This window comes from Papaver somniferum, chromosome 7 (genome assembly GCF_003573695.1).
Source record: "Papaver somniferum cultivar HN1 chromosome 7, ASM357369v1, whole genome shotgun sequence".
Taxonomy (NCBI): Eukaryota; Viridiplantae; Streptophyta; class Magnoliopsida; order Ranunculales; family Papaveraceae; genus Papaver; species Papaver somniferum.
This window is the reverse complement of record NC_039364.1, coordinates 77,219,834-77,291,922: the sequence shown is the minus strand read 5'-3', so window position 1 is coordinate 77,291,922 and position 72,089 is coordinate 77,219,834. Positions and strand designations below refer to the sequence as shown.

The window sequence follows — 72,089 nt, the reverse complement described above, 5'->3', positions numbered from 1 at the left end:
ACACAATGATCTGAAAACCATATGTATTTGTAGTGTGAACTACAATATTTCTCCCCCTTTTTGTCAATAAAATTGGCAAAGGTACAAGAATGGGATCATAATGAAATTTCCACAAGAGATATTTCATGACCAAAAACCATAGGAATGATTTTCTATATCCAAAGCTCAACCAATATAATCACAAGTAAACCCATGATTAATTCAATTGGAATACGCAACTAAATCAAACCAAAAAAGTGATCAATTTAATTGAGTGTGCTCAACATAAGTAAACTCACGGAGCTATGACTAAGTCAATCACACGGAGATGACTAACTTAACCGTTCAAATTCTCAACATAAGGAAAACCTTACGGAATATATGACTACATTAACCAAAGAGCATGATAGTGTATCCTTTCATATACTCAACACAAGAATTTGTGGAATATATGAAAACTCAACTAGATTAATTACAAGAGAACCTATAATTAATCTAATTGGAATACAAATAACCAAACTAATCACCCAAGTAATTAATTTAACTATTTTGGGCTCAACATAAAAGAACTTATGGAACCCCGACTAAGTTCATCATATAATATGACAACCTTAACCGTACATGTACTCAACATAAGAAAGAAAACTTATGGAGTACTAACTAAATAACCAAACTAGTTGATTAATTTAGTTCCTAATGCTCGACATATAACATCTTATGGAACAACCAACAAAGCCAAGGTAAATAGACTTAGTTGTAAGGTGCTCAACATAAGACACACAATGGAGCCTTCACGGTAAAACATAATAAATTGGATCAATAAAGATCAATATCGTGGATAACATACAAGGATCTATTCTATTTTCCATCATAACGACATAATAGACTTTATCCTTGTTGAAAAAAAGATTTTATCCTATTTTCCATCAAATTGATGATTACATAGGCTTAACTTTTGTATATGTCAAAAGTCCATTCGTCCTTTCATCAATACGAATACCAATTCATGAACGACTTTACTTTTGACTGCAATATGGGACCTTCAAGTTCACGGACGTAAACAATACATATCCCATAAAAATATTGCAATATCACAAACCATTAAAATAATGCAATAAACATCATCCTTAAAATATTTTTAGAATTTAAAACCAATAAACCTAAAAAAAAAACATAAGAAGATGAAAACAAAAATAGCTATGTGTAGTCACAATCATCGCTATTCAAAGCACTAGTTATTCTTCCAACTAATCCAAAAAGAAGACATCCTAGGCGACAATGCCTTTGAGAAATTCAGCATCATTCCCAAACTCCTTGTTGTCAACAGCCATTGGAACATAAGGTTAACGAAGATATGAGTTTATATCAACGAACTGTCTTGGCTGATTATGTCGTACCAAGGCTCTCTGAATTTCTAAGGACTTTGACACAAAAGCCTCTATTTCACGAATCTCCTTTCTTACTTCCTTCAACTCATCAAGAACATCGGAAAACTTCTGAGAGTTAGAAGGTACAACCCTGGGATTTCTTGTATTCCTTCTTTTCCTTTTCAGGGACTTAGAAACATGAGATTTTTCTTTTTCCTTGATTGAAGATTTAACAATCATGTTGACATCCTTTCCATCTGACATGGTACTTTGAGAACAGTTATAAACAACTGGATTTGTGTGATTGAATCACCTAACTCAACAAGCAATCTTATATAGGATGTCAAAAAGGAAAAAGGAATGTAGGGTTCGAAACCTATTGACAGGTTCGTATACGCCCAACTCTAAAACCCTATAAAGAGTAGAATTGTCGATAATAACCCTTTATTTTATTTGATAGACAGAAAATAAAAAATTTAAGAAAAGAAGGAAAAACTTTACAGAAGCCTGAATCAGCACTCAATCTTGTCTCTTTTCGTCAGGCACATGAGACAAGATTTTCCCAACAACACAATCAAGTTGTGTTGCGATGAACAACGATTTTTCCATCTTTTTCCTCAAGGGAGGAATCTTCATACTTATGTCTATCAAAATGATTCGACCATAATTTCTTTTCAAATGGTCTTACTCTATCCCCGGAAACCAACTTCTTAGACGAAGATAAGATATTACATACCTCGGCGGTCTTCTGAGCAAGTTTCAGCTTCCTTGCTAATCGATATGCTCTTCGTTGAAGTTTGCTGGCGTTCCTTATTTGGTGCTTGTACTTGTAACACCTTGATAGTTTGTGTCCCTTCATCTAACAAAACGAGCACGTCAAACTTGGATAGTATTCAGGCATCTGAGATGTGCAAGCAGCTAGACATACAGTAGATCCTGAAACATTACTGACAGGGTTTCCAGTTAGAGAATCTTCCAGGTTGATTGGGTTTCCTTTTTCTCCGAACCCATTGAGGTTGATATATGTATTGCTACAAGTATCAAAATCGATGTTTTCACCAAGGAGCCCTACACTTGATTTCCTATCTTCATCGGAATCATAGGCTTCAGAAATTTCATCAAGTGTTACAGCTAGACCTTTGTTTCCAGTGTATTTTCTACGATTTGGGCATTCGTTAGCAAAATGGCCAAAACCCTTACACTTAAAGCACTAAGGCATGTCCTCGTCATCAGCCTCGTCAGCATCCCTGTTTTTAGGAAGTACGCGACCGTGAGGTTTGTCTGATGACCTAGGTTTGTCTCTTGAAAACCGTTTACTTCTCTTCAACAGAAGATACCTAAATTGTCTTGTGATCAAGGAGACCGACTTGTCAAGGTCTTCATCTGAAAAATAATTCTCAGACTGATCATTCTCAGAGACATGAACACTTTTACTTTTGGCAAGTAATTTAGTGTTATTCTGTTCTTTAAAGGCAACATCCTTACCGACTTTGGATGTATGCTCATGGTCAAAGATCTTTAGCTTCCCAACCAAGGTGTTTCTGGAAATATTATTGAGGTTATTCCCCTCAACGATGGCATGCTTCTTAGACTCGTATCTAGATGGCAGTGATCTGAGAATATTCATTATAATGTTCTTTTCAGGAATAGTCTTACCCAATGCAAAAGATGCATTAACAATTTCAGACACTTTGTGATTAAACTCATCAAATGTTTCTTCATCTGCCATACGAAGGTTCTCCCAATCGGAATTAAGGTTTTGAAGCCTAGCTTCCTTTTCACTGGAGTTTCCTTCAAATACGGTTTCTAATATATCCCAAGCATCTTTATACCTAGTGCAATTAGACACATGGTGTTGAATACTTGGGGCAATGGCATGTATGATAACATTCAACCCTTCAGAATTCTGCTTTGCAGCAAGAATCTCGGCAGCATTATATTCACCAATATTCTTGGGAACAGTTCCGTCTCCAGCTGCAACAACGGGTGCATCATAACCATTCACCACATATACCCATGATTGAAAATCACGCGATTGAAGAAAAGCTCGCATAACAATTTCCACCATAAGTAATTGATGCCATCGAAGACTGGTGGTACGTTAATAGAGATAACACCTCTGTCCATAGAGTCAGATCGCTACAAACACGGAATTGTTAGGTCTTAAATGTGTTTGCCTGCTCTGATACCAATTGAAAAAGCGGGGGTCTAAAAACACCACCCGATATTTCGCTTAGCAATCTGTATAGACTAACTCCGAAATACTTTGCTAGAGAATCAACTAGACAGTCAGACTCAATCTAGATTAAAGTATCTCAAGGAGTTAATATCTCTCTCTTGATTTGATTTTTACTCAAGCTAAAAACAATAGCGAGTCTTTATCAAATACAAGGAATACTTGGACGGTACCAAAGACCAATGTCCAAGGATCAATCAATATCAATCAACAACCAAAGGTTGGGTTTCCAATTGATGTCACGAACGCACAACCTTTATTATTTCCATTATATAAAATATAATGCGTAAAGGAAAAAACACAGACACCAGAAATTTTGTTAACGAGGAAACCTCAAATGCAGAAAACCCCGGGACCTAGTCCAGATTGAATACACACTGTATTAAGCCGCTACAGACACTAGTCTACTGCAAACTAACTTCGGACTGGACTATAGTTGAACCCCAATCAGTCTCCCACCGATCCAAGGTACAGTTGTACTCCTACACCTCTGATCTCAGCAGGATACTGCGCACTTGATTCCCTTAGCTGATCTCACCCACAACCAAGAGTTGCTGTAACCCAAAATCACAGACTTGATAATAAACAGATCTGTCTCACAGAGACAAGTCTATAAGAGGATAAATCTGTCTCCCACTGATAAACCCTAGGTTTTGTTATGTCTTTAGATATAAAATCAAGGTAACAAGAACCAATTGATAATGCAGTCTTATATTCCCGAAGAACATCCTAGATTAATCAATAAACTCTCTACAATCCTTCCTGACTACACAAGCGGATTGTCGAGGAACCACAAACAGTGAGACGAAGATGTTTGTGACTTATTTATCTTGCCTATAGGAGAACTCTCACGATCTCAAGCCAATCAATCGATTGTACTCGTACGGTAGAAGATGCAAGATCAGATCACACAACTACGATAAAGTAGTATCGGTCTGGCTTCACAATCCCAATGAAGTCTTTAAGTAGTATCGGTCTGGATTCGTACTAGTAGCACACATACGTGTGGGGATTAGTTTTGCACAATGATAGATGTCTCCTTTATATAGCCTTCAAATCATGGTTTTGCCTTAGTTACAAAGCAATCCTTATTCACCGTTAGATGAAATCCTGATTTAGATTCAAGCTAATATTTCTCAACCGTTATATCGGAAACTTAGCTTGTCACACACACTTGGATATATGTTTACTGGGTTCATGAAAACCATGCCTAAACGTGTACGTGTATGTTGGTTCAACATAGTAACCCAAAAGGTTAACCATATGAGCATTTCATATTAACCTTGTTCTTATTCACCATAACTAGTTCAATTGACTCAAATGAACTAGTTAAAGAGTTGTTCATTTTCTATGAGATCTTATGTAACTACACAAGACACAATTAAAACAAAGATGATTCGATTCAATTGAATCGGCTCATGAGCATTATAGCCACGGTTTGCATAAAACATTCCTTAGTAATTTAATGTTTCATGTTCAGAGCATATCTTTAGATCATAACCTCTTAAGTTCACAAACAAGTTCGCGGACTTAAGTTAATCGGCTGAGTTTTCCAAACTCAGCAGAAATTCTCGGGATAAGAACTTCCGCCAGTTCGCGGACTTAGCACACAAACGAGTTTTGGAAAATCCCAGCTGAAATTCTCGGTCGAGAACTTCCGAAAGTTCGCGGACTGAGTCTTCGGACTGGGTTCGCGGACTTGGCAAGACAATTCCACAATCCTCCCGATTTCTCTTGATCAGCAAAGTTCGAAAACTTCGGTTCAAGGAATACATGGTTATGTAATATAAACTTTCATTTCAATCATTGAGACATTCTCAGAGGACGCTATGTACCCGTTATTCACAGACCGATTCACGTCAGAGCAATTCTCAAAGTGATTGAAACTTTTCATGACTTTCGTCACTAGGTGAAGATAAACCTGATCAAAGCGAAACGCTTTACCAACACACGATTTCGAGATAAAAGATAAGCAATGAATGCTCAGCTCGAAATGTCAAATGTGTATGATCTAGTCTATATAGCATACGACTTTTGTCTCATAAGAAGTAGAAGATAGAATATATAGACTTTTGAGTGATAGATAAGTTCAAGTCTCCACATACCTTTTTGTTGATGAAGTTCCACGGTTCCTAGTATAGATCTTCGTCGTTGTATGATGAATCTCCATGAAGTCCTTGAACTCAACTACACTTTTCTATCCTAGTCCGAGACTTAGCTATGTAGGCTAGAAATCAAGACTTATAGTTTTGATCACTAACATTGACAAACATGCTTGAGATAGTAACGCATGCGAGGTTGACCTAGCTATGCTCTAACAGAAATGTTTGTGTGGATTTAATTTTGATTTCATAGGAAATTAGGGTTTCTCATGTTCTTCCCCAATTTAAGAGTTAGGGTTTCAAGTTGAGTTACAAAGAATGAAGTTGAAATTGATATTCTATAAGGATGATTAGAAGCGGGTTTGATGTGAATTATTGATTGAGACCGAGTTCTGTTAATAATGAAGATTGATTTTATAGTTAGGGTTTTGAAGTTACTAATTATGAAGTTTCATCTGAGGTGATGAGTCGAAGATAGGGTAAAGGTATGAGTAATCTTGACTTGATGGTGAGATGGTATTGCAGGAAAGGGTTGCAGTATGTATTTGATTTTTAATTATTGGTGTTGAACTAAACTGAGTTAGAGTTTTTCAGTTGGAAATGATATTGTTGTGGATTGAAATTGAACTAGATTGGTGGAGAATATGAATTAGTTTTAAAAAGGTTGGACAAGTATCTGAGTTGGTTAAGATGGATGTAATGTTTGTTTGAATGTGCAGAAGTGGTAATGTTGTTAGTGTTTATATTGTTGAGGTTGCAGGGGATGTAAGTATGAACTGAGTTTGTGTTGAGCAGAGTTGGTGTTGTAGATTGGTGGTAGTGGTTTGGTGTTGGGTATGTATTTGAGATAAGAATGGATTGCACATGATGGTATTGTTGAACTGGTGGAGGTACTGTATTGCAACTGGTGATGGTGCTGTTGTGTTTTGAATGACAGCATTGAAGTTATTGGAGTTTGTATTTTAAATGATGATGAGGTGTGTTGGTTGGTTGTTAGAGCTGAACTGTTGGTGACTGGTGCTGATAGTATCAAGCTAAGGCGTAAATGGATGTTGGTATGAGCAGTGTAGGATTATAGTTGTTAGTTCAGTAAAAGCTAAAAGCTGCAATTGCAGGTAAGCTGTATTATCTTTGTAATTCATTTTGAAGTTTATTTGAATGATTCAAGTATTGCATTATTAGATTGAAGTGAACTTGAGTTAGGTTGTAGAATTAGAGTTGCAGTTGTGTAAGAAGAACCCTTGGCTTGTCTGACTGAGCTTATTGAGTCTAACTCAGTTTTGTTTAGCTAACTCAGTTAATCTGACTGAGTCGAGTTGACCTTTGACTGGACGTTGACTGTTAGTTGAACCATTTGACCATCATTGACCGTTAGATGACCCAGTTGGGTCAGCACTTGTATAATGGGATGATTCTAGTGGACTTGGGCTTAGTGTCTTATATTCTTAGTTTCATGAATTGGACCCTTATGGTCTGATTACCCTTTGGTTTCTTCTACAAAGTTGTAGATATTCGTTAGACCTATCGAATGAACTATATAATCAACCTAATTGGATTAGCAAACCCTTAGATAGAGAAAAGATAGAGAATCAAAAGGTGTAAAGTCATAAATGGATTTAGAACCATTAGATAGACTTGTATGATTCGAGTAATTTGGCTAGATTCTTAGAGTGCTTGTATGATTAACAGTTAGTCTATTAACAACAATCGATTCAAAGGATGAACCGGTGTATCGTGGATCTCGAGCTAGGCGTGGCTTGTCATCAAAAGAAGTGGGAATACTTTTAACTCTTTTGAAACCATTGTTGTTTCTTTTACAAAAGTTTATGTTTAACAAACTCATGCATTATCAGTTGTGCATTCCATCCATTGTTTAATTTGTGTTATGATTGTTCTATTGATTCTTTGAATCTTTCCATGAATTGGAAAGGACCTGTAATGTTTTGTTGCCAATATGAATTGTTATGGGAAATGAGAATTTCCACGTGTGGTATATAAGATACGCTCCTTCGTTTATATCTACATGAATTCAGCTTTTATGCTTATTAGGTGTGGAACAACCCGGCATCAATATATCTATGTACGTGTGGAAAAACCCGACATCACTATTATATATTGTTTGAAGAAGGAGTTTGTCCATATACATTGTTTGTGCATTTCCAGTGACTTAGTCACTTTGATGTTTGGGAAAATATGAATTGCTTTCCAAATCTTGCTCATGATTTCTTTAAAGTTAATTGTTATTCCTGCTAGGCACCCCTTTTAGGGATGATGTGCTCACCCATTCCCATTTTCAATTTCAGAGACAGATCGGAGTTGCGCAGCGAAAGCTTCGAGGCATTGATTTTGTTTGTTAGATTAATTCTGCTATGATTATTATGTGGTATATTTTATTTGCAATCCAAATAACTATTATATATGTATCAATTGAGAGGAGATCTTGTATATATATTTCTGAGCGGGGTTAAGTTTGGGTTAAGTTTTGTAGAAGATTTCTTAATTGAATGTTTAAGTAAATGATTTTAGATTCTTAGTGACTCTTTATTAGTTAACCTCTTGGATTGGTCAACTTCTATATTTGGGGGCGCTACAATATTGGTATCAGATCTCACTATTATATATTACGTGGGTAATAATAGTATTAGCCAGTGCCAGATTGATTGTTAGACTAGTTTAGAACTGAGTTGGGTTTGTGAGATAAAATCTTAATCACTAAAAACTATCAATAACTAAAAGATCTGTTTAGTGTATTAAATTTTTTTGCTTATTTGTGTATATATTTTTGAAGTAAAATTTTTAGGTGACACCAATTATGATAGAAATTTAGTGATTCGTTAATCTTAGTAAGTTAAGGTTTTGTTAATCCAGCACTGGGGAATAGTGAAGGTTGTGTTCTCTCTGTTCGTAGGAAGGCATTGTTGGGACTGGCCAACCTTGACAGGGAAACTGCATTCAGAGGTGACCGATCATAGACGTTTAGTATGACTTAAATCTTTTAGAAAACCGATAATTATAAATTCAATTGGAAAGATTCATAGGATTCTTCCTTGAAGTTAGAGACGGGTATTTTATAAAATAGAAATTATTTTAGAGAACTTAAAAGACTATAATTTATAGTTTTCCATTATAAAGATTAGTATAAGAAACTTAGACTTCCCTATTTGATAGAATTTAAATCAGTGTAGTTGAACCTAGAGCCACAAATCGTAGTTGTGAAAAGCCATATAAGTTTGTGTTCTATTTTGTTGTTTGCGCTTAGACAAGAGATGGATTTTCCTTTAAGGTGGGGAGTTTTTTAAGACCAGGAGGATGATTTAATTTTCGAGGACGAAAATTTATAAGGTGGGGAGAATGTAAAGACCCTCAAGCTCGTCAACGCTATTATACTAGTCAAGAGACGTATTAGTCATTGATATTCCGACTAATTTTAACACTAAAGTTAATTAATAGAAAATAATCTAACAACGATCTAAATACGAAACTAGTATCATTGTATAGGTCTCGAAAAGTTGTGCGGAATGGACTGCGCAAACTTGTCATTCAGACACCGGAAGAAGAAGTTATCATCGGTTGAGTATGAAGGGCAGATTAGTCATTTTTTAGACAAACCGTCTTGCCTCCCCTTATCAATTTTGTAGCTTCTTTAGTGTTTTCCTTGGTCTTATCTCCAGAAACCGATCGAGAGAATGATCATTTTATTCCTTTTATTCTCTTTCTTCTTCTTCTTTCTTCTTCTCTGTTCTTCCTCTCCGTTTCTCTGTCGATCTCATTTCCAATGGATTGAGCTGGACTATTTTGATAATAATTCATGTGAATCTTTTTCTTGTTGAATATAAGAAGTAGGTGTTGATGTCACGGTTTTTTGATCACGGGAAGAAGAGGTTTGAGTTGCTGCTGTAAATCGAGAATTATATTTTGTTTTGGAGATAAGGAAATCAAGAGAAGATGATGATTCAGTTGAGAACCTTGGGATGGTGGTGGTTTCGATTTAAATGGTTGATTAAGATTCAACATGAAAAGGTACTTCAGATTTAATTAATTAGGGTTCTTTTGAAATGAAGATCAAATTGTACGAATTTGAGTATTTAATGGAGTAACTAGTGATGGGTTTTAATCAGGTATGAAGTAGAAATGTTTGTGTGGATTTAATTTTGATTTCAAAGGAAATTAGGGTTTCTCATGTTCTTCCCCAATTTAAGAGTTCGGGTTTCAAGTTGAGTTACAAAGAATGAAGTTGAAATTGATATTCTATAAGGATGATTAGAAGCGGGTTTGATGTGAATTATTGATTGAGACCGAGTTGTGTTAATAATGAAGATTGATTTTATAGTTAGGGTATTGAAGTTACTAATTATGAAGTTTCATCCGAGGTGATGAGTCGAATATAGGGAAAAGGTATGAGTAATATTGACTTGATGGTAAGATGGTATTGCAGGAGAGTGTTACAGTATGCATTTGATTTGTAATTAGTGGTGTTGAACTAAACTGAGTTAGAGTTTTGCAGTTGGAAATGATGTTTCTGTGGATTGAAATTGAAATGGATTGGTGGAGAAGATGAATTAGTTTTTAAAAGGTTGGACAAGTACCTGAGTTGGTTAAGATGGATGTAGTGATTGTTTGAATGTGCAGAAGTGGTAATGTTGTTAGTGTTTATATTGTTGAGGTTGCAGGGGATGTAAGTATGAACTGAGTTTGTGTTGAGCAGAGTTGGTGTTGTGGATTGGTGGTAGTGGTTTGGTGTTGGGTATGTATTTGAGATAAGAGAATGGATTGCACATGATGGTATTGTTGAACTGTTGGAGGTACTGAATTGCAACTGGTGATGGTGTTGTTGTGTTTTGAATGACAGCATTGAAGTTATTGGAGTTTGTATCTTAAATGATGATGAGGTGTGTTGGTTGGTTTTAGAGATGAACTGTTGGTGACTGGTGCTGATAGTATCAAGCTAAGGATGAAATGGATGTTGGTATGAGCAGTGTAGGATTATAGTTGTTAGTTCAGTAAAAGCTAAAAGCTGCAATTGCAGGTAGGCTGTATTATCTTTGTAATTCATTTTGAAGTTTATTTGAATGATTCAAGTATTGCATTATTAGATTGAAGTGAACCTGAGTTAGGTTGTAGAATTAGAGTTGCAGTTGTGTAAGAAGAACCCTTAGCCTATATGACTGAGCTTATTGAGTCTAACTCAGTTTTGTTTAGATGACTCAGTTAATCTGACTGAGTCGAGTTGACCCTATTACCTGAGTTGGATCGAGTTGACTCAATTGACCGATTTAGACTTGACCATTTGCCCTGGACTTTGACCTTTGACTGGATGTTGACTGTTAGTTGAACCATTTGACCATCATTGACCGTTAGTTGACCCAGTTGGGTCAGCACTTGTGTAATGGGTGAGTCTAGTGGACTTGGGCTTAGTGTCTTATATTCTTAGTTTGATGAATCGGACCCTTATGGTCTGATTACCCTTTGGTTTCTTCTACAAAGTTGTAGATATTCGTTAGAAATATCGAATGAACTATATAATCAACCTAATTGGATTAGCAAACCCTTAGGTAGAGAAAAGATAGAGAATCAAAAGGTGTAAAGTCATAAATGGACTTAGAACCATTAGATAGACTTGTATTATTCTTGTGTGAGCCATTTTGGCTAGATTCTTAGAGTGCTTGTATGATTAACAGTTAGTCTATTGACAATGATCGATTCAAAGGATGAACCGGTGGATCGTGGATCTCGAGCTAGTCTTGGCTTGTCATCAAAAGAGGTGGGAATACTTTTAACTCTTTTGAAACCTTTGTTGTTTCTTTTACAAAATTTTATGTTTAACAAACTCATGCATTATCAGTTGTGCATTCCATCCATTGTTTAGTTTGTGTTATGATTGTTCTATTGATTTTTTGAATCTTTCCATGAATTGGAAAGGACCTGTAATTTTTTGTTGTCAATATGAGTTGTTATGGTAAATGAGAATTTCCACGTGTGGTATATAGGATACGCTCCTTCATTTATATCTACATGAATTCAGCTTTTATGCTTATTAGGTGTGGAACAACCCGACATCAATATAGCTATGTAGGTGTGGAAAAACCCGACATCACTACTATATATTGTTTGAAGAAGGAGTTTGTCCATATAAATCATTTGTGCATTTCTAATAACTTAGTCACTTTGATGTTTGGGAAAACATGAATTGCTTTCCAAATCTTTCTCATGATTTCTTTAAAGTTAATTGTTATTCTTGCTGGGCACCCCTTTTAGGGATGATGTGCTCACCCATTCCCATTTTCAGTTTCAGAGACAAATCAGAGTTGCGCAGCGAAAGCTTCGAGGCGTTGATTTCGTTTGTTAGATTACTTCTGCTATGATTATTATGTGGTATATTTTATTTGCAATCCAAATGACTATTATATATGTATCAATTGAGAGGAGATCTTGTATATATATTTCTGAGCGGGGTTAATTTTGGGTTAAGTTTTGTAGAAGATTTCTTAATTGAATGTTTAAGTAAATGATTTAGATTCTTAGTGCCTCTTTATTAGTTAATCTCTTGGATTGGTCAACTGCTAGCTTTGGGGGCGCTACATGGCTCCTCCAGTCTCTCGTTCTGACGAAGAAGTGGTGACAACTCTGGTGATGATTGGAGGCGGTCATGCTCGAAAAAATATTAGGAGTAGCGCCGGCTCTGGTAATAAGAGGCGTCACGTCAGAAGGGATGCTTCTGGTGCCGCTGGTGTTGGTGGTAGAGGATGTAACACCATGGGACGTGCTGACTGCGCTTGTGGGTGGTACATTGGTGTTGGCCATTCCCTTTTTGCTCTCGTCCGATACGGCTACATACTCTATTCGCTTAGGGTCTCTCCACACTGAATTTTCAGGTTGCAAATCCGAGTTTATTGTGTGACGCAATCCTGGCCGCGAGAAGGCCACAGTCGTCCTTTATTATCTGTGTAACATCTTTATGTCGATCCACGAAAAGACGGAGGATCTTCAGTCCCCGGGCGCAATTCCCCTGAATCTATCTTTTCTTGGACGATGCGTTTCAGAGCATTGCATTCACTGGTAGGATGACTGACGAACCTGTGGTAATGTCAATACTTGGGATTTTCCATTTGTTCTTCAGTTGGTAGGCGCCTAACATGAGGTAGTTTGATGGCATCGTCTTGAGTCCATACTTCCAAGAGTTCGATTACTTTCTCGATTGGAAACGGGGAGTTTGGAGCAGTATATCCAGTTTCTTGTTGTTGCATAGGAACCTTAGCCGCGACCTTCTGGGGTGAAGCCATCTGATGCGCTGGTGCCACACGTTTGGGTTGTAGTTCAGCTGCTGGAGTTTTTCTCTTTCTCCGTTCATTAGATATTGACTGGAGGTTGGATATTTTATTAGAAAGACGCCTTCTTTCCTGAACGTCTTTACGAGCTTCTTTATTCTTGAACGGTTCGGATCGACTGAGTAAATCAGCAGCGGATCTCTTAGCAGCTTCTGATGCAATATGAGAATTGATATTTTCCAGGAAGGATGCACATAATAAAATCACCTTTTCATTGCGAGGACTCTGATGAGAATGTGATAAATCCCACGAGTCTTCTTTCTGATCTTGAGGAAACATCTTTTGATCTTCATGAGCAGACAAGTTAGCTTGGTGGATACCTTTCCATTCAGCGTGACCATAGGCTTCATCCTCCTCACTAGGAGTAGGAATATGAATCTTGGAAAAATGACTACCACCATCAGCATTGATCCAAAATGAATGGTTGATAGCGCTTCCCACAGAATGAATACGCGTTGGTTCCTTTGACAGTTGATCAGTGAGCGCTTTCAAAAGCGTAAATACTCCGTGCTGTGTCTTGACAATAGCAGCTTGATTCTCGACAATATCATTCAGGATTTTCGTCAAATCATGAATAGTCGTTAAATATCGAGACTCCATAGCCCCGAAAATGGTTTTGAATGAAAGAACGGATTAAGGAATAACATGTGAAGTATTTTCGGTGCTAAGAGAAGTAAAATTGGGATTGAGGGTATCTGATGCATTCCTAAGATCAACTATCTTGAGAAATTTAGGAAATTGAATATGGGTTTGAATTTGGCCTAAGACCAATTGGGATGAAAATGAAATTGGGAATTGAATTTGCAACCGAGAGATTTGATCTCCCACTGTGGTCGCCAATTGTTTGTGGGTGAAAACTGTTTCTGCTGTTTTTTGTAAATTTGAGTGTGTGGATGAGAAACAAGTCTAGACCCTAAACAATGCACTGCACGAGAGTACTTTTGATTCGACAGATCAATATAAAGAATCCTGGCCTAAACCAAGAAATGGACGTTCTAGGCTTGCTTCGGTCACAAAGTGAAGAAGAAGGGTTAGTCTTAGGGAGGGAAGCGAAGAAAGTGTTGAGACCAGAATGGTTAATTCTGAAGGTGTGGCTATTTTATGACTTGTATCAGAAAGTGGAACTGGCTTGCAGAAAGCTATCAGTTCTTTGGTGATTTCTGGATACTATGTTGTTGCTGACTAAAAACTTGTCCTTTGGTGGAAATAGGTGAAACCTATTTATACAAGCCATAATAAAACGTACCCTGGTCTCGTAGGAAGTGGAACGATTGAGTGATGGAAGAGTGTGTAACCGCCAGAAACCGTACTTCCATGATGAAGGAAGTGGATCCACCCGTTACTTCTTGCCACCCTTAATCGTCCCGCTTCATGACACTTTCTTGTAACAGGCGTATTTCACGTCGCACGTTGTAAACCGCCAGACCAATACCCTGATGAGTATCCCCCAGTTTGTGACATGTTTGATATCTCGAGCGTTTTTTTGGAAAACATGTAGCAGTTTGCTACGTGCGGCAAGTCAAAGTCAAGAGACTTGCCGCAGAAAAATAGCATGTGATGCTATTAGGCTCATCTTGGTTGGTCGCCTAAAACTTGCCACAGGCCTGTCAGTTCGGTAGCGAACTTGGACGTCCGAGATTATATCTTGTGAGGAAGGGTATCCATCGATTATGGCCACGCCATGTTGATGCCTGACAATGGCATAGTGGCATTTTTAGCGTATACCAGTGGCACTGCGGCATGGCTGACATAGTTTGTGCATGTCAGTGGCACAGAGGTGCAAGTGGCGCCTGGCGTATCCATGGCTACTAGATTTAGGCTCATCTCGGCTGGTCGCCTAAAACTTGCTACATGTCTGTCAGTTCGGTGGCGAACTTGGATGGCCAAGATTGCATCTCATGAGGAAGGGTAGCCATTGATTATGGCCACATATTGTTGGCGCCTGATAATGGTACAGTGGCGCCTTTAGCGCATGCCAGTGGCACTGCGGCATGGCTGGCATAGTTCGTGCATGCCAGTGGCACGGTGGAATGGCTGGCATAGCCTGTGCATTCCAGCAGCACGATGGTGCAAGTAGTGCCTGGCGTAGCCATGGTCACTAGATTTTGGCACATTGGTGTTAGACTCCAATGTGGTATGGAAACATTAGTTTCAGTGGTCACATCAATCCCAATGCTTTGTGGAACATTATCTGGCTTGGTTGGCGTAGAAACTTCGCCTAAATTAGAGCTTGGTATGCCGAAACCCTAATTAGCGCATGCGTCATGCGGTAGGTGGCCGTGGCATGGCATTTTATACAAACGGTGCTAGAGGAGCCATAGGCAGGCCACCATGTAGAAACGGTCACATGAGCAAATATTTCCACGGGTGGCTGTGGCGTGGCGCCTTTTTTAGGTTTTCCTAAGTCCGCACGGCTTGTGGCATGTTGTGGGACCGAGGCGACATAGTTTTGTGCCACGATTAGAATTTAGGGTTCCATTCACCGCCACTAGAGCATGGCCGCGCTTACGGTTAGGCTAGCCAAAATTGAAGTTTGTTGTGATGCTGGTCACGAACAGAGAGTGGGTACGTTTTGGCATGTTGCCACGGTAAGTGGCACGTTTGGCATGTGTACTTGGCATGCCCGTTTGGCATGTGCGCCTGGCATGCTCGTTTTGGCATGTTTAGCATGCCGTTAGTATGTTGGCGCGGTTTTTGGGAAGCCAACTTAGTAAAGCGACCTCTTGACACAGTTTCCATCTCTTTTAAAGCTGTGGCAGGTTTGGAGCAACCTGATTGGTCAATAAAAGTAAGGGGACGGCCAAGCACGGGCGTGGCCACCCTTTTGGTGCACGTGGAAGGTTTAATGCTACCTGATTGGTCGATGGGGAATAGGGCCGACAAGTATGGGCCCAACCACAACTCATGGAAGAGTGGTAGGTTTAAAGCGATCTTATTGGTCGACAAAGGAATTAGGGTCAGTTGGGTAGCATAGGGCGTGGCCAAGTGGCGTCGGATGGCCTAGGGCATGGCCACGCTTCCCTTGTTGTTGCTCCTACTCCGCGGTTCTGTTTATTCTTTGCTTTCTGACTGAGTATTTTGTGCAAGGGACTTAACCTTGGTACTTGGAGGTCCGTGCTACTCTGTTGCGAGTGAACACAAATCCTTCATGCTATACCAATATTAAGGGTTCTGCCGGGGAACATAAGCACAAGAAAAGTACTCAGCAGGCTCCGGGATTTGTGTGTAATGCAGCTAGGAGCTTATACACTCATTAGGCTCTATACTAGTGAACAATTCATCTAGGAGCTTGAGTTTCAATATAATATGAAGAAAGACATAGGCACTCATCAGAATTTGATATATTCTCCAAATTCCCTGTGGAATATAGACATATCAATATCTACTACATCTGATGGCGGTTAGGTAGATAGACTTTTACAAATTTAGCCTTGAACTAAAAACCACCATCAACAACGGCCAAAACAAGTTTACCAAATATCGACGTCTACAGGTGTAGATGGGGAAAAACGATTTTCTGGTTTTTACGGAATTGGGGAGACGTCCGTGTGGAGACTCCTTGAACCGAGCGAAATGTTGAACCTCACACAGATGCACTGCAAGAAGGGAGTGTTTTAAGTTCGAGAGATCAATCTGTAGGACTCCGGCCTAAACCAAGAACAATGGTCGTTCCAGAGTCAATTCGGACACAAGAGAGGATGGGTTGATCTGTAGGAGGGAAGCTGAGAAATGTGTGGGATCAATGGTGATCTGAGATTGTAGTTGTGTTGTGAATTCGGCGTAAGAACGCTCTCAATGATTGAAATTTTTTACTCAATTGAGAGTGATTGCTCAGACGATGTGTTCGTGTAGACGAAGGATTGTCTGTATGAACTTGCCGAGAAATTGCTTGTTTAGAAGAATGTTCGAGTATTTGAATCTTGTCCTTTCAATCATGATTCAGAGGTCTTTCTATATTACTAAATTAAAAACACCATGATCCCATGAAGTGTGACAGTTGCTGGAATCAGAGAGTGGGAAGTGGGAAATCGTGTTAAAACTAGTTGCTCATCGTGCGGAGACTTGGTTAATTTTCCACCCACTACTTTGCTGACTCTTCCAACTGATTGCACGACTTGCTCACATTCTCGTCGTGGGTGAACACACGTGCCGCCGCCAGACCAAAACCCTAGTTAATATCCTCCATGTGACACGATTGATATCTCGTGATTGTGGAGTCAGTTGCTGACTTTATGGAACGATGAGTCCATGTATTGCTGAGTTGAACATGATTTGCAAATGTTCTGAAACTCGTGAATTAAATATGTCTGCTGAGACGAGGTATTATTATGTTGATTACCAAAGACGAACAAACTGTGTTGCTGAATTGTTGAATATTGATAGTTGAACCAATATTCTTGAATCTAAGAAAATATTTCTGGTTCGAGCAAATATTGCTAATTCGAGCAAATATTGCCGGTTTGAGCGAATATTGCTCATTTGATGAATTGTTGGTAGCAGGACCAAATAAAATATTAATTTAAGATACTGACTGCTGGGTCGAGTATAATAAATAAAAATGTTGATCATGGAATCAACATAAAATTATCAGTTTTTAATCTGCTCAGAATCATGTTTTTGCAGAGCCCTGGATTCAAAAACCCTAATTTTAATGAAATGATGATTTATTCAAAATCAACCGCCGAGTGAAGCAGGGACCGGCTACATGGGATGATGAATCCACCATGTAGCGCCCAGATGCTCGAATGAGCAAAATACCAAAGTCTCTTGAGGACCAGTTGGTGAAAGAATGATTAAATGCTGGTTTAATCATTTATTAAAATAATGCTCGTGTGAGCGACATATAATAAAACCTAGCCATGAAAAGATGAGGGACCGACCAAGAGGTCATGGGATCGGCTCTTGGTGGCCGTGGGACCAATTGATGGTCGTTTGAGCAAACCCCCAATTGTTTGGAAAGAGTTTGAACCTAATATGAGAAATTGAGCAAATTAGGTTAAAATCATTAAAACGTGTGGGACCGGCTGTTTGCAATCCTTAGGGTCACCCTTGGTCGGTCAAGGGGATGTGCCCATGTCACCATAGTGTCCATGTCTCAGTCCTGAGAGTTTCAATATTTTCTGATGCGCGTTTGAGCAACATTTTGAGAAAATATGCAGAATCCAGGGTTTTGCTGAAACTAGGAAAAATACATAAGATGATGAAAAATAATAAATAAAACAGGGAATTGCAAGGTGCGAGACCGGCCACGGCTAGGGCATGGTAGGCCGGCTGACAAGCACGGTCCCACACTTTCCCAGTTTTATGTAATTTTGCGTATTTTCTCTGAATTTAGGGAAATCCCATGAAACCGGAGAGTTTTATGAAATTAAGGAACTTCCATGAGATGAGAGAAATAAAATAATAATAAAATACGGAGTGATGGAGTGTGGGACCGGAAATGGCCAAGGCATGGCCGACCGGCCAACGGGCACGGACCCAGGGCACTCTTCCCAATTTTATGTAATTTTCATGATTTTAGAGAATTTTCATAAAATCAGAGAGATTTGTTGAAACCAATGTATTTTGTTGAAATCAGGGAGTTTTCATGGAATGAGGAAAACAAAACAAATAAAAATAATAAAATAAGAGGCATGTGGGACCGGCTAGGGCATGACCGGCCGGCTAGGACCCGGTCCCACGAGTTTTCTTAATTTTATAATATTTTTCATGGGTTTAGGGAAAATTCATAAAATCAGAGAATTTTCATGGTTTTAGGGAAAATTCATGAAATCAGGGAATTTTCATGGATTGAGATAAATAATAAAAATAATAGGGACGTGGGTGTGGGCCGGCCACGGCTAGGGCATGGCCGGACGGATGGTGCTCGGTCCCGTGACACCTTTCCCTAATTTTATTATTTTCTTGACATAAAGAAATATCATGAGATTAAAGAATTTTCCTTGAATCGAAGGAGATTTGCTCGAACGAGAGAATTTTCATGAGATCAGGGAAAAATAATAAAATATAAAATTGGGCGTGGGACTGGTCACGGCATGACCGACCGGCTGGTGAGCCCAGTCCCTGGCGCCTTTGCTAATATTTTATTATTATTATTTTTCCTTCCTATTTTGCATAGGTTCATCGTTCATTCGTATTTTTGAAATGCTCGTTTGTGCATTCAAATGCTGGTCTGTGCATTATTGATAAGTACACTTGCACCATTTTAGTCAGGGCTTATTCGGTGTTCAGATGCCTGTGCGTTGAATATTTATCACTAACCCGTGGAATTCTGCTGGGAAGAACCACAAATTGAAGTGACGATTATGAAGAATCGTAGAATATTCAGACGATTAGAGATAATTAACTTGATGGCTCTATACTAGCAGGCATGATGTCTAAGAGCATTAATTATCTGAGGGTGGAGTAATATGAGCTTGCTGGAGCATCATATTTCTCTTATATAGTCAGGGAAAACCAGGTTGCATCCTGAAGACGTTATCGCTTTATACTAGCAGGCAATCTGTCTAGGAGCCGTCCAATCTTTCGATTATATATAAAACAATTACTGAAATTGCTCAGTATTTATGAGATGTATCGTGGTCTCAGCTGAGAGACTACACATCAACATACACTCTGAGAGACAGCCTTCTCAGTCAGAGATTTTATGGTATGAGCTTTCATGCGAGACATGAATCTCCATACTCGTCCGATTGCCGGATCAGGAGCATGTATAATTACTGAAATTGCTCAGTATTCATGAGATGTGTCGTGGTCTCTGATAGACGCATTTATGTGTCTATTTTGTTCTCAATATTCTATATTGTTAGACTTGATTAAGTACTTATTGTGTTATTTTGTGTTTTTGTAGATGTTTTTAGAGAAATAAGCCTTTGCGGCGAAATGAGCTCAAAAAAGTGATGATTTACACCCCGGAGAAAAGTACTAAAGGCACCCCAGAAATGCACCGGAAGCGTCCCAGAAATGTACCGGAGGAACCCAGAAAAATTACTATTTCCACCCCAATTGCTAAAGGGACACCCGTACAGGATTAGGGGGAGGACACTTTTCTTCTCATAATTCAAAATTCATTTTTGGCGGGAAAATATATTCTCTCTCTGGCAGATTTTCAATCAACAAAATGAAGGTGTTGTGGTGCGATTCAATGGCTAAAAATTGGTAGGAAGATGTGATATAGCTTAAGAAATACAGTATGGGTGTCAGAATCGATCGAATTTGGCTAGAATCGGCTAAACAAGTCATCATCAGAGAACATGGCAGTCACGGGTTTGAGAGGATTTTTTGAGGGATTCGGACGTGTTATGATGATGCATGGAGGACTCTAGCACACTTTTGTACCGTGTAGAAGCTAAATAAGGGAGTTTCAGAGGCTGTTTACGCGTGGAGAATCATTTCAGGGAAGAAAATATTCGGAAAATATTTTCTTTAAACACCGAGTAATGAAGATTATATGGAGTAATTGAGGGAGATTCAACGAGCTGTAGGTGTATAAATATGTTCCCTGGGAGTACTAGAGAGGCTGTCGAGAGTTTGGGGAGGTTTGGAGGCGAGCAGAGAGGCGCAGGAGGAGTTGCAGAGAAGTTACCTGCTGCTGCTGCTGCCATTAACACGCCTGAAGAACACGAAGAACGGACTCTCAGAAGCAGTCGTTCTTCAACAGCAACATCGACTGTCCCCTGTGGGTCGTAGTTCTTCAACGACAACAGCACCTCAACTCTGTCGTTGATTCTGGACGCCTTCTGTGGGTCGCAGAGTTCTGTTTTACATCAATTTCTTGTATTTCTCTTCATTGTAAAACACTTTTGAGCATCAATGAAATATTTTGAGAGCATTTTTACTATGATGAGTTAAACCCCAACACTGGGGCGACGGAGGAGGCCGAGCTTCATAAATGGGTAATTTTATTAATTCTTTTTAAGACTTTTGCATTAAAAATTAAGTGAAATATGATTTGATTAAATTGGGTGTTATTTGATTAGATGGGTCATGCTTAGCTTAGGTGATTTGATGTTCCATGCTTAACATTTACAACCAATGTTTTGAGAATCGACTTTGGCAAAATAAGAGTCCATATATGTTTTGAGCTATTATTGTTGAGAATAAATCATTAAGCCTTATGTTATGAAGATTGGCCGAATCATTAGTCCCAGTACCTCTCTACCAATTTGTCAATATTTGTATATATATTTATTTTCTAAAAAATTATCCTTCACAAGTCCGAGAGTTTGAACTTTATTACTACAACCACGGAAAATATTTAATCATGGCGCCGCCGACGCGGATTTGTGCTTAGGTAGAATTTTTTTTTTTTAGGTTTATATTTTTTTTATTATTTGTTCCTTTTTACTTTGTCTTTTTGTCTTTGATTTACAGGTTCGAAGTGGAGCACTAAGGACTTGGAGAGGAAAAAGCTTAAAGCGAAAAGCGAAAAGAGAAGAAAAAAGGACAATTTTAGGATTTAATTTTTAATTTTTTTTTTAGAGTGTGTGAGGAAAACTGTAATTTTTTTTATTTATTTCTTTTATTTGGACTTTATCTGGACTTTGGACTTATTTTTTAAAACCCTACGGAAGGGTTATATTAAAAAAAAAAAAAAATTATATAAACTGTGCAGGGAAGGACGACGATTACTATATCGTCTCGGCCCCTCGGGTTCGCACACGGCATAGGAGTCGTGGCCCGAGTCGACGACAACGGTTCATCGCCCGTCTGGTACGGGAGGTAAGTCCAATCGAAACACCCGCGAATCTCCTGCAAGCGGGTTACTGTCTGCCTTAAGGTGATAATTGTTTGAGGACGAACCGGACTGTCTTTATTTTCCTAGTAAAGGGCAAGGCCTGGCCAAACAAGATAAGGGTTCGGATTTCATCACCGTTCCCTTCTTGCCCGCCTTAGGAAAACGAAACCTAACGCGAACCCAAGCTTAAAATTTGGAATAGAACGAGACCGATAGGGTAACGAGCTTAATAGGAAACTCGTTCGAAAAATATTGGTTGCTCTTTAAGCACACTCCAAAGTTCATGATGGTTTCTGTGGTTGAATGCGTGACTGCGCCGCCTTGTGATAGCGGTGAGGCCTTGGGTATCAAAGCTCCACTGAGCTTCCCTCGCCTCAATTCAACTTACTTTGACTCGGATTGATTCCAGAGGGGTTTGCTCAAATTGCAACGAATTCCCTTTCGAAAGATAGAAGCTGGTCTAGAAACAATCTAAGTGGAGCCATCATGCTTTTTGTTTGCTAGAAATCTTTAGGTTTGCTTTGGTGGAGTCGAGTCGGCCTTGTTTGTGATTGTATAGAATCCCTCTGTAGTTTATATTTCTTCGGTGATGAATCCTTTTGAGGAGACGCCACCTGCGATGACGTTGCGAGAATATATGTCTAGAAATTCTCGTTATCAAGAGACGTCTTCGGAAATGACTCTTGGTGAATATATGCGTGGGCAGCGATATATGGATACTCCAACTTTTATTGAGGAATCACCTCTAACGATCTATGAGAAATATTAAAACATAGACCATGTAGTTTGGAACAAAGATTGAGAATTCTTGAATTTCAAAAATTGTATCATGATGATGAGGATAGTGATGATGAAGAATCTGAAATATGTGGGAATAGTGATCAGGAATTTGTTACCCCAGTTGAGCCTTATAATGATTATATTATTTCTGATTCAGATCCTAATAATTTTAAAAATTATTCACCTATTCAAAAGGACGAGGATTTGACTAGAGATACCCCCGTTTCAGACGATGTAGTATGTCCTGTTTACGAAACCGATGATGGTTTAGAGGAACCAGTTTATCTTGAGATCGAGTCAAACGATTTAGAAACAATAGTCTTAGATGAACTCGTAGAGATTAGCGAGGATGAACCTGACTTAGAAAAATCAATTGCCGACCTAGAAATTAGGGAGGTTATGACCAGTCTATCTAGAGACGCCGAAAACTCTAAGTTTGGGGGTGAGTATCATTCTCCATGTGCTTTAACTCTTAGTAAGGTCCCTCACTTGGGACTTGACATCAATGCCTCAACCATCTTACAAGATTATCTTCATAATCGTTTTCCAGAACCTAATGATATCCAACAAGAGTCTCAAATGTTAGAAACCCATCCTCTGGTTGATGTGGTTAACCCAGCAATAATACCAAGATTGATTTTGTTTTCCCACCAAATAGTTTTCTTCCAATTGTGGGAACGTATAGATTTCAAATGTGTCACTTATTAAGTTTGAGACTAAGCCTAAGTACTTAGGTTAATGGAATCGACACATTTTCCTAAGAATGACCACTACTCTCACTGTGGTCAACTATGTAAGTCATATCTGATTGACTTAGAGGATCCGCAATTATTTAGGTTATTACTTTGTGATTCTAAGTTCTTATTTGAGTTTTTACAGACTCTAACCTAATAATTTGGATCCAACCTATGAAGAAACGCAGCCAATGAAAATATTCTATTTAGACCCTTTCATAGAACCTGAACCTGAACCACAATTAGCGATAGTTTCAGGAAACTAGGTAAGGGCATGCTAGTCTGTTCACTTTCTTGGTTCACTGCAGTTTCCTTTGGTCAGCTCTTTTTGTTTTGAAGACCCACAGTTATTTCGACTGTTACTTATGGTTCGAGTTGACTAATCCTTTCGTCTGGCTGAAGACTTTAAACTTAGCACTTCTTGGGAGGTAACCCAATCTCATGCAACACGGTAATATCCTTCCTTAACTCTTTTGCTTCAAATGGTAACAGTTTCTCCTTGTTCATGCTTTTAGTTTCATCTTTAGAACATTGAGGACAATGTTAGATTTAAGTTTGGGGGTATGGGAGAAACTTTTTAGTTGCAATAAATAAACTCCAGAGCCTAGAAATTTATGCGTATTTAGGATAGCACTAACCAATCTAAGTGGATGGAAACATTTTTGTTTTAGGAGTTGAGGAACCAATCTGACTAGATGGAAACATCTATAGAGTCTATTCATAAAAGCACAGAGCTCAGGTGTTAGAAATAACATGATAGTTTCGCCATATCTTGTCGAGTCCTTTTCACTTTCTATTTTTAGTTTTCTTTTGTTTCAAGTGATTTGGTGGGGCACACATTCAAGTTGTTACCTTTGCTAGGGTGAAATAGAGTGACTGAGTTACCTTTTCAAAAAAAAAAAAAAAAAAAAGACCGGACCAGTTAGACCAATCGGAATAAGTATTAACACTTGGATAGCAATATGCGTGTGTTCTCCCTGTTTCCGTCGCCTAAGCAAGCGTGGAATGCAGGACCCGTGGGAACTATCGTGTAATCTGCTGACAAGAAGCATGCGCTTGGATCCAAAAGATCTATTCATGCCGTTAAGTTAAAAAAAAAAAAAAAAATGGTTATTGTTATGTGTAGTCAACTGCTGGTTCCCTTGTATTTGCCAGTTTGTTGATCTAGATTTAAGTTATTGACCACTGGTTCCCTTGTATATGCCAGTGTGTTAATATTAGTCAGACCGGTATCTCAGTCATTTAGGTTAGGTTCACTTGGCAGAGGCCTTCAGACAGATATGGGAAACACCGTTCACTTTTCAACCATCTACATTTTTCTTTTTCCATCTTCTTAATCTTTTCATGTGATTAGTCTGACTCCGAGTATGATGTCCATCGTGAAACTATCTTAGTAGAGCTCTGTCACTTATATGAATTTTAGTATGCTTGAGTGCAAACTCGTGTACAGCAATTGGAATTTCGCATCAGGGTTCTTCCTCTTAGTCAATAATTGTATGCCAACCAAGGAGGTTCTTTAGTGCTTTCCAAGGTTCTGCGTAGATAGCTAGGGTCTGGAGTATTGGTTTTTGTGGGTACACCTCTGATAAACCCACCCGAGATTAACTCGGTCACTTTTCAAGAATAAATTTTGCTCGAGGACTAGCAAATAATAAGTTTGGGGGTATTTGATAGACGCATTTATGTGTCTATTTTGTTCTCAATATTCTGTATTGTTAGACTCGATTAAGTACTTATTGTGTTATTTTGTGTTTTTGTAGATGTTTTTAGAGAAATAAGCCTTTGCGGCGAAATGAGCTCAAAAAAGTGATGATTTACACCCCGGAGAAAAGTACTAAAGGCACCCCAGAAATGCACCGGAAGCGTCCCAGAAATGTACCGGAGGAACCCAGAAAAATTACTATTTCCACCCCAATTGCTAAAGGGACACCCGTACAGGATTAGGGGGAGGACACTTTTCTTCTCATAATTCAAATTTCATTTTTGGCGGGAAAATATATTCTCTCTCTGGCAGATTTTCAATCAACAAAATGAAGGTGTTGTGGTGCGATTCAATGGCTAAAAATTGGTAGGAAGATGTGATATAGCTTAAGGAATACAGTATGTGTGTCAGAATCGATCGAATTTGGCTAGAATCGGCTAAACAAGTCATCATCAGAGAACATGGCAGTCACGGGTTTGAGAGGATTTTTTGAGGGATTCGGACGTGTTATGATGATGCATGGAGGACTCTAGCACACTTTTGGACCGTGTAGAAGCTAAATAAGGGAGTATCAGAGGCTGTTTACGCGTGGAGAATCATTTCAGGGAAGAAAATATTCGGAAAATATTTTCTTTAAACACCGAGTAATGAAGATTATATGGAGTAATTGAGGGAGATTCAACGAGCTGTAGGTGTATAAATATGTTCCCTGGGAGTACTAGAGAGGCTGTCGAGAGTTTGGGGAGGTTTGGAGGCGAGCAGAGAGGCGCAGGAGGAGTTGCAGAGAAGTTACCTGCTGCTGCTGCTGCCATTAACACGCCTGAAGAACACGAAGAACGGACTCTCAGAAGCAGTCGTTCTTCAACAGAAACATCGACTGTCCCTTGTGGGTCGTAGTTCTTCAACGACAACAGCACCACAGCTCTGTCGTTGATTCTGGACGCCTTCTGTGGGTCGCAGAGTTCTGTTTTACATCAATTTCTTGTATTTCTCTTCATTGTAAAACACTTTTGAGCATCAATGAAATATTTTGAGAGCATTTTTACTATGATGAGTTAAACCCCAACACTGGGGCGACGGAGGAGGCCGAGCTTCATAAATGGGTAATTTTATTAATTCTTTTTAAGACTTTTGCATTAAAAATTAAGTGAAATATGATTTGATTAAATTGGGTGTTATTTGATTAGATGGGTCATGCTTAGCTTAGGTGATTTGATGTTCCATGCTTAACATTTACAACCAATGTTTTGAGAATCGACTTTGGCAAAATAAGAGTCCATATATGTTTTGAGCTATTATTGTTGAGAATAAATCATTAAGCCTTATGTTATGAAGATTGGCCGAATCATTAGTCCCAGTACCTCTCTACCAATTTGTCAATATTTGTATATATATTTATTTTCTAAAAAATTATCCTTCACAAGTCCGAGAGTTTGAACTTTATTACTACAACCACGGAAAATATTTAATCAGTCTCAGCTGGGAGACTACACATCTACATATACTCTGAGAGACATCCTTCTCAGTCAGAGATTTATGGCATGAGCTTTTATGCTTTAAATAAGAGACATGAGTCTCAATACTCATCTGATTGCCGGATCTGGAGTGTGGTCTTATAATTTTACCCTTGTCGAAAATCCACCATCTACATTAAGTCCCCTTCTTAGTGAGGGACAGTTATTTTCCTCAGTCAGCATTGAATGGTGATTTTCCAGGTACAAACAAAAATAAGTAATTGAACTTATAAGATAAAATGTTACCGGATTTAGACTGAATGAGCAAACCATGGTTTGAGCGCAAACCCCAGTGGCATAATAGAGCATCATCCAGCGAGCATAAATTGGTGTAGAACCGCTGATTTGATGGTGGAACCTTGGTCGGTTTAGGATTCACGGATCCAGGCCAAGAAAGGAATCCGTTTTAGCGCGGATGTTCATTTGTCCATTCGTTAGTTTAAGAAACAAACAAAATATACCTGAGTCTAATGATAAAAATTTTGTCTACGAGCTTTCAAGAAAAACAAAATTTTATATTTTTAGATATGTGAGATTTCACAAAGTGGAATAAACTCTCATTTCAAAGGTGGATGCTCGTACGAGAGAATTTTTTTGAACAAACGTGCGTTTGTTAGTAATAAAATTTTATTTATGAGCTTTCATGAAAATTTTTATCTTGGAGCTTTCAGAAATCTTTGAAAATATACTCTCGCTTCAAAGACAGATGCTCGCGCGAGGGAGAAAAATATATATATATATATATATATATATATATATATATATATATATATTTTCAAACTTACGTGAGTTTCACGTTAAATATATATATTTTGTAAAACCAATGTTTTGATTTTGAACAACTGTTGAAAGTAGACAATTATACATGGTGAAATAATGTCTATATGTAAGTTTTCACAATTGTAGAATGGACGTCTGTCCAATTTTTGAAAAACCAGTGGATGTTAAAATTCACGTGAGTTTTTCACGGTTTTATGAATATCAAGCCATGATTTTAAATAATGAATTTTGCTCGTCTTTGCAGGTTTGAAGGAACGAGCAAGTTTTTGAAATTCTGACGTTATAATCACTACAGCTAGTGAAATCGGAAATAGGTAAGAGTTGGATTGTTACCATTTTGTTACGCGATTGTTATTGGTATATCCATGACTCCATGTATTTCGCCTCAGATAGTGGTGACTTCTGGTTACAACCACTCTTATGGCCCTTCTGGGGAACGCTCCAGAAATATCAAGTCAAAGATGAAGACTTTTGCAGATGTTCATGCCGAGGTGAATCAACCTTTCAGAGACGCTGGAAAGCTGATGCATTGTAAGTCTTTCGATCATCTGGGAGTCGTCCGTGGTAGAATCAACGCTTTCTTAGCCTTAGCGGATGCAGAAGAGAAGCAGGGACGAGATGAGTTATTACTGAAAAGGAAAGCTGAAGATGAAAGGCTTGCAGCTTATCAGCAAAACGCCGCCAGCTTCAGAAAATGAGACTAGCGGGGATCTCGTGCGGAAGGCATGTCTTCTGATTCAGATGCAGATTAATGAAGAATTTCGTCATAATTCGTCATAAAAAAATCAGAAGTCAGGTCTTCATTGAAAATGTTGTAGAATCTTCGTCCGATGGCGGATTTTCGTGATATACCCATGTTTCTTCATCCTCAGAAAATTTCCAAGCTTTCACAAATAATATTTTCGGCTTTTGAGCACGTTTAAGGGCCGAAATTGACGAAACAGTAAACTTCCAGGAGACTTTCAGAAATCTTTCAGCTGGCATGTAGTCCAATGTTTCAGCCACATCTCTTTGCTCATTTATCCAATTGCTGTGAATTTTGGATATGTTGTAGAGGACATCCATGCAAAGAGAATGGTATATTATCCATCCCTAGATTCTTCACCAATTTCTCCCGGCTTGCCTCTTTTTGAAAGACAATGTAAAATCGTCTCAAACGAGCTTGTTGTAAAACGCCCTTGTTGTGTCTTTAGACCATTTGTTTGTGTCTTGAACACTTGATGAAGGATTTCAATGCCATTTATTAATTTTTAAATCTTAACCCCTTGATTGATACATGAGCATGGTGCTTGCAGTTCCATCTTGTTTCTGTCAGTCGTAGAAACATCACTTCTGAAAACCCTGGTCACGGGACCATAGCTGAGGTTGCTCTCGAGAGGGGATGATGTAATGACCATGGTTTCATGTCCCAGTGGTAGCATTCCTTTTATGATGAATGATTAGCACATGAGAGTCTGGTGCCACGGGTCTTGGACTGTGAAACTGATCGTCATGATCAGTGGACAATCAGTCCCCAGTATCTTGTTAAATCTCTCCTTTTGTTTTCCCTTCTTCTGGCAAGACCTAGATAGAGGACCCAGGTAGAAAAATTGATGTAAAGACCTAGGTTATCGAATTTGGAGGTACCTTGATTAAGGACTTAGTGGAATGACCTGGTGGACACCGATCAACTGTGGAAGTTATGAATCCGTCTAAAAATTGCTGCTTGCATGTTGTATGTTCTGGAAACTGTGGGAACCTCATACAATGTCGTAATTCGATGCTTGACCCCAAATTTTGAATCTAAGAGACTGAGTTATCACATGAGAAAAGAATCACTCAATTTGGAGTTGTAGAGGTCAGCCAACGAAGCGTGCACATTTGTGAATTGTAATCCCGTACAAATGTTTCAGATTTCGTAGACCTGACGGTAAAGGCCGTATCTTTCAGCTCGTATGTCCGATTGATGCACCCTTTTGGTATATTGTAGCAGAGATATAGACAAACATATTTTGTTGAGGAAGCATTGTCCCATTCCTCACCCATTGGTACACTTTTGTAAACCCAAGGGCTGAAATGTGTTGTATCTCTTTTGTGGAGGCGATGAGAACATCTTGTAGAAGACTTTGGTTTGTGCCTGTCTGTCGTGTAAGCTTCAGTTCTAAAATTTTTGACATGAATCATTGGGGCTTGAAGAAGTACGATCCATAGAGTAGCGCTTCAGAGAATGATAGTTGATGAAGCCGGATGTGGCGCCTGAGACTGATGAGATCACAATTGAATTTCCTCCAGAAATTCTTGTTGATGCTGATACCATGAACGAGGTTCTTCCACATGTCCTTGTTGATTCCGATACTATGGTTGGAGTTGCTCCAGAGACTGAAAATGATAGTCTTTGCTCTTCCATCCAGTGAGCCTTTACATGCACGAACTAGTTGGTGAGTTGAGCATTCCTAAGATGAAGATGTTCTAGGATTTGAACCCAAATTCTCTTGAATATGAATTTACTGTAAAGTGGATTCGTCAGGGAATCGATGTTGTTGTGGCAGATAACATCGGCAGTCTCCATTCTGGATGTGAGGAGAAAAGTTCCTTGGTCGTGCAAGGCTTGTGATGTAGAGAGGTTCCGTTGATGAAGTTTCATGGAATCACATCAGATTGCAAATTCCAATAAGATCAAGTCCCCAGTGTATGTTGAAGGAGTTTGTGCCATCCATGAATGATATTACATCTGCTTCAGAAGTCTTATCATGGGATAATGAAGAATTAGCGATTGTAATTTAGTTGCACTTTGATTGCACTGGTGTTGAATCAGTGTGTCATCGTCGAGATATTTGCGCTGAAGTTAGATGCGTTGTTATAGGAGGTGTACTCTTTGATTGGGAGTACAATTTGAAGGCTTATTATATGCTTGAGCGTTGAAGAGTCATATCCCTTGAGCATGTATTAGGTTTGATCGTTTGGGTCCCAACTATCTTCTGTTGATGCAACATTCCTTTAGTCGCGGTAGCAGAGATGCTAGCAGAGTTGAGTCCCCATGCTAGAATAGAATGTGAGGAAATAAATGACATAGACATGGGAGGAATGAGACTTGCCTGAGTGCAGGACCTTTTGATGAATGTCTATGCATCTTTTGCAGGTTCTTGTTTCAACTTTGTCAAAGTTCGAAATTCCTCCAAGTGTTCTGATGATGGAACGTCCGCCAAATCTTCTGGAATCAGAACTTTCTTCGTTGGAGAGATGTGTAACCAAAGGCGCTTTGTAAGTACCCATTTTTCAGCGTGGATCCACGCTCGTCTGAAGGGCATGTCATATCCTGGATCTTCCTGATTATGTGAAACTTGGTCTCTATCCAGGTTGAATTTATGTTCACCTTGAGAGTGATGTATCCATAAGTATTTCCGAGCGTTCCTTCAAAGTCTCTCATTGATACGGGAGAATGAGTAGCTTCTCGTCGAGTGATGCATGTGGATCCGATGGTATTCAGTAGCATGTTGTTGATGGCGGTGCCAGCATCGATCAACGTTCTTCCAAATTCGTTTCTTCTGAGATTGACTGTGGTAAGCATTCCCCAATCATACATCTCTTGGTCTGTGGATGGAGGCTCAAGAAGTATTTCCCGAATGGACTTCTTGACACGATGTGGTTCAGTGCTGTGAACATGTCTCTCCTTTGTGCCTTCGACAGATAGAGCAATTCATGTTCGACCAAGGATTGAACTGACTCTTTGATAGGTTGTTCAGAGAGTGTAAAGGTTCTGACTGGGAGAGGATTCTTGTGTACTCCTTCAGTCCCTAGTTGAAGCTATTGTGGATCAACCTTCTCTTTGAAAATGTGCTTCAAAACTCCGCAGTCGCTTGTGGGATGATTGACGAACCTGTGGAAGCGGCAGTAACGAGGACTTTCCGTATCTTCTTCAGTTGGTTCTTTCTTGACATATGGAAACTTGATTGCACCATCTTGGACGCAGACATCCAGGAGTTCGATCACCTCTTCAATGGAAAAAGGAAATTCAGGTGCTTCTTGATCAGGAACTCTTGTGCGTTGGTCAGAGGCTTGTGCATCTTTCTTATACTTCCTTTGTGCTTTTGAAGGAGCTGGGGTATGCTTGCGCGGTGGTTTGTATTTCCGTTTGCTCCCTTATACAACAGTGTTTGTGGAAGGCTGGAGGTTTTACTGCTTCTTGATCAGACGTCTGCTACCTCGAGTGTCTAGCGGTTCTTCATCCTTTGTAGCTTTTGTTCTTTCCAGTAAAGCGGGCGCAGTAGTTGTCGATCTCTTTGCCGCTTCATGAAGCTCTGAGAAGGTCTGGAAACGAATATTTTCTAATAAATCTCTGTAGATCATACCATTGATACACAAGTCTAACAGTTTCTGCTCCGTGACGTTTGGATCATGACAGTCCAGGGCCTGGACTCTGAATCTTTTCACGTAGTCATTGGGATGTTCATTGTTCCTCTGAAACATTCTTCCAAGATCAGAGAGAGTAATTTGCTCTGACACAAAGAAGTATTTTCTGTAGAAGGCATTAATCATTTCTCCCCAATTGTTGATAGTTCCTGGTGCGATGTTGTTGTACCAGGTGTATGCCCTGCCTTTCAAGGATTTCGAAAATTCTTTGAGGCGAACAATATGGTTATGTTCATGTTCACACAAGGCTTCCAGGAACCGAGAAACATGTTCCCGAGCATCGCATGTTCCGTCGTACAAAGTGAAGGTTGGAGAGGTATAACCTATTGGAAGAGGAATCCTTTGCATAGCAGCAGGATACGGAGGCTGGTGACGATGGACATGTAATGTCTTGTCTTTTCCACGGTTCTCCGAGATGCGTACCAAATCTTCCCGAGTAATGAAATTCGATGATTCCTTTGCTGATGGATCGTCTGCTACTTTGCGGACTTCGTTGCCATCCACTGTATGAATTGGAACTACTTCATGATCAACATATGGAGATGTCTCATTTTCTTTTCCCTTTCCTTGAGTTTTCTCTGACATCTTGTCAGTGAGAGTCTTCAGATGGTCAAATAGCTCATTCTGTGTACGGGTACGCATACTTAGGGTGACTAGTTAAGAGTTTTGCCAAAACCAAACTCAGCAGAAATTCTCGGTTCGAGAACTTCCGCCAGTATGCGTATGGGTACGCATACTTAACCTGTCTGCTTCACCAAATCCGTATACACACATATGCATACTCTTGGCTTCCGGTTTATGGACTTATACACTAATGTGCGAACACACTATATATGCTTATATCCAAAGATGGTTACATCATCAAATCTTTATTTCAATCATTGAAACATTCTTCTATAATGTTAATAGCCGTTTTCACACACTATCAACATCAAAGCAATTTTCAACATATTGAAATAATCATTATTGAAACCTTCCAAGTCTTACACCAAATGATTGTATCACGCAAACCATGTAAGATGTTACTCGGAAATTTTCTCATGATATAAGATGAACTTGGTCGAAGCAAAAGCTTACCAACACATATTTCGAGAAATATGTAAGCGAGATATACTCAGCTCGAAATCTCAAATGTGTATAGAGAAAACTATATCGTAACACAACTTATGTCTCAATATAGGAGATAGTAGAAATAGACTTTTCAAGTGATAGATAAGTTCAAGTATCCACATACCTTTTGTCGAAGAAGTTCCACAAGATCCCCTTAGTAGTTCTTCGTCTTCAAGAGATAAACTTCGATAGATTTAAGCTCAACTACACTACTTATGTCATAGTCCGAGACATCTACAAATAGGCTAGAAATCAAGACTTATAGTTTTGATCACTAACATTGACAAACATGCTTGAGATACAAACGCATGCGAGTTTGACCGAGCAATGCTCTAACAGAATTTCCTATAAAGACCAGAACCAAAAAGTTGTTCCGACTCAAGCGATCTTGTTGAATCAATAACTCGGTGAGTTTCTGAGATAAATCGATACGATTCTAACTCAGACAAATTTAAAGGAATATAATCCTCCGCCAAATTTAAAAGAAATGTTCATTTTCCTACGATTGAATCATCTGCTAACCACATATCATTATCCCCAATAGATTGACTAGGTTCTATACGGATTCCTGACCATTTCCGACTGATGGTTGCAAATACATTTGAGGAATAGATCTGAAGAGATTTTGATAAGTGCCTCTCACCCCAGGTAAGCTAAGGAAATTTTCTACTGGAACGATAATGCATGGATGTCTACATTGTCCTTAGGGTTCCAAATTTGGACTTGTACATCATTAAGCTAGAAGAGGTCATCACCCGGGAAAGGAGAATCCACTGTGATGTCTTAGATATCTTCTAAAGGTCTGCCTTGGATAACTGCACAACTATTTTATTTATGACCAAATCTTAGGAAATGATAGCACAATCTAAATGCTAGCATGTTTACTTGGTAACTTATCAATTCCCGCAGTATGATCGCCATAATAAACACTCAAAGTACATGTACATGTTTCATCATATTGATTGCATCAAAGGTCCACAGAACCATTTATAAAGGTTTCAATTCTATCAGCCTATTATCTACATTGAATATGTTAGATCTAATAATATATTTTTTATTGGTATAAAATATAGAAGAATTATTAGAATAACCACTAGAGTTACCTCCTTTTTTTCTGAAGTAGTTTATGTATATTTGTGCGATATTGTTGAATAATACGCTTTCCCAAGGATTTATATATCGACATAACTTTTTCATGTGTAAGATATTGTAACTCGGGGAAAACAACCAAATAACAGCACCAATTACGTACATCACCAGTTAAGATGAGAAAAACAATTGATTATCAGAACTAATTGAATATAGTATCAAAGTCACCGGAGTTCGCGAAAGTAGTGACAATTTACTTTCATACTTAAAATGCAAATGCACTATTATAATTTGGTTGGTTCAACAAAATAATTAATGACACAAATAATTTCATTTGCACAAACATCATATGCCTTTTTATAAATATGGGGACGTTATGTGTGATTTAAAGCAAAGCTGGTTAAGTTGTTGGTAATATACTTATTATTATCAAACTGCACCACATATAAGTATATATCATTAGAAAAAATACAAAACTTTTTGGTGAAGTTTGATAAATCATAAATAATGCTACATAGAATGGATTTTTGAGTAACATATAGTCTGAAACTCCAAGCAATCTTACACATTTATTTTCAAAACTCTTTTATTTGATTGCATAGAATTTTACCATGGTTTTTGAAAACGCATGGGTATCAATTACACCATCAATTTTTCCGTTCGGAGACCTAGAAAGACAAAACCTAATACAATTGAAAATAGACTAACTCAATTATCCTTGACAATATGTATATAGAGTTTATATCTCTAACCTCTTCTCAATCAGTATGTATATAAACAATGAGTCCGTGAACCTGATTATTAAGAAGATTACTTGGACGATCCCAAAAATTAATATCCAAGATCAATCTAGTCGTATGCAAATAATCCAACGGTATTCTGCCAAGTAATTAAAATTGTTATCTATCTTTCAATATACGAACTCTACAAGAAACGAGTCTCGTAATCGATCACAATTAAATGGCCGCACCATGATCCTAAAGGCTTATAAGACTAAAATAAAATCAAAAACCAAAAGAGAGGGTAGAACAAAAGAAACAGACTCAACACCATGAAGATAAGATTTGAAAAACTATGAGGATCACTCATATAAAAAGATATAGGGGAAAGTGAAAGGGCGTAATCGACAATAACAATAAGAAACACTCATAATACGTCCCAAAACCCTAATAACAACTGTAAATAAAACGTGTCACGTGGTCAAAATAGTGTGGCTCAGGTTTAAGATTGACAAAACCACAATATTTGACCAAGAATACAAAGAGGGCGAAGGGGTTGTAATCGGTAAAACGGTAAATTACTCTCACGACTTAAAGACACGTATAATGGTAATCTGAAAACGCAAGGGATACCAAATACACCCAAATTTTTCGTTTGACAACCGTAGACTAACTTAATTTTCCTTGACAATATGTATATATAGTTAATATCTCAACCTCTACTCAATCAGTATGTATATAGACAAAGGTCCGTAAACCTGATTGTTAAGCAGAGTACTTGGACGATCTCAAAAAATAAATATCCAAGAACAACCTAGTCGTATCCAAATAATTCAATCGTAATTTTGTCAAGTGATTAAACTTGTAATCTATCTTTCAAGATACGAGTTCTACAAGAAACTAGTCTTGTAATCGATTACAATTAAGTGGACATATCTACTTAGATTGAATGAGTAAAAACCTGTGTAAATCCAATTATAAAGATAAACAGTATAATGTGGAAAAGGAAAAAACACAAGACAACAGAAATTTTGTTAACGAGGAAACCACAATAGCAGAAAAAAACTGGGACCTCATCCACATTGAACACTATATCGTATTAATACGCTACAAACACTAGCCTACTATCAGATTTCGGATTGGAATGCAGTTGAGACCGAATCTACCCTTCAAGCAATTCAGTTACAGTCGCGCTCCTTACGTTTCTTGAACCTCGCAAGGTTCTACGCACTTGATTCCCTTAGCTGGCGTCCTTTACAGCCTAAGAGTTGTTTCAGCCGAAGTGAAGACTTTTGATACCAATATGCATCCAACAGATAAGCCTATTTCATTTCCGTTTAGATCAAAGATCAAGGTGTGGAAATATGTTTGCAATAGAAAAAGCTAGCAAACCTCACAAATCCGGAACTTACGACTCCAGAAGAGCAGCCTAGATTTTTAACTACCTCTCAAGAAATATTTTCGAAATATCAACTAAGATCAGTCTTTATATATCTATCTTGAGGAATCACAAATTCTGAGACAAAGAGGACTTTGCGATTACTATCTATCTTGCCTGAAAAAGATTACGAAAACCTCGATAAAAAAAAGCAAGATTATGATACACGAACTATCAAGGTGAAGATAGTCTAACCTGGATTCACGAATCCCAAAAGCGAAGTCTTTTAGTCATAGACCTAATAACGTTTGACAGAGGAAACCTAGGAAAATAGAGGGCGACTCTAGAATCAACTAGGAAACCAAGTATCAGGGATTGATTTTCCCAGTTGAAAGAGATGCTCTATTTATAGTTTTCAAAGACCATAGTTATCTTAGAATTCAAGCTAAGATAACTTGAGAATCAAGCAAAAAAATCAGGTCTTCAAAATACAATAGAAGACTATACACATAGGTTCAATTACGGAACCGTGTATATTGATTGTTCGGTTTGGAAAGTTAGCCAAAGCACTGAAAGCTATTTGATATTCATTTAAACATCTAAGAAATTAATCATGATACAAACACATAAGTGTTTAAGTAATCAATGAAGTCTTAGAAGTGTTTAAGAAAGTTCTAGCAATAGTAAACATATTAAAATAATAGGTATTTAAGCATCTGCGAAACATTATCGGGACAGTTGGTACAACGGTTCGCCAACTGTAGGGCCTGTTCACAAGTCAGGGAGGTAAGGTTAATGAACCGGGTTCACCAACCCTACTAGACTACCGAACTCAGTTGACCACAATTCATGAACTGGGTTCGCCAACTGCTAGCATATTTATCCAAATTACAAAATTCAGTTCATCGCTGTTCGCCAATCGGGTTCATGACTATTCTCAACTGAATTTGCGATTTGCGAACTGGTTCGCAAACCTTCCTGTATTTCTGTATCTCAGATATCTATGGTTTACGAAATGTCTCGCCAACTTACCCTGAGTAAAAATATCAGTAAGTTCATATTTCTCTCTTATGATGTTTGAAACATTCCCAAGTGATATAATCATTTTCATAGGCAAATTTTAATTGATCCAAAAACTAATTCATAAGACTACTATTATTAAGGACCTTTGAATATCTAATCGCTAAATCATATTTCGATATTTTTCACAAGACAAGCTTGACTCGAAACAACTTCCTTGTGATTCTACTATAAGTCATACGACATAGTCTCAATAGATAAATGATGGTATAGTGAGTAAAATAGAATGGTTCAGTCTTCACTTACCTGGTACAGAATTTCTCCAAATGTCTTTGTCGATCTTCAGTCTTCAAGGGTGATCTGTGATACTCAATTACAATTCTAACCTATTCGAAACTTCACTTAGTAGACTAGAAATCAAGATATAGTTTTGATCACCTAACATTGACAACAATCTTGAGATAGAAAAACTTGTGGGTTCAACCAAGCAATGCTCTAACATAACCCACTACTACAAGTCAAAAGTTTCAAAACTGACGATGGGTAAAAAATACCAATAAAAATTACCAAAATTTTGGTATTCCAAGAAGGTGAACAACACACTGAAATTGAAAACTGCGTTAATAATTAGCAGTGGAATAAATAGCAGTGGGCCCAAACTCTTTCCAACCAACTTGGAATTTGTTCAAACGACCATCAGCTGGTCCCACGACCACCAAGGGCCGGTCCCATGCTCTCTTGGTCGGTCCCTCACTTATCCATAATTAGGTTTTATCACCTAAAGCTCAGACAAGCATTATTCTAATAAATGATTGAACCAACATTCAAGCATCCCTTGACCAATCGGTCAACTAAGGACTTTGGTACATGCTCACACGAGCACTTGGGCACCACATGGTCGTCCATCATCCCATGTGGTCGGTCCCTCCTTGACTTAGTGACCTATTTTCAGTAATTCATTAATTGACGAACAATTGATCAAAAATTAGGGTTTCGAACAAACGCTCCACAAATCATAATTCTGAGCAAGTTCGAACACTAATAATTTTATGTTGATCCAGCAATTAACATCCAGATTATTTATATAATATTCGGTCCTACCAATATTTTAATTAATATTTTATTTGGTCACGCTACCAACAATTCATCGAATGAGCAATACTTGCTCAATTGCTCGAATATTGATCAGCTATCAATATTCAGTAATTTATCGAATGAGCAATACTTTCTAAATTGCTCGAATATTGATCCAACTATCGATATTCAGTAATTTATCGAATGAGCAATACTTGCTCAATTGCTCGAATATTGATCCAGCTATCAATATTTAGTAATTTATTGAATGGGCAATACTTGCTCAAATGCTCGAATATTGATCCAACTATCAATATTCAGTAATTCATCAAATGAGCAATACTTGCTCAGAGTATTGATCCAACTATCAATATCCAACAATTCATCATACGAGCAATATTTGCTCAGTTCATCAATATTCATCATGTTGATCCAACTATCAACATTTATTCAAGAATTATGCGTCTCAACAGACATGTTCAATCCATGAATCACTGAGCATTCGTGAATCATGCTCAATTCAACAAAACTTAGAATCACTGTCTAATCAAGTCAACGACTGACTAATCAAATACATGTCTGCTTTGCAGACTCCACGTTCGTGAGACATCAATCACGTCACATGGGGGATATCACTTAGGGTTTTTGGTCTGGCGGCCTACAACACGTGTGTTCATCCACGATGAGAAATGTGAGTAAGTTGTGCAAGCGGTTGAGGGAGTCAGCAAAGTAGTTGGTGGACAATCAACCAACCCTCTCACGTACGAGGAACTGGTGAAACCATGATTTCCTAATTTCCCACTCTTTCACTCAAGCAACTGTCACACTTACTGGAGATCAATGTGTCTACTATTCTGGAAATATAAATAAGTCTCTGAATCCATGATTGAAACAAGAGAATTTTTCGAGTAATCACTCTCAAGAATTCATCAATCAACCAGAACTTATTCGAACTCTACAGTTCACATAAAACTTGCAGAAACCCACAACACATTCACAATCCTTGATTATCATTGATCTCACACACTTCTCAGCTTCCCTCATACAGATCAACCCATCTCCCTCTTTGTGACCGAATTGACTCTAGAACGGCCATTGACTTGGTTTAGGCCGGAGTCCTACAGATTGATCTCTCGAACTTAAAAGCACTCCCGTGCAGTGCATCTATTTGAGGTTAAGAAATTCGCTCGGTTGAGGAGTCTCGTCCGCACAGTCGTCTCTTCACTTTCCTAAAAAAACAGGAAATTATTTTTCCCCATCTACTGATTTGCGACCACAGTGGGATATCAATCTCTCGGTTGCAATCTCACATTTTCACAAAATGGTTGATATTAGGTCAGGTTCAGTTAAAAATCCTAACACAAACAACGCTAGCAATAGCAACAATAGTGGTACTCCAGAAACTACTCCTTCTTCCAACATCCGTGCTGGTGATACCGCTGCTCCTCAAACCAACATTAAAGACCATCTCCGGTTCGGCCGCTTTCCCGAAGAAATCAGAGAAAATACACCTACCATATTTGATCTCATGAAGGTGCAAGAGACTCTCGCCAAAAATCAAATTGACATGGCCACCACTCAGAAAGAGCTGTGCAATTATCTCGAAACTCTCACAGACAAGATCAGCTACCATTGCACCTGGAGCATCGCTAGTTGGGGATAAATGGTTAATGCCTTCTACAAGAAATACTTCTTCGTCTCAGAGCATATTACTCTCTCTGACTTAGGAAGAATGTCTCAGAAGAACAATGAACATCTGAACGACTATGTGAAGAGGTTCAGAGTCCAAGCATTGGATTGTCATGACACGAATGTCACTGAACAACAACTGCTGAACTTGTGCATCAACAGAATGATCCCGATCTACAGATCCTTGCTGGAAAATCTCTGATTTCAGACTTTCTCAGAGCTTCACGAAGCAGCCAAGAGATCAGCAACTACTGCTCCGGCCTTACCGGAAAGAACAATAACTACAAAAGTCGAAGAACCGCGAGAAACTCGAGGCAGTGCCAGGCGCTTGATCAAAAAGCAGTATAATCTCCAACCTTCCATGAATGTTGCTGAAGGGAGCAAGAGAAAAGCCGAAGCGCAGCCACATAAGAACGTTTCTCCAACATCCCAAGCTCCTCCAAAAGCGCAAAGAAAGGATAACAATTCTTGTACAAACCTCGACCCGGCATCAACGAACGGGGAAATGATCAAACGGGGACTCAAACTTCCCTATTCACACTGAAGAAATGATCGAGTTACTGGAAGTCTGGGTTCAAGATGATGCAATCAAATTGTTGTTCATCAGACATAGCCAACTGAAGAAAAAGGAGAATCCGAGGTACTGTCACCTTCATAGATTCATCAATCATCCAACAAGTAACTGCAATATTTTGAAGCATATCTTCAAAGAGAAGTTATCTACAATAGCTTCAACCGGGTACTGAAAGAGTACACAAGAATCCTCTTCCAATCAGAACCTTTACACTCTATGAACAACAGTCAGAAAAGCAGTTCAATTATTGATTGAGCATATATGTGAATTGCTCTCTATCTGTCTAAGGCACAAAGTAAAGACATGTTCACAACACCGAATTACATTGTGTCAGATGTATGTCCATCCCGGAAATACTCCTTGAACCTTCATCCACAGACAAGGAGATGCACGACTGGGGACTGCTTACCCCAGTCCATCTCATAGGAAATGAGTTTGGAAGAATGTTGATCGATACTGACACCACCGTCAACATCATTCCACTTAAAACCTTAGAGCTGCAGGCATCACTCGACAAGAAGCTACTCGTGATCCCATCTCAATCAGAGACCTTGAAGCTCGGAATACTTATGGATACATAACTCTCAAAGTGAACATAAGTTCAACAAATCAAGTTTCACATAGTCGGGAAGATTCAGGATATGACATGTTCTTCAGACAAGCGTGGATCCACGCTGAAAAGATGTCTACTGACAAAGCGCCTTTGGTTGCACATCTCTTCAACGAAGAAAGTTCTGATCCAGAAGATTTGGCGGACATTCCATCATCAGAGCACTTGGGGGAATTTCGAACTTTGACGAGGTTGAAGTAAGAACCTGCAAAAGATGTATAGACATTCATCAAGCGGTTCCACACTCAGGCAAGTCTCATTCCTTTCATGACCGTGTCATTTATTTCCTCACATGCTATTCTAGCATGGGGACTCAATTCTGCTAGCAACTCTGTAAGACGTTATGAATGTAGCTTCACCGCGTTAGTATTTTACCAGGTGGTTGAATCTGACATTTCTCCGAATCGAGCATTGAGACATTCATTACTGAAAGATGATGTCCAAGCATGGTAAAGAACACTTTGGGTGTTTCTCCATAGCCTTGCAGGAGTATCCATGTGTCCCACAAAATCAAAAAGCTCTGATGTCTGCACAAGTGTTGAATCCCACTACCGCAATGAAAGGAATGTTGAATCAACAGAAGATACTCAGGGCCGAGACGATCAAACCTAAGACATTTGGTGCTTAAGGAATATACGCTTCAACGCTCAAGCATCTAAGAAGCCTTCAAATTGTACTTCCAATCAAAGAGTACACCTTCGATAATGGCGCATCTTGCTTCAGCACAAATATCTCGACGATGTCACACTGATTCAACAACAGCATGATCAAAGAATAATTGAACTACAATCGATAAGTCTTCATTATCCCATGATAAGACTTCTGAAGCAGATGCAACATCATTCATCCATGGATGGCAGAAACTTCTTCAACATACACTGGGGACTTGATCTTATTGGAAAGATCGATTCAAATCTATTTATTGCAACCTGATGTGATTCCATGAAACTTCATCAATGGGACATATCTATATTACAAACCCCTGCACGACTGAAGAACTTCCTCTCTTCACCGATCACATTCGGAATGAAGACTGCTGCTGCTATCTGTCGCAACAACAACAGTTTCCTGACAAAACCACTTCACGGTAAAGTCATAATGTTCAAGAGAATTTGGTTTGAACTCCCAGTACACCTTCATCTTAAGAATGCTCAACCCATAAACTAGTTCATGAATGTAAAGGCTCACTGGATGGAGGAACAAAGACTATATCGATAATCATAGTTCTAACATTTTTTGGTCTCTGGAGAAACTCCAACCATAGTATCGGAATCAACAAGGGTATGTATAGGAGATACATTCAAGGTATCAGCATCAACAAGAATTTCTGGAGAGAATTCAATCGTGATCTCAGCATCAACAACAGTCTCATTCGCAACATCCGTCATCATCAACTGTCTATTCTCTGAAGCGTTACTCAATGAATCATATTTCTTCAATCCCTAATGATTCATATCAATATGTGTAGACATGAAAACATGTTAACATGAAATATTGCATGACCGACGGGCACAATCCAAAGTCTTCTACAAGATGTTCTCATCGCCTCTACAAAAAAGATACAACACATTTCAGGCCATGGGTTTACAAAAACGTACCACTGGGTGAGGAATGGGACAATGCTTCCTCAATGAAATATGTTCGTCTATGTCTCTTCTATAACATACCAAAAGGGCGCATCAATTGGACATACGAGCTGAAAGATATGGCCTTTACCGTTAGGTCTACGAAATCTGAAAAATTTGTACGGGATTACAAATTACAAATGTGTACGCTTCGTTGGATGACCTCTACAACTCCAAATTGAGTGATTCTTTTATCATGTGATAACTCAGTCTCTTAACTTCAAAATTTTGGGTCAAGCATCGAATTCCAACGTCGTATGAGGTTCCTACAGCTTCCAGAGCATACCACATGCAAGCAGCAATTCTTAGACGGGATTCATAACTTCCACAGTCGGTGTCCACCAGGTCTTTCCACTAATTCCTTCGTCAAGGTACCTCCAACTCCGACCACCTAGGTCTTTACATCAGTTTTTCTACCTGGGTCCTGTATCTAGGTCTTACCAGAAGAAGGGAAAACTAAAAGGAGAGATTTAACAAAATACTGGGGACTGACGGTCCACTGATCATGGGGATCAGTTTCACAATCCAAGACTCGTGGCACCAGACTCTCATGTGTTGATCATTAATCATAAAAATAATTCTACCACCGGACATGCAACCGTCGTCATTAGATCACCCCCTCTTGAGAGTAACCTCAGTTATGGTCCCGTGACCAGGGTTTCAGAAGTGATGTTTCTACGACTGTCAGAAACAAAATGGCACTGCAAGCACCATGCTCATGTATGAATCAAGGGGTCCTAATCTCAAATGAATCAATGACGTTAAAATCCTTCACCAACCGTTCAAGACACAAGTGAATGGTCTAAATACACAACAAGAGTGTTTTACGACAAGCTCGTCAGAGATGATTTTACACTGTCCCGCACAAAGCAGCGATCTGGGAGAAATTGGTAAAGAATCTAGGGATGGGTCATATACCATTCTCTTCATATGGATGTCCTCCACAACATATCCAAAATTCACAGCAATTGGAGAAACGATCAAAAAGATGTAGGCAAAAGTTTGGACTACATAACAACTGAAAATTTTCTGAAAACCTCCTGGAAGTTTACTGTTTCGTCAATTTCGGCCCTTAAACGTGCTCAAAAGCCGAAAATATTCTATGTTAAATCTTGGAAATTTTCTGAGGATGTAGAAACATGGGTAGATCATAAAAATCCGACATCGGACAAAGATTCTACAACAATTTCAATGAAGACCTAACTTCTGAATTTTCTGATGACGAAATATGACGAAATTCTTCATTCATCTACATCTGAATCAGGAGATACACTATCAACACAAAGCCTAACTTCATCTTCAACCGATAGTCTCATTTGCTGAAGTCGGCAGTGCTTCTGCTGATGAGATATGAGCTTTTCATCTTCAGCTCTTTTCTTCTGACCCTACTTTCTCTCCGCATCTGCTAATACCAAGAAAGCATATATCTTAGTGAAAATGCGGGGGTACAACAACCTCACCCAATATTTCGATTAGAAATCTGTATGGACTAAATCCAATATACTTTCAAGAGAATCAACTATACTCAATCTTAATAAAGTATATCAAAGAGTTATAATATCTCTATTTCACAATGTAATCAGCAAATCGAACAGATAAAAATCCGTGAGCCTGATTATTATGTGAAATAACTTGAACGATACCAAAGACCAATGTTCAAGTGTCAATCAATGTAAATGAACAACCAAAGGTTGGATATTCTAATTGATTGATCTTAACGCACAACCTGAGATATTTCAATTATATAACAAAATATAATGCGGAAAAGAAATAACACAGAAACCAGAATTTTGTTAATGAGGAAACCGCAAATGCAGAAAAACTCCGGGACCTAGTCCAGATTGAACACACGTTGTATTAAGCCGCTACAGAAACTAGCCTACTACAAACTAACTTCGGTCTGGACTGTAGTTGAACCCCAATCAATCTCACACTGATCCAAGGTACAGTTGCGCTCCTTACGTCTCTGATCCCAGCAGGATACTACGCACTTGATTCCCTTAGTTGATCTCACCCACAACTAAGATTTGCTACGACCCAAAGTCGAAGACTTTAATAAACAAATCTGTATCACACAAAAAAGTCTATGATAATATATAAATCTGTCTCCCACAAAAATACCTACAAGTTTTTGTTCCGTCTTTTGATAAATCAAGGTGAACATGAACCAATTGATAACCCGGACTTATATTCCCGAAGAACAACCTAGTATTATCAATCACCTCGTAATAATCTTAATCGACGCGGCGAAAGAAGATATTGTGGAATCACAAACAATGAGACGAAGATTTTTGTGACTACTTTTATATCTTTCCTATCAGAGATATTAATCTCAATCCAATCGTTACGATTGTACTCAACACGATAGAATCAACAAGATCATATCACACAACTACAAGAAAGTAGTATCAGACTTGCTTCACAATCCCAATGAAGTCTTCAAGTCGTTAACCTACAGGGTCTCGGGAAGAAACCTAAGGTTAAAGGAGAACCGACTCTAGCTTATACAACTAGTATCACACAGGAGGTGTGGGGATTAGGTTTCCCAGTTGCTAGAGTTCTCCCTTATATAGTCTTTCAAATCAGGGTTTGCAACCAATGTTAGCTTAGTAACAAAGCATTCAATATTCACCGTTAGATGAAAACCTGATTAGATTCAAGCTAATATCTTTCAACCGTTGGATCGAAAACTTAGCTTGTTACACACAAATGAAATGCACGATTTTAGGTTTGTGTAACTGTACCCAAACATGTACATTTATTGGTTCAAAAATAGTTAACCAAATGGTTAGCCATATGAGCACTTTCATATCAACCATATTATTCTTCACCATAACTAGTTCAAATGACTCAAATGAACTAGTTAGAGAGTTGTTCAATTATATAAATCTTATAGAAGTATACAAGACACAATTGAAGCAAAAACGATTTGATTCACTCGAATCGATTCGTGAACTTTATAGCCACGGTTTGCAAAGTGCATTCCTTAGTTAGTATAAATATAAGTTCACGAATAATCGTCTTTAGATATAACCAACTCAAGTACGCGGACTTAGTTCGCAGACTTAAGTTCCCGGAAGGAGTTCATAAACTCCAGCAGATTTTCTCGGGATGAGAACCTCCGCCATTTCGCGGACTGAGTTCACAGCTCTTGTTCCGGTTTTCCTGATCAATAAAGTACGCATACTTTGGTTCTAGGAATAAGGACTTATACATATATGTGTTACCACATAATGCTTATATCCAACATTGGTTATATAATCTACACTCTCATTTCAATCATTGAAACATTCTTAGAGGACGTTATATAGTTTTTATTCACAAACCATTTTTCGTCAAGCCATTTTCAAAGTGATTGAAACATAACATGACTTTCGTCACTAGGTAAATATGAACTTGGCCAAAGCGAAAGCTTACCAACACGTATTTCGAGAAATAGATAAGCGAGATAAACTCGGCTCGAAATAGCAAATGTGTATAATCAAAGTCTATATAGCAAAACGACTTTTGTCTCAAGATAGGAGATAGAGTAGATAGACTTTTGAGTGATAGATAAGTTCAAGTCTCTACATACCTTTTAGTCGATGAAGATCTACCAGTTCCTTGAGTAGTCCTTTGTATTATATGATGATTGCCATGGAGTCTTGAGCTCAAACACACTTTCTATCCTAGTCCGAGACCTTTAGATATATAGGCTAGAAATCAAAACTTATAGTTTTGATCACTAACATTAGCAAACATGCTTGATATAGCAACGCATGCGAGTTCGACCGAGCAGTGCTCTAACAATCTCCCCCTTTGTCAATTTTAGTGACAAAACTATCAATACATATGGAATACAAAATATAAATGAATAAACTTTTGTAGCTCCTATTCCACATGCCTAATCTTCAACATTACTCGAAATCTTCGTCACTTCCAAGTACTCCAATGATCCCAAAGGTTGTAAGTTCAGCATCATCGTTGTTGAAAATCCGTAGCTATAACAATGAGAAAACAACTTGTTTGAGGGTGAAAACCGTTTCTGCTGATTTTGGTAATTTCGGGTGTGTGGGTGAGAAACGAGTCTAAACCCTAAACAATGTACTACACGGGAGTACTTTTGATTCGAGAGATCAATCTGTACAATCTTGGCCTAAACCAAGAAATGGTCGTTCCAGCTTGCTTCGGTCACAAAGTGAAGGAGAAGGATTGGTCTTAGGGAGGGAAGCAAAGATAGTGTTGAGACCAAAATAGTTGATTATGGAAGTATGGGCGTTTTTGTGACTTGTATCAGAAAGTAGAACTGCTAAGCCGAATGGAAAGCTATCAGGTGATTTCTAGATGATGTTTGTTACCGACCAAAAAACTTGTACTTTGGTGGAAATACGTGAGACCTATTTATACAAGTCATAATGAAACGTACCTTGGTCTCGTAAGAAGTGGAAACAATTGAGTGGTGGAAGAAAAAGAGTAACGTGTAACTGCCAGACGTTATGCTTCCATGATGAAGGAAGTGAATTCGTGTAACCGCCGGTCATTACTCTTCCGTGATGAAGGAAATGAATTGTTTACACCGTTACTTTTTACCACAGCTAATTATCCTACTTCATGACAGTTTCTTGTAATGGGCGCATTGCACGCCGCACGCCGCAAACCGCCAGACCAATACCTTGATGAGCATCCCCCAGTTTGTGATATATTTTGATGTCTCGAGTGTTTCCGTGGAAAACATGTAGCAGTTTTCTACGTGTGGCAAGTTAAAATTGAGAGGCTTGTCGCAGGTAAATAGCATGTAATGCTAGGCTCGTCTTGGCTAGTCGCCTAAAACTTGTCGCGAGCTTACCGTTTTGTTGGCGAATTTCGATGGCCGAGATCGCATCTTGTGAATAAGGGTAGCCGTTGATTGTGTCTACCTTGTGTTGGTGCCTGAAAATGGCGCAGTGGCATTGCGGCTTGACTTGTGCATGCCGGGGGCGCGCAAGTGGCACCTGATGTATCCATGGTCACTGGGTTTAGGCGGTTGGTCGCCTAAAAGTTTCCATAAGTCCATCAGTTTGGTGGTGAACTTGGATGGCTGAGATTGTATCTCATGAAGAAGGATGGCCATTGATTATGTCCACATGCTAATGGCATGCCGGTGGAAAAGCCATGACATGGCGGCATAGCGGCGTTCTAGTAGCCGCGACATAGTGGTATGTGTTAAAGCATAGCTCGGTAAACCTCGCATGCGTTGCTATCTCAAGCATGTTTGTCAATGTTAGTGATCAAAACTATAAGTCTTGATTTCTAGCCTACATAGCTAAGTCTCGGACTAGGATAGAAAAGTATAGTTGAGCTCAAGGACTTCATGGCGATTCATCATACAACGACGAATATCTATACAAGGAACCGTGGAACTTCATCAACAAAATGGTATGTGGAGACTTGAACTTATATATCACTCAAAAATCTATCTATTCTATCTCCTACTTCTTATGAGACAAAAGTCGTATGCTATATAGACTAGATCATACACATTTGACATTTCGAGTTGAGCATTCATTGCTTATCTTTTATCTCTAAATTGTGTGTTGGTAAAGCGTTTTTCTTTGATCAAGTTTATCTTTACCTAGTGACGAAAGTCATGAAAACTTTCAATCACTTTGAGAACTGCTATGACGTGAATCGCTTTATGAATAACGGCTACATAGCGTCCTCTGAGAATGTCTCAATGATTGAAATGAGAGTTTAGATTATATAACCATGTATTCCTTGAACCGAAGTTTTCGAACTTTGTTGATCAAGATAAATCGGGAGGATTGTGGAATTGTCTTGCCTAGTCCAGGAACCCAGACCGCAGAATCAGTCAGCGAACTGTCGGAAGTTCTCAACCGAGAATTTCTGCTGGATTTTCCAAAACTCGTTTGTGTGCTAAGTCCGCGAACTCAGTACGCGAACCCAGTCCGCGAACTGGCGGAAGTTCTCTTTCCGAGAATTTCTGCTGAGTTTGGAAAACTCAACCGATTAACTTAAGTCTGCGAACTTGTTTGTGAACTTAAGAGGTTATGATCTAAAGATGTGCTCTGAACATGAAACATTAAATTACTAAGGAATGCTTTATGCAAACCGTGGCTATAATGTTCATGAGCCGATTCAATCGAATCGAATCATCTTTGTTTCAATTGTGTATTGTGTAGTTACATAAGATCTCATAGCAATTGAACAACTCTTTAACTAGTTCACTTGAGTCAATTGAACTAGTTATGGTGAAGAAGAACAAGGTTAATATAAAATGCTCATATGGTTAACCTTTTTGGGTTACTATGTTGAACCAACATACACGTACACGTTTGGGCATGGTTTTCACAAACCCAGTAAACGTCTACCCAAGTGTGTGTGACAAGCTAAGTTTTCGATCTAACGGTTGAGAAATAGTAGCTTGAATCTAAATCAGGTTTTCATCTAACGGTGAATATGGATTGCTTTGTACCTAAGGCAAAACCCTGATTTGAAGGCTATATATAGGAGACATCTAGCATTGTGCAAAACTAATACCCACACGTCTGTGTGATACCATTGAGCCCGCTAGAGCCGATATCCAATAACCTTTGATTTTCTTCTCTAAAATCAGGTTAACGACTTAAAGACTTCATTGGGATTGTGAAGCCAGACCGATACTACTTTTATCGTAGTTGTGTGATCTGATCTTGCATCTTCTATCGTACGAGTACAATCGATTGATTGGCTTGAGATCGTGAGAGTTCTCCGATAGGCAAGATAAAGAAGTCACAAACATCTTCGTATCACTGTTTTTGATTCCTCGACAATCCGCTTATGTAGTCAGGAAGGATTGTAGAGAGGTGATTGATTAATCTAGGTTGTTCTTCGGGAATATAAGAATGGATTATCAATTGGTTCATGTTCACCTTGATTTTATATCTTAAGACGGAACAAAACCTAGGGTTTATCTGTGGGAGACAGATTTATCCTTTGATAGACTTTTTTGTGTGAGACAGATCTGTTTATTATCAAGTCTGTGATTTTGGGTTGTAGCAACTCTTGGTTGTGGGTGAGATCAGCTAAGGGAATCAAGTGCGTAGTATCCTGCTGGGATCAGAGGCGTAGGAGTACAACTGTACCTTGGATCGGCGGGAGACTGATTGGGGTTCAACTATAGTCCAGTCTGAAGTTAGGTTGGAGTAGGCTAGTGTCTGTAGCGGCTTAATACAGTGTGTTTTCAATCTAGACTAGGTCCCGGGGGTTTTCTGCATTTGCGGTTTCCTCGTTAACAAAATTTCTGGTGTCTGTGTTATTTCTTTTCCGCATTATATTTTATATAATTGAAATAATACAGGTTGTGCGTTCGTGATCATCAATTGGAAATCCAACCTTTGGTTGTTGATTGATATTGATTGATCCTTGGACATTGGTCTTTGGTACCGTCCAAGTATTCCTTGTATTTGATAAAGACTCGCTATTGTTTTTAGCTTGAGTAAAAATCAAATCAAGAGAGAGATATTAACTCCTTGAGATACTTTTATCTAGATTGGGTCTGACTGTCTAGTTGATTCTCTAGCAAAGTATTTCGGAGTTAGTCCATACAGATTGCTAAGAGAATTATTGGGTGGTGTTGTTAGACCCCCGATTTTTCAATTTGTATCAGAGCAGGCAAACACGTTAAAGACCTTATAAGTCTGTGTTTATAGCGATCTGATTATGGACGAGTCTATCTCTAATAACGTACCAGTTCAGAAATTACCAGATGATTCTAAAAGCATGGATTCATCTGAGAGAACTGTCACATCTAAGTCAATATCTAAACATTCTCTTGATGTAAAAACTGTTGATTGGGAAACTCTCCTAGAAGAACAGTTGGATGAACTTTATGATGAAGGTGATTCAGATATTGATAGAGATATTGATGAGGAAGTCTCAGAGTATGTTAAGTTTTTAAATTCATGGAAAATGAAGAAGATTACAACTTCTCATGTCTCACCTCTTCTGATTCCTCTCTGTCGAGAAAACAAGAAATTGAGAAGATGTTACGCATGTGTTTATTTTTCGAATCGTTCTTGAGAATCGATCCTCAAGGATTTTGAGGAAAACCTACGTAAGAAGTCACTTGAATGTGATAATCTTTATCAAAAGTACTATTTTTTTAAGAGAAATTTACAGAGTCTGAAGCAAGGTTTAACTCCCAGCAAACAAGTTTTGACGACAGAGAAAGCGCTCGAGAAAAACGCCTTGAGGCTGATTTAGCTGCTGCTCTTGATAAAATCAATATATTGGAAGATGACTTGAAAAAGTTTAATACTAGTTCAAGCAAATTAACCACTATTCTAGGAGTAAGTAAAAATCATCGTGATACACGAGGATTGGGCTATAAGGGAATAAATGCTCCAAGTACTAGCAAAGAGGTAAAATTTGTCAAGGCTAGTGATTCTTCTCAACAAAAGGTTTCCACTGATGGCAAAAGTGAAATACCTTCTCCGGTAGTTAAGGTTCAAAAGAGCAAAGTATATCAACCTCCAAAACCAGCACACATGAATCCGGGTAAGAACGTTCCTTATATTTGTCATTATTGTGGAAACAAAGGTCACCTGGAAAGGAGATGTCGTTTTCTTATAAGGAATGAAAAACTTCATGATATTCTTGTTTGGGTGTCAAAAGAAGTTGTTAAACCGGTATCATATGTTAAAGCTAACACTCTTGATATTAGGGTTATAAACGTCCAACCTTTAGGTAAAGGAATCAGTGCTGTGATAATCCTATATTTGCCTATAAACTTCATATGAAGCCTTTTCACAATCGTAATGGTTATCAAAAGGATAACTTCGTAAAGACGAAGACAAGATCTGATGCTCCCAATTAGAGAAAGACTAACTTGTTGTAGATGGGGAAAAATGATTTGCTGGTTTTTAAGGAATTGAGGAGATGACCGTACGGAGGAGACTCCTCGAACCGAGCGAAATGTTAAACCTCACACAGATGCACCGCTGCAAAGGGGGTGATTTAGATTCGAGAGATCAATCTGTAGTACTCCGGCCTAAATCAAGACAATGACCGTTCCAGAGTAAATTCGGTCACAAGAGAGGATGGATTGATCTGTAGGAGGGAAGCTGGAAAATGTGTGGAATCAATGGTAATCATAGATTGTGGGTGTGTGAATTCTGAATATGATAATCTCTGAATGATTGAAATTGCTCAATTGAGAGTAGTTGCTCAATTGATGAGTTGATGATCTCGTGTTGTCGATGAGACGTGAGATTGATGATACTGTTGATGTTTCAATCATGATTCAAAGACTTATTTATATTGCTGGAATTGTAGACACCATGATTCCATGAAGTGTGACAGTTGATGGAATCAAGGAGTGGGAAAGTGGAGATCGTGTTTGAAACCAGTTGCTCAACGTGTGGAGACTTGGTCTATTTTCCACCCACTACCTCGTGAATTCCTTCAACTGATTGCACGACTTGCTCACATTCCATCGTATGTTTGAACACACGTGCCGTAGACCGCCAGACCAAAAACCCTAAGTGATATCCCCCCAAGTGACACGATTGACGTCTCGTGGTTTGTTAGTCAATTGATGACTTCGTGGTTTGATGGGACGATGAGTCCATGTAGTCGTTGAGTTGAACATGATGTTCTGAAACTCATGAATTGAACATGTCATGAGACAGAGGTATAGTTCTTACGATGAAGTGAGCAAGTATTGCTCATTCGATGGATCGTTGAATATTGATTGTTGAACCAATATTGAGCAAATATTCCTCATCTGAGCAAGTGCTGCTCATGTGATGAATTGTTGAACATTTGATCGTCTGAGCATGTGTTGCTCGTCTGATGGATTATTGGCAGCGTACCAAAAATATTAATTAGAATACTGGTTGTTGAACCGGGCATAACTAATAAAATTAATGACCATGAGGTCGTCATAAAATTATTAAGGTTAGAATATGAAATGATGATTCTTGGATTCAGAAACCCTAATTTGATCAATTGATGATCAATTCATGGTTCGTCAGAATTTCAACCATGGGACGAAGGAGAGAGCGACTACATGGGACCGTGGATCAACCATGTAGTGTCCATATGCTCACGTGAGCAAATACGAAGAACTCCTGAAGAGTTGACGATTTGTTGGTGAAAGAATGATTAAATTGCTGGTTTAATCATTTATTCGAAAATGCTCGTCTAAGCCTTAGATGAGAAAACCTAATTAATTATGACGAGGCAAGGGACCGACCATGGAGTCATGAAACCGGCCCTGGGTTGACCCGTGACCGCCTGATGATCACTTCATGAAAATCCAAAGTGTTTGGGAGAGTTTTGGACCTAATACGAGCAATTGTGCAAATTAGGTCAAAACTGTGAAAATTGATGGGACCGGCTTCCGTGGGCCAAAGAGCCAATCTTGGTCGGTCAAGATAGTGTGCTCGTGTCCCCAACGCGTCCGCGTCTCAGTCCTGAGAATTTTGATATTTTCTGGCGTGCAATTGAGCATCCATTCGAGAAAATATGCCAACATTAGGGTTTCGACGAAACTGAGGAAAACACCATGAGATGATGAAAAATAATTATAAAATAAGGAATGAGGAGGCGTGGGACCGCCTTGGTCAAGGCATGGTCGGCCGGTCATGACCACGGTCCCGTGGTGCCTTTTTCTTAATTTTATAATATTTTGATGATTTTATGAAAAATTCATGAATTTTGAGAAATTTGATGAATTTTGGGAGTTTCCATGAATTGAAGGAGTTTTCATGAGTTCAAGGAAGCAAAAAAGATTAAAATAATAAAAACAAGGGCGTGTGGGACCGTGTAAGGCATGGACGGCCGGCTAGGGCCCGGTCCCACGAGTTTCCCTAACTTTTTAATATTTTTAGGTATTTTGATGATTTGAGGGAATTTTTTTTAATTTGAGAGAAATACCATGAAATCAAGGAATTTGATGAATTCAAGGAAAACTAATAATAAAATAATAAAACAAAGGGGCGTGTGGGACCGGCTAGGGCATGGCCGTCCGGCAAAGGCCTGATCCCACAAGTTTTCATAATTTATTTTATTTTATTATTATTATTTGATGATTTGTGCTAAATACCATGAAATCAAGGAGTTTTTTCATGAAATTAAAGAAATAATAATAATAATAATAATTATAATAAAATAGTAGGAACCGTGGGGTGTGGGGCCGGTTGGGACCAAGACATGGTTGGTTGGCCAATGGTCACGCCCCACACTCCTTTCCTTAATTTTATATTATTTTTTATGGATTTATGGAAGTACCATGAAGCCGATGAGTTTCCTCGAGACGAAGGAGATTTGATAAGATGAGAGAATTTTCATCAAATCATGGAAAATAATAAAAATGCATTAAAAATATAAATCTGGCGTGGGATTGACCACGACACGGTCGGTCGGTCGTGTGTCCGTGCTCCCAGCACCCTGGTCAATATTTTTAATTATTTATTATTTTCTTCTCTATTTTGCATAGGTTCATCGTTTCGTTGTATTTTGAAATACTCGTTCGAGCGGTGACTGTTAGTGTATCGTCGTTGAATACACCTTTACCATTTGAATCGGGGCTTACTTAGAGGCAGCTCAGACGCCCGGTTGTTGATTATTTATTACTAATTGTGGAATTCCGTGGAGAATAATTCACAAAACTGAGCAATAAGATGTTTATTATTAATTCATAGGATCTCTTGAGGATTCAACTACGAAATCAGAATAATAAAGTGAGCATTATCATTCCATGGGATCGTAGATTCGACCATAGAATCGGAGTAATTAAGATTTATGTATTACCATTTATGAGACCAGTTGTGGATTCGATCATGAAATCGGAGTAATGAGATAATATAGTTATTGCTATTCTATGAGATCAAGCCGTGGATTCGATCATAGAATCAGAACAATTGTTTATTTCCATTCCATGGGACCAGACGTGGATTCGACCATGGAATAGGAGCAATTGTTATTGCCATTCCATGGGACCAGTCGTGGATTCGACCATGGAATATGAGAAATAATAGATTATTCTGGGAATTCAGTAGTGAATGTCACGGCAGAATTAATCTTAATTAGGAATAATTAACTTTGTGGCTCTATACTAGCAGAGCAAGCTGTCTAGGAGCATTAATTATCCCGATATGAGCTTGTCGGTAAGTCATATCCTTTATATAGTCAGGGTAAACTCGTTGTTTGTTCCTGAAGACGTTATCGCTCTATACTAGCAGAGCAAGCTGTCTAGGAGTCGTCCATCTCGTGATACTATATAGAAATAATCACTGAAAGTGTTCAGTATTCATGATATATGCCGTTGTCCAGTCATGAGACTACATATTTACATGTACTCTGAGAGAAAGTACTCTCCGTTGAAAATTCGATGAGAGACCCGTGTCTCAATACTCACGTCTGATTGCTGGATCAGAGCTTCGTATGAGTTTACGATTTTATCCCTTGTCGAAAATCCACCATCTACACTTGAAAAAGAATAGTCAATCCAATTCTCTTCCGAAAAATCTTGAAGAGAGTAATGGGAAGAAAGTTTCGGTCGTTCCTAAATGCACTCAAAAGTGGATACCAAAGAAAGTCAGTGATGGTTTGAGTGTGAAAAGTAATGATCTCCCAGAAAGTTCCATGACTATGGAGAAAGCAGTATCCATGATGCTGGAACTTAAAGAGTTCTTTGGGAAGATGGATTTGGATGTTAAAGGTTCTAAAAGTGATCTCTTTCATGATAATCCAAAGGTCACTTGTGGTGAGCAAGACTTTGTTTACCCCAACGCAACTTGATTGTGTTGGAAGTGCATCCTCACCAAGGAATGCCCTGCTTTGTATACGGTGAGGGAAGCACAAGAATTGGGGCACACAGATTATGTTCGGTAAGGCGGTAAAATTCGATTGGATTCATCTAAAAAGGTATGTCTATAAACTTGAGAAAGATTTGTACTTTTATTTGCTTAGAATACTTATAATAATCTTGCTTATCGTTCATTTCTAACTAACTTGATCCGTGTTAAGGTTCTTAAATGTTTAGATTTGAAAATAATAGTTTGGGATGTTTGGACTACATGGTATACATACCAATTATGCATAACAGCATTCAAAATCAAAATCCAGGGGTTTAAGTTCGCAAACCCGTATGCATACTTGACGTCGATATTCGGTAAACTTGTTTTGGCCGTAACTTCTTCGTTCGAACTCGGATTTACCTCATTCTTTTTGAATTCTCTTCCTTATTTAATTCCTTTCAAAATGGAGATGATAATTGTTCAATTTGGATGAGTTAATATTGGTCTTTGTCCTGTCTCTTATTTTTTAGTGTTTGCTCTGTTTCGTTGCACTTGTTCTGTTCTCTTGGACTTGGGCACTAGGATTCTTGGAGAAATCCTATTCTAAGCTATTTTGTGGTTGTTACAAGAGTGATGTTGGTGAATCACAAAGAAGGAAGTTTGAGAATGGGTAGTAGTTCACATTGCTATATATCCTTGAGTGTTCACAATCATCTCATGTGAACTATGGTGCATAGTCGTCAATGACTTTGTATGTTCTTCTTTTTTAAGGAAATATTTTTATACGCTTTTGGTAACCACTCTTGGTATAAATTCGTGCGAAAAAGATTGATTCTACCTTCTAAGGGTAAAGATTGTTATTGCAGTATTAATCTTTATGATTTTGTGATACAATTATTTTATGGGATATGTATTGTTTGCGTCTGTGAACTTGAAGGTCCCATATGTTGTAAAAAGTAAAGTCGTTCACGAATTGGTTTTCGTATTGATGAAAGGACGAATGGACTTTTGAAATACAAAAGTTATGCCTATGCAGTCATTTATTTGATGAAAAATAAGATAAAATCTTTTGTGTGACAAGGATAAAGTCTATTATGTCATTATGCATATAGTGATGGAAAGATAGAATAGATCCTTGTATGTTATCCACGGTATTGATCTTCATTGATCCATTTTATTATGTTTTACCGTGAAGGATCCATTATGTGTCTTATTTTGAGCACCTTACAACTAAGTCGATTTACCTTGGCTTTGTTGGTTGTTCCATGAGATGCTATATGTCGAGCATTAGGAACTAAATTAATCAACTAGTTTGGTCATTTAGTTTGTACTCCATAAGTTTTCTTTCTTATGTCGAGTACATGTACGGTTAAGGTTGTCATATTCTATGATGAACTATGTTGGGGTTCCATAAGTTCTCTTATGTTGAGCCCAAAATAATTAAATTGATTACTTCGGTGATTAGTTTGGTTGTTTGTATTCCAATTAGAATAATTATAGGTTCTCTTGTAATTAATCTAGTTGAGTTTTCATATATTCCACAAATTCTTGTGTTGAGTATATGAACGGCTATACTAATCATGTTCTATTGGTTAATGTAGTCGTATATTTCGTAAGGTTTTCCTTATGTTGAGTATGTGAACGATTAAGTTAGTCATCTCTGTATGAGTATCTTAGTCGTAGCTCCGTAAGTTTACTTATGTTGAGCACTTTCAATTAAATTGATCACTTTTGTGGTTTGATTTAGTTGTGTTTTCAATTGAATTAATCATGGGTTTACTTGTGATTAATTTGGTTGAGATTTGGATATAGAAAATAATTCCTATGGTTTTTGGTGTCCAATTAAAAAATCCTTATTTTATTTCGAAATTAAGGTCGCTCTTGTTGTTCTTTCGGGAATGACATCAAATGGGGGGGAGTTCTTTTGAACTTGTGCTTAATGGTAATATCTTGCGGGGTGTGCGGATGTGGAATTTTATAGGGGTTATCTTGTATCTTAAAACTCCTTGATGAATGCATTTAGCTTCGGCTTTATGATTGCATCTAAATTAAGTTGGTATGTATTTTTCTTTTAGTCTATGAAATGCCTCTTGTGGAAATTTCATTATGATCCCGTTCTTGTACCTTTGCCAATTTTATTGACAAAAAGGGGGAGAAATAATGCAGTTCACACTACAAATACATATGGTTTTCGGATCATTGTGTAAGGGGGAGTGATTTCCATGATCGAGATGGAGTATTGACTAAGGGGGAGTGATACATATCACCGTAGTATTATTGTTAAAGTCGTGATACAATTGGACTTTGATATTACATAATAATACTATGACACTGTATGATAATGATTGAGAATCTCAATTTATCTCATTGTTATAGCTACGGATCTTCAACAACGATGATGCTAAACTTACAACCTTTGGGATCATTGAAGTACTTGGAAGGACGAAGATTTCAGGGAACGTTGAAGATTAGACTATGGAATAGGAGCCACTAAAGTTTATCTTTTTTGTATTCCATATGTATTAATAGTTTTATCACTAAAATTGACAAAGGGGGATATTGTTAGAGCATAGCTCGGTCGACCTCGCATGCGTTGCTATCTCAAGCATGTTTGTCAATGTTAGTGATCAAAACTATAAGTCTTGATTTCTAGCCTACGTAGCTAAGTCTCGGACTAGGATATAAAAGTGTAGTTGAGCTCAAGGACTTCATGGCGATTCATCATACAACGACGAAGATCTATACAAGGAACCGTGGAACTTCATCAACAAAAAGGTATGTGGAGACTTGAACTTATCTATCACTCAAAAATCTATCTATTCTATCTCCTACTTCTTATGAGAAAAAAGTCGTATGTTATATAGATTAGATCAAACACATTTGACATTTCAAGCTGAGCATTCATTGCTTATCTTTTATCTCGAAATCGTGTGTTGGTAAAGCGTTTCGCTTTGATCAAGTTTATCTTCACCTAGTGACGAAAGTCATGAAAAGTTTCAATCACTTTGAGAATTGCTCTGACGTGAATCAGTCTGTGAATAACGGCTACATAGCGTCCTATGAGAATGTCTCAATGATTAAAATAGTTTAGATTACATAACCATGTATTCCTTGAACCGAAGTTTTCGAACTTTGTTGATCAAGAGAAATCGGGAGGATTGTGGAATTATCTTGCCAGGTCCGTGAACCCAGTCCGCAGACTCAGTCCGCGAACTGTCGGAAGTTCTCGACCGAGAATTTCTGCTGGATTTTCCAAAACTCGTTTGTGTGCTAACTCCGCGAACCCTGTCTGCGAACTGGCGGAAGTTCTCTTTCCGAGAATTTCTGCTGAGTTTGGAAAACTCAACCGATTAACTTAAGTCCGCGAACTTGTTTGTGAACTTAAGAGGTTATGATCTAAAGATGTGCTCTGAACATGAAACATTAAATTACTAAGGAATTCTTTATGCAAACCGTAGCTATATGTTCATGAGACGATTCAATCAAATCGAATCATCTTTGTTTCAATTGTGTCTTGTGTAGTTACATAAGATCTCATAGCAATTGAACAACTCTTTAACTAGTTCATTTGAGTCAATTGAACTAGTTATGGTGAAGAAGAACAAGGTTAATATGAAATGCTCATATGGTTAACCTTTTTGGGTTACTATGTTGAACCAACATACACGTACACGTTTGGGCATGGTTTTCCCAAACCCAATAAACGTCTACCCAAGTGTGTGTGACAAGCTAAGTTTTCGATCTAACGGTTGAGAAATATTAGATTGAATCTAAATCAGGTTTTCATCTAACGGTGAATATGGATTGCTTTGTACCTAAGGCAAAACCCTGATTTGAAGGTTATATAAAGGAGACATCTAGTATTGTGCAAAACTAATCCCCACACGTCTGTGTGATACTAGTGCGCCCAATAGAGTCGATCTCCATTAACCTTTGATTTTCTTCTCTAAAATCAGGTTAACGACTTAAAGACTTCATTGGGATTGTGAAGCCAGATCGATACTACTTTTATCGTAGTTGTATGATCTGATCTTGCATCTTCTATCGTACGAGTACAATCGATTGATTGGCTTGAGATCGTGAGAGTTCTCCGATAGGCAAGATACAGAAGTCACAAACAACTTCGTCTCACTGTTTGTGATTCCTCGACAATCCGCTTGTGTATTCAGGAAGGATTTTAGAGAGGTGATTGATTAATCTAGGCTGTTCTTCGGGAATATAAGACCGGATTATCAATTGGTTCTTATTCACCTTGATTTTATATCTTAAGACGGAATAAAACCTAGGGTTTATCTGTGGGAGACAGATTTATCCTTTGATAGACTTTTCAAGTGCGTAGTATCCTGTTGGGATCAGAGGCGTAGGAGTACAATTGTACCTTGGATCGGTGGGAGACTGATTGGGGTTCAACTATAGTCCAGTCTGAAGTTAGCTTGGAGTAGGCTAGTGTATGTAGCGGCTTAATACATTGTGTATTCAATTTGGACTAGGTCCCGGGGTTTTTCTGCATTTGCGGTTTCCTCGTTAACAAAATTTCTGGTGTCTATGTTATTTCTTTTCCGCATTATATTTTATATAATTGAAATAATACAGGTTGTGCGTTCGTGATCATCAATTGGAAATCCAACCTTTGGTTGTTGATTGATATTGATTGATCCTTGGACATTGGTCTTTGGTACCGTCCAAGTATTCCTTGTATTTGATAAAGACTCGCTATTGTTTTTAGCTTGAGTAAAAATCAAATCAAGAGACAGATATTAACTCCTAGAGATACTTTTATCTAGATTGAGTCTGACTGTCTAGTTGATTCTATAGCAAAGTATTTCGGAGTTAGTCCATACAGATTGCTAAGCGAATTATTAGGTGATGTTGTTAGACCCCCGCTTTTTCAGTATGCCAGTGATGTTGCGGTATGGCCAAAGTTAAAAATTGGCTCTGCAGCCAAAGTTAGGGTTTGGCGTCGTGGAAGGGTTTGTCGTGGACAAGTCTTGGCGCCGTTGGGAGGATTTGTCCTGGACAAGTCTTGGCGCCGTTAGAAGGATTTGGCCTGGACAAGTCTTGGAGCCGTTGGGAGGATTTGGCCTGGACAAGTCTTGGCGCCGTTGGAAGGATTTGGACTGGACAAGTCTTGGCGCCGTTGGGAGGATTTGGCCTGGACAAAGCGCCGTGGAGTCGGACCCACATGTGGCGTGGTAACATTAGCCTTATTGTCACACCAATCCCGTTGCTCTAGGAACGTTATTGGCTTTGGTAGCAATTTGCTCGAATTAGGGTTTATCGAAACCCTAATTAGCGCACGTGGCGTGCGGCTGCGGCATGGCGCTACTTTTGTGCAAATGGCGCCATGGATATGCCAAAGGAACTATGGCAAGGCCATAGTATGGAAACGACCACATGAGTAGAAATTGTCGTGGGTGGCTGTTTATGGCAGGTTTCCACGAAGTTGACATGTTGCGAAGTTGCATGGAGTGTTGCCAAGGTAGCATGGCATGTTTCCGAGGTAGCGTGTTGGCATGTTGTCGAAGTAGCATAGCATGTTTCCAAGGTAGCATGTAGGCGCTGCAAGGTGCGTTTGGCCTTTAATGTATGGTGGCAAATTTAGAGTAACCTGATTGGCCACAAAAGGGGGCCGACTAAACAAAAAAAGCGACCACACTTTTGGTGAGAGTGTGGCGCCTTTAGGGAGACCTGATTGGTCAATGGGAAGTGGGGCCGGCAAGCTAGGGCGTGGCCACACTTCCAGTGCGATGTGGCGGTTTTAAAGCGACCTGATTGGTCGATGGAAAGGGGGCCGGCAGGTAACATGGGTCCGGCCTTGTTCGGAATGCGCATGGCGCATTTAGGGCGACCTGATTGGTTGATGGGAAGTGGGGCCGGCAAACTAGGGAGTGGACACACTTCCAGCGCGTTGTGGCGGAAATTTTGACAAGCAAGGTCTGGTATATTGCGCGAGGCGCGAAACCCTAACTTCTGCAAGTTAGTCAGGTTGACTGAATTCTATGTGTCGACACAGAGCTCTTTTAAGTTCGTTGCCAGAGAGCAGCATGCTTTTCTGATTGAATACCTTATGCAAAGATCTTATTCTTGATACTTGGAGATTCATGCTACTCTACTGAGAGTGAACACAAATCGTCATGCCATATCAAGATTAAGAGTTCAGCCGTGGAACATAGCATAGGAGGCATCCAGAGGAACTTATATTAAGTGAATATGCGCGAGGCGCCGAAATTTACAGAACATCTGGGATTCGCCAGTCTAGATAAATTTCATGTAAATATGTTGAGCGGCTCAACAAATTTTCCAGTGGAGAGATTAGCACACGTGGCTCTGTTTCCTTGCAGAGTGTCATCACATCAGATGCAAGGTTTTACGATTTTAACCCTAAGCTAAAAAACCACCATCAACATTAAGTCCCCTGCTTAGCTCGGAGCAGTGGCATTGTTGCGGGGTAAGCATGAGATGGTGACATACAAGAGTTAAATCGAAAGGGAAAGACGTGAAGAGTTTTCCAGGGAAATTCAACTAACCTTTAGCGGAAGGCGTGAGAAATCCGTGATCCTTGTATTGACGACTCGGCGCATTTCCGGCTTGGGAATGGCGGAAGACGCGACTTTGAATGGTGGAGATTGCGTTGCATTGAACGGCGAAGATGGCGCTTCAATCTTGGCCAGGCGGAGATGAAGCTGCAAAATGGCGAATAATGCAACTATCTTGGAAAGGCCGATAGTGCGGCTAACTCGGAATAATGCTATTAGCTTGGGCGCGGACTTCTGGCACGGGCCTGGTGTGGCTGACTTGGAGTAGCGGATGGGTGCGGCTAGCTTGGAAGGGACAATGGCATGACTAGATTGGAAAGGCCAATGGCGTGACTATTTTGGAGGGGCCAATGACGTGCTAGACTGGGACGCGGAGACTGCGTTGTCTTAAACGGCTGAGATGGCACCGCTTTGGCTGGCTACGGAAAGGTGGATGGCGCGACTAGCTTGGAGTAGCATATGGCATTGTTGGTGCATCGGTTATCGAGCAGAGAAGCTAGCACTGGAAGAATGCGAGATGTTGGTGTCGTCTAGGACGTGGAGCCGTTGGCGCTGCTTTGGATGGCGGAGATTGTTGTGGAGCGTGCGGAGATCGTGCGGCTTGTCTGGTGGAGTGCGCGGAGATTGCGCTGTTTTGAGCGGTGAAGAAGACTTTCCTTTGGCTATCTGACCGTTTTCTCCCGTTCCACATTAGGGATTCGACGAGGGACTTCATCTGGTCGAGATCGTTTTTTGGCCGCCGTGTAAACCCATTGTGTTTGCTCATCATCCATTTCTATTTAGGGTTTCTGCAGTATATATGCTGGTGCAATTAGGTTATCTTAATTCAAGACAAAGACTTTCTATGTTGAATCCATATTTCCTCCGTCATATCGAGCAGAAATGAATCATCTTCGAGACAGCTAGATTCTTCAATCAAACACAGGCGGCCTAATTCTGGCGACAACTCCCCCGTCCGGATCATCCGAGTTAAGAAGATCATACCGGTACGTTTTTATTGACCAATAGATATTTATTTTTTACCATCAGAGAGTGAGACAAGAGTTCCTTTTGTGCAGAGATATCCATCTGGAACATGTGTGACCGTTGTCGATGATGATGATCTGACCACCCCCTTTCTTCGAATCCGAGCACACCAACCGCTGCGGATTTGGAAAATGATGATTTGGGTATTTCTTGCCATGAATATCCCAATGCGGGTTTGTCATTCAAAGTCCGCATGAAGTGTTTATCTTCTAGCTATCGAAGCGTTGGTAAATTCCTAGTGCGAAAGGAATTCGTGACTCTGTACACTAGAATATGGAGAAGATACGGCCATATTGCCACCAGGAACGTGGTGAAGCATTGCTTGTCTTCTTTGGTTACCACAGTGAACTGTCTACTACCCATGATTGTTGAATGGAAGGCACATCCATCCGCGATTTCGCAGAATCAACTATTGAAAAGTGGGAAAACATGGTGTCTACCTGTGAATACCTTGAGTTTAACATAAGTTGGGTGCGGCATCGTCTTAACATCGTGAAGGTTGATAGAGCCGGTATCCTTGCCAACGTTGTTCCTGCCTAAAAATCCATTTTGGAAGAGGAGAAGGCTCTGATCGTGGAATCCCAAAAGGTGGAAAAAGCGATCCAGGACTTGAAGAGTAGGACCGAAAGATATTAAAACCGGTTGAAGATGATACTTTCAAGGAACTACCATCTATTGGATGGGCTTTTCTGAGTTATGCAATTGTGAAACACCTGGTTTTCCTTCTGAGTTTCGAACTCTTTTTTTTTTTATATTGGTTTTGGGGAAATAAGAGAATTTTCATTAATGTGCTTTGATTAAATGAAATTTGATAACTGGGATGTGAAGGAAACGGAAAAAATGCCTGACTAGCCATGCTATGAGACGGCGAGGGGTGAGGTAATAGTTAGGCGTAGTATGCCTTGAGCCATTTTCCATTGATGATTGTTTCCAGTTTGCCTCCATCTTCCTTGATGACCTTGTAGTATCCACTGTTGTACGCTTTGGTGACCACGTAAGTCCCTTCCCATTTTGGGGAGAATTTTGGTGCTGACATGTCTTATTGGATGTGTTTGGCAGTCTTCAACACCAGATCCCCTACTTGAAAAACTCGAGGTTTCACTGCTTTTTCATATGCTCGGGAAATTCTTTTTCTGTATGCTTGCGCGTGATCTTCTGCTTTAGCCTTTCCGGAATCCACAGTGTCTAGCTCCAATACCCTGGCATTCGATGTTTCGTCTTCATTCCATTGGACTCCACTTGCCTCGGCAATCCTGGCTGACGGGATTTTAATTTCTGCTGGGAGAATGGCGTCCGCGCCGTAGACGAGAGAGTAAGGTAGAGCTCCTTAGTGACGTCCGATATGCCCAAAGCGCCATGGGTAACTGTTCATGCCATGTTCGAGGGTTATCGTGCACTGTCCGGCTGAGGATTCGAATCAGAGTCTTGTTGGTGCTTTCGGCCTGCCCATTCCCTTGGGGGTAGTAAATGGTGGAGAAAACTTGTTTAATTCCATATTCTTCAAGTAACTACCGCACTTGCTTGTTGGCGAAAGGAGTTCCGTTGTCGGTGATGATGTGTTTAGGCACACCAAAACGTCAAATGATATATTCCTTGATGAACGCTGATTGTGGCTCCATTAGTCCCTCATAAATGAATGGCTTGGACCCATTTGGTGAAATACTCCGTTGCGGTTATTATATACTCATGTTGTTTTGATGATGACGGGTTGATCTTCCCGATGATGTCGAGTCCCCAGCTATAAAACGTCCACAGGCTACTTATCGAGTGCAGTGGAGTAGAGGGTGCGTGAATAAAATTCCCATGAATTTGACATTTGTGGAATCTTTGAACAAAAGCAGCCGTGTCGTCTTCCATGGTCGGCCAGTAGTATCGCTCGTGTATCTGGAGAAACAACCTTCTTTTCCCTTGGTGCTCGCCTTCATGCATTTATTTCAGCATGATTGGGATTTCTGCTTCGCCCAGACATCGTAATAAGTCTCCCCCAAAGCTTTTACGATACAGGATTCCCTCGTGGAGTATAAATCTTTTGGATCTTTGCTTTACCCTGGTTACATCTCTCTTATTGGTAGGAAGTTTGCCGTAGCGAAGATAACTGATGTACGGCTTCTGCCATTCCCCAGCGTGGTTAATATTGAAAACTTCCAGTTGATGAGGTGGTGTTTGGAAATTGGAACAAGATCCTTGGAGCAAACGAGATTGAGTCTCCATTTCTGGCCAGTAGTAGCCAAGGCGTTGTAGACGACGGTAAAGCGTTACCACCAACGTTGCCCGCAAACTTCGTTATGAATATAGTTAAGCTGCTGTTGCGCCTCTTCATCTCTGAGGCATCTTGACAGGGAACCATCCGGGTTCCGGTGGTACAATATCCCGTGAAGCATGAAGAAGTTTTGTAAGTTTTTGAGACTGATCTTCCCTTGAGAAAGCGAGCTGTTAAGTTCTTGAATAATCGGTGTTCTCCAGTCACTGGCTTCAGTCTCTTTGGATCGCGAAATCCATGTTGATGCCATGGTTCGTCTTTTCACTGTCAAAGTTTCTTCCAAACCCTCGAACTGCAGCTTTGATGCCAATGTGGTTAGGCAGTCAGCATGTCTGTTGTTGCTACGACCAACATGTGTTATGGTTGCGTTAGCGAAGTAATTTAGCAGCTTTTGCGCTTCGGATTTATACGGGGCCAGTGTCACCTCCTTCAGCGCGTATACTCCATTCATTTGGTTAACCAGCAACTTAGAATCACCCCTTATTTCCAGACGTGTAGCTCCAGCTTGCTTGGCTAATGATAACCCTATGAGAAAAGCTTCATATTTTGCTGAATTGTTGGTGCAGCGAAAGTATAGCTTGAAGGAATGCGAGAAAACTTCACCGGTTGGGGATACTAGAACCACGCCTGCTCTTCCGGTATTATTTCTAGGGGCGGCGGAGCCATCGAAGAATAGTAGCCACGCCTCTTCCTTGACAAAAGAGATTTCCGGAAACTCTCCAGGAAGGTCTTCGTGCAGTGCTGTGGTACCTTCTCCCGGGAAAGCTGCGAGTAAATCAACGACCGCTTGTCCTTTAATAACTTTTGGGGAAGCGCACGTTATATCAAACTCTGACATTTGGTGGAGCCGTTTGGCTGGCCTTCCTATCAGGGACGGTTTTGAAAGCAAGAACTTCACAGGATCGGACCTAGATATCAGCACCACTTTGTTTGAAAGCAAATAATGTCTGAACTTTTGAATGGAATGAATCAGAGCTAGGCACACTTTTTCTGCTTTAGGGTATCTGAGTTCAACATCCCTCAAAATCCGGCTAAAGTAGTATATAGGGTGCTCAATTCCTTCATCATCTTCTTGGGAGATAAGGGCTCCGACAACAGTATCACTAAAAGCAGTGTAGAGACACAACGGTCTTCCTTGTACAAGAGATTTTATGACAGCTGAAGATGACCGTATCGGTTGAAACTTCTGAAAAGCCTTTTGTTGCAGCGGCGTCCAAATAAAACTTGCCCCTTTCTTCGGCAAGGGGGTGAACGAGGCAACCAGCTGAGCTAAACCTGGTATGAAATGACGGATGTAGTTTACTCTACCCATGAAGCTCTGAAGTTCTTTCACAGTCCGTGTAGGTGGCATCGTGAGGATGGCTTGGGTTTTGGCTGGGTCGACTTTGATTCCCTCGGCGGTCACTTGGAAACCTAGAAATTTGCCCGAAGAGACGCCAAAGGCACATTTCAAAGGATTCATCTTTAGCTTGTATTCACGACACCTTTCAAACACCTGCCGTAGCACTTCTGTATAGGCCACCCTGGTTTTGGATTTAACCACTATGTCATCCACGTAGTCTTCAACTTGTTTATGCATCATATAATGGAAAATTGCTGTCATGGTGCGCTGGTAGGTGTTGCCGGCATTTTTCAAACCGAAAGGCATCACGGTATAGTAAATGTTTTCGAGGGGAGTACGAAAATCTGTCTTACTTGCGTCGTGATCGTACATCTTTATTTGATTGTAGCCGTTGTATCCGTCAATGAAAGAGAACATGCCGTGTCCACTTGTGGCGTCTACCTGCATATCGATTTTAGGGAAAGGAAAATCGTCCGTGGGGAAGCATTTGTTTAGATCTCTAAAATCAACGCAACACCTGATTTGGCCCCTCTTCTTCTTTACTGGAACCACATTGGCCAACCAGGTGGAATGGTGAATGGGTTTGATGAAACCGGCGGCTAGTAATTTTTGAACTTCAATCTTGATCTGTTCTTCCACATCGTGTCTGAATTGCCTTGGGGATTGTTTGACCGGTTTGGATCCGGGTATTACATGTAGATGGTGAGTAACAAGTTTCTCATCCAGGCCAGGAATTTCCTCGTACGTCCACGCGAATACATCTTGATATTCCTTAAGAAGGTCCACAAGTTTTTCACGTTCGTCAGCACATAGAGTTGAGCTGATGGAGACAGTCCGTGGAGATTTCTCACTTAAGATGTTGACAACTTCGATTTCATCCGTGGTGGAGTTGGTTCAGTCCTGCATTTTTCGTGGTGCATCTGGCACTTCCTCTTGTGACTCGCTGTTGTGATTGCATTCCATTGGGTGGAGAGACTGGGTGGTAGTCTCCCCTGCTAATTGCTAACAGCAGCGCCGATATACGGTTTTCCCTCTTTCCTCACGACTTGCAATAAAATCCCGCTCCCGCTTGGTATGAGTGTGAGCTGCATTTCCGTTTGATGAGGGGAAATTTGGTGTGACTTTCTTTTGGAGGGAGAGCATGAGATTGGGTCTCTTGGTGCAGCGATGTGAGCCTGTCTTCTTCTTCGATTGATGTCCACGTCGGGAGCGGAGTGCAGTGGAATTTTCCTGGCGAGTCTGGCGAATTTTTCCTTGGTTCGAACATCTTCATACCACAAATTGGTGCATAAGGAGATAATGACGCGGTAATACGAACAACTTCTTCATTTAACGCGGTCTTTAGGAACTGATGATATGTTGAAGGAATGATCATGTTATCGTGGAGCCACGGTCTCCCCAGTATCATGTGGTAGTCTGGCTTCTTTTCGATTACCTTGAACTTTAACTTCGACTGGATTGGTCCTACCGACAGATTCAGGTTGATGTGTCCATATGTACTGCTTAGGTTGCCTTCGAAATCTGTCATCACGGTAGACTGTCGTACAGTTTTGCTTGGACGCACCTTGTCTATCCTGAGAGTTCTGAGAGTAATAACATTGGGGGACGCCCCTGTGTCGATGAGGGCCCTTTTGAATTCTGAATCCTTGATGCGAGCAGTGACGTGTAGGGCCCGGTTATGCCCCTCTTCTGCCATCATGTCGTCTTCAGTAAGGGTAATATTGTTGACGGCCATCTCTGATATTCTTGGAGTCTCCGAGCGTAAAGGAACTAAACACGCGTCTGGGGATATTTGATTGATAGCAGCAAACTTTTCTGTTCGCTGGTCTTTTGAAAGTTGTAGAAGTTCACATAAACTTTCCACCAACGCGGCTGCCTCCTGGTCTACCAGTTTCTGATTGGTGGTGAAGCTGTTAATTTGAGGGCGATCGTCCGAGACGTCAGTACCCAGTCCGAGACGTCGGCAAGCTAGGGCGTGGCCGCACTTCCAGTGCGCTGTGGAGGTTTTAAAGAGACCTGATTGGTCGATGAAAAAGGGGACGACCTTGTTCGGAATGCGCGTGGCGCATTTAGGGCGACCTGATTGGTCGATGGGAAGTGGCCGGAAAGCTAGGGCGTGGCCACACTTCCAGCGCGTTGTGGCAGAAATTTTGACAAGCAAGGTCTGGTATATTGCGCGAGGCGCGAAACCCCAACTTCTGCAAGTTAGTCAGGTTGACTGAATTCTATGTGTCGACACAGAGCTCTTTTAAGTTCGTTGCTAGAGAGCAGCATGCTTTTCTGATTGAATACCTTATGCAAAGATCTTATTCTTGATACATGGAGATTCATGCTACTCTGCTGCGAGTGAACACAAATCGTCATGCCATATCAACATTAAGAGTTCAGCCGGGGAACATAGCATAGGAGGTATCCAGAGGAACTTATATTAAGTGAATATGCGCGAGGCGCCGAAATTTACAGAACATCTGGGATTTGCCAGTCTGGATAAATTTCATGTAAATATGTTGAGCGTCTCAAAAAATTTGCTAGTGGAGAGGTTAGCACACGTGGCTCTATTTCCTTGCAGAGTGTCGTCACATCAGATGCAAGGTTTTACGATTTAACCCTAAGCTAAAAACCACCATCAACACAAGTATTCTCAATCATTGTTATATAGTGTCATAGTATTATTGTACAATATGAAAGTTCAATTGTATCACAACTTCGACAACAATACTATAGTGATATGTATCACTCCCTCTTAGTCAATACTCCATCTCACATGGAAACCACTCCCCCTTACATAATGGTCCGAAAACCATATGTATTTGTAGTGTGAACTACATATTAATTCTCCCCCTTTTTGTCAATAAAATTAGCAAAGGTACGAAAACGGGATCCTAATGAAATTTCCAAAAGAGACATTTCATGACCAAAAGAAAGCACATATCAACTTATTTAGATGCAATCATATAGCCGAAGCTAAATGCTTTCATCAAGGAGTTTATAAAGATACAAGATAACCCCTATAATATTCCACAACCACACTCCCCACAAATATTTGACAATTAAGCACAAGTTCAATTAAGAACTCTCCCCCATTATATGTCATTACCGAAAGAACAACAAGAGCGACCTTAATTTCAAAAGAAAATAAGGATTTCTTTGGACATAACAAATCACATACGAATATGTATTTGAATCCAAAAATACTCAATTAAATTAACCACAAGAGAAAACCATGATTAATTTAATCAGAAATATACAATCAAATTAACCACAAAAAGTGATGAATTTAATTGGTCATGCTCGACATAAGAAAATTTACGGAGCCTCACAGTATAAACATAAAAATATAGATCAGGGAAGATCAATACTGCGGAATACACAAGGATTCATTCTATTTTCCATCACTATTTGCACAATGACATACAATAGACATAATCCTTTCAAACAAAAGATTTTAAACTATCTTCCATCAATAAATGACATAATAGGCTTAACTTTTGTAATGTCAAAAGCTCATTCATTCTTTTATCAATACATGCATATCGACATATGAAAGACTTAACTTTTGACCAGGTATGGGACAATCATAGTTCACGGACGCAAACACACATATCCCATAACAAATTGCAATATATAAAACCATAAAGATTAATACTGCAAAAAATCATCTTCCAAACACTTTAGAATTTAAATAAATAAACCTAAAAACATGAAGATGAAAACGTTGGACATAACTATGTGAAATCACAATAATGGCTATTCCAAACTCTAGTTATTCTTCTAAAAAAACAAGAAAATAAAATTCTTATCCGAAGATTTACTAGGTATTAAAAAAAAAACTTTAGAGAACATGAACCAAAAAAAAACAACGCTAGACCCAGTCATCAACTAGAGATTGAACAAGGACGAGCTCCTCAATTGCTTTCTTCAGTTCGTTTTTTAGAAAATCAAGATTCCTTGTTGCAATTTCGAGTTGTTCATGTAGGACTTTAAAATCTTGAAGAAGATTTCCTACCAGTTGTGAAGACATCAGAACTGGTAGCTTGTTTTCATGGTCAATGGCATGATAGCATGTTATGAAAACAGGATTCTTGTGAAACTCGATAGTCTTACCCTTCTTGACTTTATCATCTTTGTTTCCTCCATTCAATGCACACACCAAAAATCGGTAGAACCTTTTGACCTTACGGAACTATGTATCAAGAGATGACACATAAGTGTATATAAATAAGTTCCATGGAAAACCCTAGGAAAACTTTGTATACGTCCATGTGGGTCAGGTGTTCGTGCACTTGTGGTCACGACCCTAATGTGTGACCAAGAGGATATAGGACAAATTTAGACTGCTTCTTGAGAGCTCAAGAGACAATTTAAACAAAGAATGAAATTTGTGTCAAGAATAATAGTTGAGAATCAACTATTTGGAGGAAGCACACATAAACATGGAATTTTTCTCAAAAGAGGATGATCAGAATTATCTTCAAGAGAAGAACTGGAGCGAAGCTCAACAGATTTTAAGATCATCGACAACAAAAAAAAACAAAAAAAGAAAGAAAGAAAGGAAAACATACAACCTTGACATCACTCTCAAGACACACTTCTTGAGACTATGAGCATCCTTCTTAGACTACAAGAAGAATGCTACATTGAGCAGTCATGTTGTATTTAAATGAGCATTTTGCTCATCAATATTGACTTCTTTTTTCTCTCCTTCAAGAGGTTTTACAGAACAATCACTTGACTTACTTGAAGGAGTTTTATCAAGAGAGGAGCAAGAAGTACCCGAGCCACCCGCTTTCCTTGTCTTTTTGATGCTCCGTTTGTGTATGTTTATGCTGATCTTAAGCTCTGAGACTCGATTATTGATATGAATGAAATCTGGAGCAGAAGACTTGGATCCACAGTCTTCTTTAGAGAGAGAAAAGGAACCCAAACCTTTTTTTCTTTCTCCTATGCCTTTTTATATTTTCAGAGTTATTTAAGAAGTCAGTTGCCCTTCTGCCATTGTCGGTATTTTTTGTTTCAAAAACACAATTAAGAAAAGTCTTATCACAGAATTTTTCTTGATTGTCGACAATTCCTTTTACTCCAACAATATGAGAGACAGGTTTAATAACTTCTTTTGACATCCATGCAAGAATGTTGTGAAGTTTTTCATTCCTTAAACGAAAACGACATCTTCGCTCAGAATGTCCTTTATTTCAGCAATAATAGCAGTTAAAAGAATTGTTCTTTACCGTTCTCGTGCGAGTAGATTTAGAAGGAGCAAAATCCTTGTTTCCAGAGTCATTACAAGCTGCAAAAGGTTTCTCGCATGAAGAATTATCATTTGATTTAACAAAATTGATCTTACTAGTTTTTGGAGCGTCTATTCCTTTACATCCAAGACCACGTGTATCACGATGTTCTTTACATGCTCCAATCATAGAAGATAATTTTGTAGAGCTAGAATTGAATCTACTCAGACTCTCTTCCAGTGACTTCACTTTATCAAGAGCAGCAGCAAGGTCAGTCTCCAAGGATTTTTCTTTGGCGAGAAGACTGAGTTCTTTGTCATTAAAACATTTTTGTTGAGAGTCATATCTTGCTTCAGATTCTGCAAGTTTTTCTTTCAACACAAAGAGATTTTGCAGAAGATTA

The 72,089-nt window shown here is 39.3% G+C and overlaps 1 protein-coding gene and 1 long non-coding RNA gene across 2 annotated transcripts; one reads left to right on the top strand and one right to left on the bottom strand.

The window, feature by feature from the left end:
* The first annotated feature begins 9,399 nt into the window (after positions 1-9,399).
* Positions 9,400-12,167, top strand: LOC113297682. Its single transcript, XR_003333586.1, has 3 exons — positions 9,400-10,710; positions 11,363-11,445; positions 11,971-12,167. It is a non-coding gene; the product is annotated as an uncharacterized LOC113297682 (long non-coding RNA).
* Positions 12,168-65,111: 52,944 nt separating this feature from the next.
* On the bottom strand, positions 65,112-66,467 carry LOC113294795. The gene has a single exon (XM_026543172.1). It carries the CDS (start codon positions 66,465-66,467, stop codon positions 65,112-65,114), a length of 1,356 nt encoding a protein of 451 aa, XP_026398957.1.
* Positions 66,468-72,089: the final 5,622 nt, after the last annotated feature.

Excerpts from the sequence above, each read along its gene's own strand:
- LOC113294795 (XM_026543172.1), bottom strand. The coding sequence starts at position 66,467 with ATGCCACCTACACGGACTGTGAAAGAACTTCAGAGCTTCATGGGTAGA.